The 72089-nt window shown below is 39.3% G+C and overlaps 1 protein-coding gene across 2 annotated transcripts; it reads left to right on the top strand.

Moving 5' to 3' along the window:
• Positions 1-13189: 13189 nt before the first annotated feature.
• Positions 13190-65072, top strand: CFAP45 (cilia and flagella associated protein 45). Of its 2 annotated transcripts, none has more exons than XM_012548009.3 (12): positions 13190-13318; positions 28002-28127; positions 31111-31244; positions 32832-32976; positions 33430-33600; positions 36709-36887; positions 38410-38539; positions 51150-51296; positions 60740-60853; positions 61706-61899; positions 63340-63564; positions 64617-65072. In XM_012548009.3, exons 1-12 carry the CDS (start codon positions 13316-13318, stop codon positions 64693-64695), a joined length of 1647 nt encoding a protein of 548 aa, XP_012403463.2. In that variant the 5' UTR covers positions 13190-13315; the 3' UTR covers positions 64696-65072. The 2 variants fall into 2 exon arrangements, with proteins under 2 accessions (XP_012403463.2, XP_031822700.1); XM_031966840.1 differs by lacking the exon at positions 13190-13318 and adding an exon at positions 26079-26157.
• The last annotated feature ends 7017 nt before the right edge of the window (positions 65073-72089 follow it).

Here is a 72089-nt window from a genome sequence, read left to right as displayed (position 1 = left end):
TCCAAAGAGCTTCCCACTCACCTACCCAACAGACCGAGTCCTTATCTGCTGGGGACCCAGAACTCTCCCTCAAGTTTATCAGGACCAAGAATGACTGGATTTAATATATTTGCTTAGAGTTTATAATCCATAAGAAGAGAAGGTACAGGGTAATTCTTTAAAGAATGCCTTCCAGCTTTCAGGAGGGGACACTGAGGTCTGCAAGGAAACAGGGGACTAAGGCCTCCTCAGAGGAAAGTGAGAGCTGAGCAGGGAGCTTCCCCACCCACTGCTGTTTGGGGACTGAGTTTGGGTTGCCAGGGGAACCAGGCTATGCAATTTCCTGACTTTGGCAGCTTTTCCTTGTTGCCCTTATCTTAGCGACAGTGTCCCAGCCCCTGGTCCCAAGCTGGTCACGTAGGCGGGTTGGGGGAAGTTTGAGCGAGGGATATGGAGGTGGGGGTCAATTTTGCCAAGTGGCCTGTGAGAGCCTTTAAAGCTTGTGAAGATGTATGGAGAAGCCTGAGTAATCAAGCTGGGTTACCACCCCATGGACATAGGCTCACCATGTGGAAACAATTTTTCAGGACACGTGGAGAAACTCTGTGCCCCAGTCTCCCACTTCCAAAACCAGAACTTTCTCCTTTCTGCATCCTTTACTTTTATTTCCTCTTTCCTTTTCTCCCTCCTCCGCCTTCTTTCCCTTGGTTTCGTTTCATTGCCTCCATGATAACCCCACATCCTTCTTTTCCTCTCATCCCAGCTCCAGCCTCTCTGTGCCCATCCTCTCCTACTTTGTCTCTCTCTCTCTCTCTCTCTCTCTCTCTCTTTTTTTTTCTATTCTTTCTTGAAAATCCCTATTTTCTCTCTCTTGGTGGTCTTGTTCCACATCTTAACCTCTTCTCCTTCCCACTTCTCTATATCTAAGACCCAAGGATATTAAATTATTCCTTAGGACTATGTTCTTAGGATTTAAAGGAGACATAAGGTTTTTAAAAAAGTTTTAAAATATCAGAATGGGTAATAGAAGAATTTTTTCAAGTATAATTTCAGTACAGAGTTTCAGATCAATTCAGATCAGAAAGGGTAAAAGGCCTTTCTAAAGGAAGGATTTTAGTGTACATTCCACACTGCTCAGATAGATTTTGAACTATTTTAACAGTTTCAGAATTAGGTTTCCAGTGAGGGGTCCCACGAATCTATTCTCAACTTTTTGAAAGTTAACATTTTTATCAGCATAGATGGCGTGTGCTCATCAAATTTGCAGGTGACTCAAAGGCTGGGAAGGAGAGCTCACATACTACATGACAAAGTCAGGATCCCTTACAGGTATGGGGGTGGATCTGGTAAGAGGAAATTTAGTGAAAGTAAATGTAAAATCTTACATGAGTACAGCACAGAATAGGAAGGCCTGTTGAAACTGTAATTTGTCTGGAAAAAGATGGTGGGGGAGAAAAAGGGGTAGTGTGTTATTGGATTGCAAGCTCAAGCTGAGTCAGCAGTGTGATACAGTGACTAATACTATCTTGGTCTCCATTAAGAGAGGAATAGCATTGGACATCATAGGCTTGGAGTCAGTCTTGTGATCCTACGCAAGTCACTTAACCTTTTGTCTTTGACTTAATCCACAGGAGGAAAAAAAATGACACACCAGTCTAGTATCCTTGCCAAGAAATTGGGGCTGAAGTCAGACACGGCTGAATGACTGAACAATAACAACAAAGCTTTCAGGAATTAGGAGTTCTCTGTTCTCCGTCCTCCTTCCAGGGTCTGGTTGTGGTATTGTGTTATGTTATGGGAACCAAGGTTTAAGGAGGACACTGGATGAACTGGTTTGTGAAAGATCTTAAGCCTGGAGTTGAAAGAAATGGAGATAGTTAGCTTGGAGAAGAGAAGACTCAAAGTAGACAAGACAGTTGTTCTCAATATTTGAAGGGCTGTCACATAGAAGAAAGAGATGAGTCACAGGGATGTGAGAACTAGTCTTGACTAAGATGTCCCTATGGGAGATTCAAATGAGAGATGACCTTTCTTTCCTTGGGATAGATCAGTATCTTAATGTACATGTAGTCCAGTCCCCTCATTTTACAACTGAACAAACCAGTCCCGATTAAAAAAAAAAACAAAAACTGACTAGCCTCAAATTATATGATTAGTCATATGACTAACAGGACAACAAAGAATTGAACTCAGACCTTCTCCCAATCTCGAGTTTAGAAATAACTGGCGCCTGAATCTACTCTTCAGAATTTCCCTTAGATTGACATAATGTAGTTCCTAGGGAGGATGCAGCCATAACCCTAAGGCCATCTAGTTTTGGGCGTACTGTAGCTCCACAAAGAATGCTGGTATCAGATAACAATCTGTTGGTCAGTAATAGCAAAGTTTCTAAGACAATCTAAGCCAGAGAATTCAATAATGGGACACAACTCTACCTCTCAGCCAGAGAATTCAATTATGGGGTACAATTCTACCTCTAAAACACAGAATTAAATAATGGGGTATAATTCTATCTCTAAGCCAGAGAATTCGATAATGGGGTTCAACTCCACTTCTAAGACCACTCTCAATTCTACCTCTAATCCATAAAATTAGAATATCAGGGGCAGCCAGGTGGTGAAGTGGTGGATGGAGCACCAGTCCTGAAGTCAGGAGGACCTGAGTTCAAATCTAGTCTCAGACACTTAACACTTCCTAGCCCTGTGACCCTGGGCAAGTCACTTGACCCCAATTGCCTCAGAAAAAAATTAGCATATCCATAATATGAAACACCTTATCTTTCTATTTTCCCTATAAATTTATCTTCTTACTCCTGGTTCTTTACTAATTTCTTTTGGAACTTAACCGTTAGCAGAGTAATCAATTTTTGCCCTTCAATTTGGAGACAAACTGAGTTTGCAAATTCTTTTGCCATACTTGTGACAATGATTCTGGGGACCCTAATATTGTTGGGATGTCTTATGCCTCAAAATGATAATTAAGTCAGAACGCCCGCTTGGGAGGTCTGTTTGGAGATTGGTGGGATGTGAGTGGAGGAATCAAAAAGACAATCTAGACTAGGGTTTCTTAATCTTTTCCTGTGCTCTTTGAGAATATAAACTTTTGGCAGTATGGTGAAGCTCACTGACACCTCAGAATGAATGGTGTTTTATGTGCATAAAATAAAATACTTAAAATTACAAAAGAAGTTAATAGGATTGAAACAGTCATCTAACTATTGAAAAAAATCCACTGCTCCCAGGTTAAGAACCTTGACCTTGGAGGACAGAAGAGATGATGGCCCCTGGAAGACTCCCCAGTGTAAGGAGAGAGATGGAGCATTCACAAAAAATAAAAGACCAGGGAATACCCACAAAACTAACGGATCACAGAGTAGCTAGAAGATCCCCATCTGGTCCAAGCCACTTATCTTCCATTGGTGGAAACTGAGGCTCAGGGAAGGAAGTTGCCTTGAGATGACTACTTCACTAGGAGCTGTATTTAATAAAAATCTTGAATATAAACAACGAAACCACAGCCCTCTGCCCTAGCTAAATCTAATCTTATATCTTCCCCCTGTTATTTCTTCCTTCCCCCACCTCGTTCTCATTGGCTTGGCTCCGCACAATTGCTAGTTTGATTACCAAGAACTCTGCCCACTCCGAAGAATCTCTCTTCCCTCCTTAAAGTTTACTCCCGTACATTATTAAACGCATTTCCACCCCGCTGTTCAGCCCACCACATTGCAGGACGGCAGGGCTCACCATGCTAAGCCAAAAAACTGGCTGTGGCTCCCAGTGCTTTGCCTTATGAGCAAATTAATCACCAGAGCTAGCCTGCCAGTATCCTCCCTTCTGAATGTGTGGCTTTATAACCCAGATCCTGGCCTCAGCCAACGTAGGGGGAGAAGTGGACCAGCGCTAGCCAGTTCTTGACTTGGGTCAGGGTTCAAAAAAGCCTAAGACAGATGTGTGGGAGTGAAACTAGGACAGAGACCTCCCCCCCCCAAACTTCATCCCTCCCCGGCTCTCAAGCCGCCAGCTGACGCCACTACCCCCTCCCCAAACCTCTGACTACAGCCTTAACTCCAGCCAGGCTTCACCTCCCCTCCCAGCCAATGATCCAAGATTACAACCCCTCTGGGGCTTCATTCCTGAGCTTTTCAGAGGGTGGAGACAGATTGGGGATGGGACTACTGCACAGGGAGCGGGGAGAGGGGAGGAGGATGGAGTGGGGGCGGGGCAGTGGTTATTAGGGCTGGAGGATACTTCTTACCATCTCTCCTTTCTTGCGAACGTTTGGATCTCCCCTTATCTTCCTTCCTCCCCGCTTCCCCATTTCCCCATTCCCCCATTCCACCCCCCACGCCCCGTTCTGGCATCCTGATTATCATATAAAAACATAAGGGGTAGGGGGTGGGGATCAGAATGTTTATTAAAGAAACAGAATTAACATTTTCGGAGATTTGGGGGGGAGTGGAGTTTGGAGGGAAGAATCCCATGGAGCTCTAGGGAAACAAACCTAAATAGAAATAAAAGGAGAAGAAGAGAGAAGGGAACAAGATTTGGGTTAGAAGGCACAGGACCCAAGAATGTGTTAAGAGATGAGAATGGGAAAACAAAAAAACAAAAACATTGCAGACATTCTACCGCTACAAATTTTTTTTGTTTCATTTTCTTATTGAGACCAGCCTTTACCAGATCTCCTTCGGTAGTTCAATTAATTCTACAAATATTTATTCGCATTGCTTCCGGAAAGGGTCGGTCAGTCAACCACCTTATGGAAGGACCAACTCTCCAGGCTGTGACTTTTCCACAACAAAATCTTCTTCCCTAGTCACCACTCCTCTTGAGGTCACCGATTGAGTTTCTTTTTTTGAGGATTTGGATCCCTAGAATTTAACCACAGTGTCTGGCATTTTTCCGTCCTTCTCATTATGTGCATGGTCCAAAGTCCGGCACTAGATTCCAGATGAGATAAGTTTAGTTAATTTAGGATTCCTAATTTTGTGGAGTTTAATAATTTAACAGTGATACAGATATACACAGAATTCACAAGAGTGTATGATAAATGCATCAGATAAGTGCATGACAAAGTGTTTTCTTGAGTAGGGAAGGGATTGTTGCTAATGATGGGGTGGGGGTGGGGGGGAATCATCGAAGACTTCCTTAGATTGACTTTAAAAGCTAGGAAGGAATTTAACAGGGGAAGAGGAGATCCCAGACCTTGGGAGAGGCAGCAAAGAACCTAGTGTATTTGGGGGACAGGGGGTCCAATGGTAGGAGTGTTGAGAAAGAAGGGAATAACAAGACATAATTCTGGCAAGGTATGGTTTTTGATTACAGAGAGAGCCTTGATTGATAGGCAAAGGAATCCAATTTTACTTCATAAGCAATAGGGAGTTATTTTAGGATTTTCAGTAAAGATTGTGGTATAACCTGATCCATGAAGGTTAATTTGGCAACCCACAGGGTATGCTGGGTTGAAGCAGGAAGGAAAGTTGAAAAAAAACAAAACAAAACAAAACAAAAACAACCAACCAAACAAATCTAGGTTAACAATGTGAAAACCTGCTTGGAGATGATTGCAATAGTCGAAGCAAGCAGGTAGTATTTAGGGGGAAGGGAAGCATTTATATAGCACTTTCTTCGAAGTAGGCACTTTACAAATATCACATTTAAGCCTCACAACAACCTGGGAGGTAGGTGTTATTATTATCTTCATTTCACAGTTAAGGAAACTGAGACAGAAGTGAAATGACTTGCTCAGGTAGTAAGTATCTGAGGTTGCATTTGAATTCAGGTCTTCCTGACTCCAGTCTAGTCAGGGGACCTAGCTGCCTCCTAGGATCTATTAGGGTCTGAATATTCTATAAGATTCTTTGTGAGGTGTCAACAAATCTGTCTTCCTTTAATTCAACTTTGACAAGAGTAGGAAGCTAAAATTTTTAATAAGGAATTATGGGGGGAATAAAATAAAGTAAAATGTTCTAGAACCATAAACATGCTAAGTTACAGCACCACTGCATAGTCTTCTTGACTTTCAGATTAGAACACTGGACTTTTGAGTCAGGAAAACCTGAGCTCATATTCTATTTGAAATGCTTAATAATTGCATTAAATTCTCCTTGCCTCAGTTTCCTGATCTGTAAAATGAGAATGGACTGGATAATCTTTAAGATCCCTTCCAGTCCTAAATCTGTAATTAATACATAATAAACTTGCTTTAATACTTTAAAACAGAGGAAGGCCAGCTATTTTAATTCCCCAGAAAAGCGTCTTTAAAGTAACTAATGAGCTGGTCTCCAGAATTCCATAGTTTTCCCTAGCCTATGTCTCTTCCAGGTAGTGTCAGACATTCTCTGGGTAACTAAAGCTAATTCTTGCCATAAATGATGCTCATCCCCTAGCTATCTTCTCAGTCTAACTTACATTATAGTCTATATAACTCAACTATTTTTTTTAACAGTTTTCTTTTTTTCTGCTTTGCACAATTTTTTAAAATTTAATTTTATGTTTTCCAATTTATAAGCATTCATTTTCTCTCCAACTGGCTTCCTTTCCCTAAATGAACAGTAGAAAGAAATCTTCACAATAAATATGCATAGTCAAGCAAAACAAATTCCCACATTGGCCATGTCCAAAAATTTATGTATCTCTTTGCATTTTAAGCCCATCATTTCTCTGCTAAGAGGTGAGTATCCAGCTTCATTTTTAGTCCTTTAAAATTGTAGTTTGTCATTGCACTAATCAAAGCTCTAAAGTTTTTCAGAGTTGTTTTTCTTTGTAATGTTGTACTTATTTAACAATTCTGCTCACTTCGCTTTTCATAAGGTCATAAAGGAATTCTCAGTTCCTCTGAAACTGTACACTTCATCATTTCTTATGGTAAAATAATATTACATTACATTCAATACTATAATTTGTTTAGTCATTCCCTAATAGGTGGTCACATTTTTATTCTCATTCTCTCTCTCTCTCTCTCTCTCTCTCTCTCTCTCTCTCTCTCTATTCTGAAAAGAACCACTACAAATATTTTTGTACATATGGGCCTTTTTCTTTTTCCTTTGGTCTCTTTGGGTTATATATTGAGTAGTAGAGTAGTAGTACTGATAGATCAAAGAGTACACAGTTTAGTGACTTTGGGGGGTACAGTTCCAAATTGCATTCCAGAATGACTGAGCCAATTCACAGCTCCACCAACAGTATATTAATGAACCTTTCCCCCCCATAGCTCTGCCAATAGTTGTAATTTCCCTTGTTGCCATCTTTACCATTCTGATAAATATAAGGTAGAACCTCCGAGTTGCCATAATGCACTCATCTCTAATAGTGATTTGGGAATTTTTTTTTTCCATATCATTGTGTCTCAATTATTTTCATAGAATCTCAGTTGGACAGGATATAAGAAGTTATATAGACCAAACTCAGTCCCTCTAGGGATTGCCTTTTCACCATCTTTAATAGATAGCTGCTCAGCTTCCTTTTAAATATCTATTGGGAATGAGATGAACAGTTACTTCAAAACGATATATTATTACAACTACAACTAATAATAGCCAATGTGTATATACAATGTACCAGGCACAAGTACAGCACACTAATATCATGTTAGGAAAACCTCTCAAAAAGTTATGCTGATGGTTCTGTGGAAATGGTTCTGGGTTTCTTAAAGTTATTACAGTAAAGCACAAATCCTACCAAAATATGAAGTTTCAGACTGATAGCTGATTACCAGCCTTGCCAAGGGTGTGGCAGCTTATTATCAGCAGAAGATTGGTCTTAGATGATGTGTTGTTTTTCTCTTTTTCTGGACACAACTGTTCATAAAACCATCTCCTGAACTTCTTTAGTGAGGGTATTTCCCCCATTTTTATGAAGCCATACATTTTTTTGAAGTACCGAAAGAAGAATAGAGGAAGACTCACTTCAGGAGTATAAGGGTGCAGAAAAAGCTCAAAGTATGGAGCTTAGTCAGAAGGCCTGGGTTGGTTTCCACCATTTCCCAGACACTTAACTGTAGGCAAGTTAATTAACCTCTCCAAATCCCTATTTGGTCACTGGTATGATGGGGATAGTGGTACTTGCACTAATTCCTTCAAGGAGAGTGAGAATTATTTTAGAACTACGTAAATGTGAGTCATTATTGTACAGGGGCAAAATGTGAAAGAGGATGAGTGGGTGATAGTCATAGTGAGGAATTCTTGAGTTGGGGCAAATTCAGTTGGAGGTGGGGGGTAGAAGGTTCAGAAGACTTTTTACTATTTCCTGGTGATTTTAGAGGGAGGAAAATCCCTCCCCCAGGGAGTCTCTTTAGTACAGAGTTTTATGGACCTTAGTTGGGTACAATTATTTTTAAATTTAAAAAGTTTTTAAAATTAAATTAAGTATACTTTCTATCCCTTCCACCTCCTTTGCCATGGAAAAGAAAGAAATAAGACCTACTAATAAATATGCATAGGTAAACAAATTTCCTCATTGACCGTGCTTGAAAATATGTCTCATTCTTCAAGCTGGGTGTAGTTAAGCCACAAGAGAGGGCATTGCCTCCCCAAAGTTCTTCTTGGCGTGTATTTTGGAGAAGCAATGAAGGGGAGAGACAGACCCGGGAGGAGAAGTCAGCCTAGAGAGCTGCCCGTGGGAAGGAAGTTCCCTCTCTTCATTGTTGGCACCCAGAGATAAAGTCCCAGTTGCTCAACCTTATTAGTTATGGCCTTGGGGTAGGTGATGTAACTAGAAAGCTTCAAAGCAGCTTTACCCCTAAAATGCCTCCAAAGAAACTTAAGAATCAAGGCAAAGAAAAGAGCTGCTGACTGGAGTTTGAAGTGAGCTCTATATCAAAGGGAAGGGCTGTGGTTTCTCCCCTTGTCTTTAATATTGAAAAGTTCTACTCCTATTATACCTCTAGGTATAATAAATAGCCAGGTAATGAGACATACTCAGAAAAATAAGTGATTAAAAATATTCACAGCAAAAAAAATACCCCCACTGCAAAGTTATATTAAATCCTTCCTTCTGGACTATAGTAATGAGGCATGTATTAATTAATGAACTGATTAATCAAAAGACTGTTTTTCAAGATTCCTAGACACCTTCACAAAGCTTGGTAAGGAAATAAGGCATTCAGGGATAACTATAATACCAAATATTAACATATAGGTAGTACCTATCTTCCTGTTGTGAGAACTGATTGAGAAAAATAATTGTAGAACGCTTAGCACAGTGCCTGGCACATGGTAAGCACTATATGAATACTAGCTATGATTGTTATGTGATAAATGCAACAGAAGGCAAAACAAATTCCCGTGTGTGTCTGTATGTGTGTGTTTGTGTGTGTGTGGGGGTAAGAACAAGGTGGAGGATGGGGGAATTATGGTAAGGAGGTGGCATTTGAATTGAACTTTGCAGGATGGACAAAAATTTTTCATGCTAAGAGGATCATTGAGTCCAAGCCAGGGCCAGAGAATGGTGTTTTCAAAAGCAGAGTATCACACTTGGGAGTACAGACCAAACCAAATTAAGATGTAATTGGAAAAGTTTTAACAAAATACGATAGAACATAGTGTTCTAAGTCAACGTGAATCAGAAGGGTTTAGCGGCCCCCATTTTTATTTGAGTTTGACACCCCAGGCCAAAGGTATAAATTGTTTGTTGTTCTCACAGGGGATCAAAGACACAGGAATTTGACTTGCAAATAAATTGGATTTAAGTGAGACCAGGTTGTGCAACATCACCACCCTTAATCTCTCCTCTGGAGTCATCTGGGTCCAATGGCAAGATATAGATCAGGACGACTGGAGATGGTCCTGGATAAAGTGGGAGACCCTTGGCCATTTTAAGCTAAGATCTTTCCTGAATTTTTCTAAGATGATATCCAATCAGCGATTAATGAGAGGTAAGAAATGAGACAAAAAATGGCCTCTCACCTAAAAAAAAAATCAACCTGATAGGGGAATGGCTGGATGAAACTGGAGAAGAAAGAAACCAGGGGACAACAGTTTATTCTCCTTTCCATTTCCCACTCCCCATTTTCCCTATGTAGCCTCCCTCCTCTGGGCTACTTTCCAACATAGTAGCTTCCTCCCTCTCTCCACATGTGGAGAGCCTATGTGATTCTGGGCAGAGGGGATACAATCTTCCAGTCTAGGAAATCCAGGAAGAGATAAGGGCTGGGAAAACCAGAGAAGGGATATGGAGTTAGAAGGAGCCGCTCAGCCTAGTTACAAATACAGCGGAGCTCTCAGCAGGAGGTGACCCATTCCTTTCTCCCCACACCCCAGGGGACTAATAACATCCTTCAGCTATTCAGTTTGCCTCTAGCTAGTCTGGCTCTGACCTCTCCCCTCACAAGTTGAAGGCGGCAGGGGGAGAGTCACGGGGCTGGGAAGATGAGTGATGGGGGGTCGATCTGGGCACAGGAAGAACAGGATGACCTCAGGGAAGAGGGGTAAAGAAATTAGGGGAGTGGGTGGGTGAGCAATGCTTGGGAGCAGAGTGAGGAAGAAGGACATTTCACAGTAACTCCATGACTTCGTTCTGGAGAAGGGGGATGGGATGTGGTCAAGCCAGCTGGTATGGGAGGAAGGGAAGTCTAATTTGGCCAGTTGGTGGGGGCGGGGAGACTCCATAGAGCAGAATTGGAGCAAGCTCAGAGCAGGGCAGGGGCCTCTCGTAGCTGGGCTCCGCCTCTCCAGAGTGGGAACAGCCGGGGCAGCGATGACAATTCGAGGGGAAAATCATAAAATCTAGAACCCCTAGGGTTTTGTAGAGACCTTAAAACATGCCCTGTGCATTAACTCATGTCAACCAGAACAGAAGTGAGAATTTTACTAGTACTTTAAAATAAAAACAAAACAACCTTCTTGAAAGAGAAATGCCACGTCCCCTGTTCTGTACTTTGGAGATTTACACCCCAAATTTTAAATCTTTACAGGGCTTTCTGAAAGATTACGGCATAGTGGATGGAAGGCAACAAACCCTGGAATCAGGAAGATCTAGATTCAAATCATGTCTTTGATACACCCTCAAACATTATTAACCAGTCCTTTAACCTCTAACCAGTCTTAAGAGACTGGGGGCAGCTCTTAAGGCTATCCATTTCAGAAAAGACAAAAACAAAAACAAACATCCCGATATTCCCCACAATGATAAAATCACAGATCTGGAGCCCTCCTATACTTAAGGGAATTTACAAACCACATTCTCCCTTTTTATATCTGAGAAAAGTGAAATCCAACTGCACACAGCTAGTAAATAAGTAACAAAGTTAGAATTTCATCGAGGGACCTCTAACTTACAGAATCATTCCCCCCCCCCCCCCTTTCTAGTATACTACACCAGACCAAAGACCTAAATTCACTTTCTTCTGCTGCTTTATAGTTAATTCTGCCCTCTATAGTCTAAATCTTTGGGTCTGCCTTACCCCAGGATGTGCCCTCAGGGAAAAAAGTAACTTCAGCTAAGAAATCTAATGTCCAGGTGGGCATAATAGAAACAATACCTCGATCACTTTTCAGTTTATAAATTGCTTTCCTGACCCAAATCTTCCCAATGCCCAGGACTTAATTCTATCAAAGCAAAAAGGAGCATCTGCCGATCTTCAACATTCCTAGAATCTCTCAGTTTCTCTCCCTTATTCTCCCTCTCTCTCTTCTCTCCTTTCCCCCTCCCCCTTTCCCCCTGTTTTTCTCTTTGCCTGGGATCTTCTCCATAACTGGATAATGCTATTGATGATCAAATCCTTTTGTTTTACAAGTCACTTGAACTCTGCCTGGTATCTTCTCCATAATTAGATAATACTATTGATGATCAAATCTTTCTGTTTTACAAGTCACTTGATATTAATAATCAAAGGGTTACAAGCAAAGTTCTTTGGCATGAGAGTTAAGAATGGACAAAAGCAACACAGAGTAGACAGATATGGATCACTTATGTTGTGCTTATTGGAAGGAACATATTAGTCGAAGAGATCCCATATTTATTTGTGCATATTTCTTCCCTATAAAGAATTGGATTGAGATAAGCCAAATGTTTTTATCCCACGGTAATCTGGCCCTCAGCAGTGGACAGAGCAATCCAAAAGACCAGAGTTCAAATCCTGTTTTAAACACTTATTAGCTGTATGAATGATCTGGGCAAATCACAACTTTCAGCTTCAGTTTTTCTTATTTGCAAGAAGGGAATGGAATTTAAATGATATAATATTTGCAAAGTTTGTTTTTGCAAATCTTAGTGCTTATATAATTTCAGATTAAGAAACGAAAACTCTGAAAAATGAAAGGATTTGTCCACTTTCCCTCAATAAAAATCTAGCCAAATTAGACTCTAATCCAGGTTTTAAATGCACCCTCATCTAGCTCTCAGTCTCTATACTCTTGCTTTTAAGGGGAATGAGTCTATTCATTGTTGGTAAATTTTAAGGATGGCAGGGATTTTAAGGAGAAGGAACCTAGGATCAGAGAGAATTATGTCATTCTTTACATTGCCAAAGGTCACAGTCACAGATCCAGAATTCGAATTCACTTCTAACTCAGGTCCTTTCCGGGCCATCCCATTGTCTATCTGTTGTAGGCTGTAAGGAAGCTGGAGCATCCACCAGGGATTTATTTGCCTTCCTTTCTTTTCACGCCACCCCTCCTCCCCCCAATTCTGGGTTTGGGAACTTTCGTGAGAGACAATAACGGAGGGAATATTAATAGCTCACCTCCAAGGATTTATTAAGCACTTGCTACCTGCAAAGCTTGGGCTAGTGCAGGGGGAAACTAAGGCGGGGGGGAGGGAAGTCGGGATGCCCTCCTTCCGCAAGCTAGAGCAAGATAATTCGAGATGAGAACGCTGACTTTTCTCGCGCAATCCCCGTAGGCAGCGCCAGGATTATTCTCGCTCTGTCGCAGATGAGGAAACTGAGGTTTATAGAAAGGTAAAATCTCCCAAGGACACAGAAAATAGGCAATTAAAACCAGTAAGTTCAGTGCCGAGTCTGGGGCTCTCGCTACTATACCACACTCGAGAAGGCTGCTGGCCCCAACGAAAAGGGGCCGCCCTCTGAGGATCTATCTAATTATCCCTCACCTCTTTTCGCCCCTCCGTAGCGCTGAGACGGAGGGGGGAGGGGCTCCCGTTTCCCATGGCAACCCACTCAGGAGACGGGCGCCAGGCCGGACCCGGACAGTCTAGGCAGAGCTGGGAACTGAGCGGTCACGCCAGGGGGTGGAGCGAGGCCCGGCTCTCGGTCGCCATGGTGACGCGTCAACACCTCCAGCCCGCGGCGGCGGCAGCTGTGTGGCTGCTGCAGCGGTGGCTCCGCCCGGGAGTCCGGAGAGGCAGGGGAGGCCTCCGAAGCCTAGGGTGCTGCCAAGATGGTGAGGCCCGGGAGTGGGGAGGGGGTTTGTGGCGGGCTGGTTGTGGGAGCCCGGGGTACAGGATAAAGTCGGCCCGGGAGTGAAGTGGAGAGTTAGGAGGCAAAAAGAAAAGCCGAGCAGTCTGAGGCTCTGCCAGTCAATCAACGAGCATTTATTAGGCGCCTACCGTGTACTTGGCGCTGGAGATACAAAGACAAAAAAAAAAAGGGTTCAGTTCCTGCCTTCAAGATACTTTCATTCTATGTGGGAAATAACAGTATAAAATAAATGCAAAGGAATTTGTTGGAAGAGAGGGGGAATTAAGAAAGGTTTCTTGCAGAAATCGACCCGAGCTGAGTATTGAAGGCTCAATACTCGGGAAATAGGCAGTCTGTGCAGAAGGATTACTTGGGGCAGTCCGTGCAAAAGCAGGTAGCCCGGAGATGGGAGTACTGGGTTAGCTGGCGCGGGGGGATCTGGAGCAAACATGTTAGTTACAGAACTGCAAGTTGCAAGAGAGCTTAGAAGTCATTATATCTCACTCGCCTCATGTTACAGATGGAGAAACAGACCCAGAGAGGGTCACTGACTCCACCGAAGTGAAAGGGAGTCAGCCCCAGCTCCGCCTCTTACCAGTAGCAGTGCTAACTTATAATCATAAGAGCTTCACCAAGTGTTTTCAGTATACATGCGCTGTCTAATGAGACTTCCGAAATCACCCTCTGAAGTAGAGAGGACCTTTATAGAGGTAGAAACTCTGGCCCCCGGAGGGAAAAATAACAGGCTTAATCACAGTCAGAGAGCTGGGAAAGACCTGAAAGGTCATCTAGTACAAATCTGGTACAAATCTTACCTACATCAGGAATTCTGTCTCTGTTGACTCCTTTCCCACAAGTGATCTTCATAGCCTCCAGTTATGGGGAATTCACTATCTCCTCAGTCAGCCCATTCTATTTTTGGAAAGCTGTAATTATTAGGAAGTTTTCCCTTATGCTGAGCTGAATAAAAATTCCCTCCCTGTAACTTCCACCCCTTGGTCTACTTCTTTCCTCAGGGGCCAAGCAAAACAAGCCTAATCCCTTTTCCACATGGCAGCCCTCTAAGTATTTGAAAGTAGTCCTCATATTCCTTGCAAATCTCTCTTCTCCAGGTGAAGCAGCTCCAGTTCTCCCAAACTGAGGCTCAGAGAGGACGGGATTTTAAGGTCCCACAGCTAGGATTCCGAGATTTTGAGTCCCCTCGCCATCTGGATTTCCCTCCTCTGGGTACTCTCCAGCTTATTGGTGACTCTTCCAAAATGTTCAAAAAACAAAACAAAACAAAAAGTCAAGATGCTGTTGCCAAAACTGTAGCCTTCAGATGCTCTTTGATCATAGGAGAATACAGGAGGCATTAAAGTGGGACATGGCACTTCTTGCTTTCGAATTTATTTCATCATGCTGATGACCAGTTGTGTGAATTTGAGCAAACCACTTCAGATTCCCCATCTGTGAGATGAGAAGAATAATACTTGGAATGTCTTAACTCACAGAGTTATACCTTTATAGTGTTTTGTAAATGTGAAGGACAGCCTGTACAGTGAGGGGACTGGAGATAAGATGATCTCTAAGGTCCTTGACAGCAATGAGTCTGTGATTTCCATTGTGAGTATGCAGGTGTAAACACCAGAAATCTGGAAGGTGGTGCCTAATCTTTGGGAGGAGATATTCCATTACATACAGCACTAAAAATTAGATAGACCTCTAGGGTAGTGGTTCTCAAGTTTTTGTTTTCAGAATCTTTATACAATTAAAAATTATTGAGGATTTGTCCAAAGAGTTTTTGTTTATATGGATTATATTTATAGATATTGATCCTATTAGAAATAAAAACTAGTTTTGAATCTGCAGATCCTCTGAAAGGGTTTCAGAGACCCCTCCAGGATTCTCTAGATCACACTTTGAGAACTGGGACTTAGCTTCTAGCCAATTCTAAGCCATCAACTTGTTTTGGAACAGTAGCTCTTACCTTTCTGAGCCTAAGTTATTCCATCTTTCAGATGGAAACATACTGTGAAAGTACTTTTGGAAAATATGGAATGTTCTTCAAATGAAAGATATTGCAGGGACGCAGTAGGCAGAGCTGGAGCCAGGAAGATGTGAATTCAAATCGGGCCTGAAACACTTACTAGCCATATGACTCTGGGCAAGTTACTTAACTTCTTAGCCTCAGTTTTTTCACGTTCAAAATCACAATAACATTTTATAGTGCTTACTATGTATCAGTCACTATCCTAAGTGCTTTGCAATTATCTCATTTGATCCTCGAAATTTCAATGGATAAATGCTGTTGTTATCCCTATTTTACAGATGAGAAACTGAGGAAAACAAATAAAGTGATTTGCCCAGAGTCACAGCTAAGTAAATGCAGGAACTTAGATCTGAATTGTTTTCTTGACTCTATCCGTTACATTACCTATAATAACATCTGTTTATATGTGTAAAGGCTAGCTTTTAGGCCACAGGCTCAGAAGCAGAGGGTGTGCTAAGGTTTTTGGTGCAGACCCGGGTGTATGTTTCTTTTTTGGGAGAGAGAGCAGGACCTGGATTGCTTTCTGTATAACAGCCTTTTCTTAAAATCCTGTATGGCACAATTCCCCAGCCTTCTTTGGCAGAGTAGTTTAACCACTCGCAGCAGGGGAGTTGGTGTGTAATTTAATCTCCTATCTGATATAAATCCCTCCTACTATAGTTTTAGAATAGAGTTGAAGAAGCAATATGAAATACAACAAGGGGAGAGGCAGGAGAATTGGGGTGGGACCATATTTAGGGCACAGGTAAAAAATAAAGATGAAATAGTTGGATAAAAGGTGGAATAATCTGGATCTTGGTAGTTTGGGAGGGATGAAGTAACTAGAGAAAGATTGGTAAGTGAGAATGATGCTTGATCTGGGAGGGAAAAAGAATTAGGGATTATAGAACCTGGGAAAAGGAATAAGAGTTTGAGTATGGGTTAGGGGCATTAGGAATATGCTGAGGCCTGAAAAAGTAAAACAGAAACTAGGAGGAGTTCTGAGGTCCATTGCTTGAGCCTATTTGAGTGGGGGATTGAGATAGGGATAATTGAATATAGTTTTCCTAAAAGTGGAGATAAAACATTGAATGGTTGGATATGGGAATTTTTGGTTCTCATGGATTTCACTCAAGCATCTGAACATTTTTTTCTGTTATTGTTAACTTTATTTAAAAATATTTTTACTTATTAAATATTTCCCATTATATATAACACTTTTTTTTTTTTTTTAAATCATTTAAAAATTGACTTCCAGATTCCTTTCTTCATCTCTCCTCCCTGCTTGGGAAGGCAAGCAGTTTGATTTCACTTATTCATGGGAGGTCATGCAAAATATCTATCTGTAGTAGCAAAGATGTGTGAATCTTCTCAGTGCTCATCAGCTGTATCAAGTGGACACTGAGATGTCCTTATAGATACAGGATTTCGGTGAAGCAGGGAAAAAAGTTGTCTATCTTCATTTTATAAATGAAGGAACCTAGGTCTTGGGAAGTTAAATGACTTGGATTTTTATGGTTATAAATCTTCAGAGTTGGCAGATAACTTAAGGGGAATTAACATTTCTGGGTGCTCAGTGTCATAGTTCAAAAGATAAGTAGGGTTTGAAAATCAATGTAAGCCATGTCTCCAGTCTCAGGAGAACCAATTTCATTCTTGGAGGTTTCTTTCTAAAGTTATGTTTATGGCTCATTTTATACTCATTGGGAATATCAATATCTGGTTCATGGCTATCTAGTGTTTTCTGCTGTGGCTTCCAATTTTGATTTCTGCCCCACTAAAGTTAGGCAGTCTGTTCCCATTCAAACACTCAGGTTGACAAAACATTAAAATTAGGATAGATTTTATTTAACTCAATAGAAAAGGACTCATATCCAATACCATAAACAGTGACAATTTCTCTTCCCTTTTTGGTGGGCTTTTACCTTCCTCAGGGACCCAGACTGTCCTGCAGACTTGTAATACTGTCCTTAATGGCTTCCTTTTTCCTCCGAGGGAAATAATTTAGGATTGCTAGGAAATAAAACAACCCTACCTTTCCCCCCAGACAACCTCACAGTTCCCAATGCTTATAATGCCACCTAAGGGAAACAATAACCCCTTCTTTCTGGTGTGTCCACACTTCCTACACAATCTGCAGGACTTATGCAAATACACTGGACCTCCAGACTCCTCATGTAGGCCATGGCTATCTGATGGGTGGACTTTCCCCTAAATGTTATTTCCTCCAAGAGTCTACATTCTAAGGGAAAAGGAGGAAAAAGTTCCAAGGTGGACATGTTTTACAAGTCAAAGAGATGATAAGGGCTAAGGAGAAGTCCAGCCATAGGATGTGTGCATTGGGAGTCACCTGAAAGCTCATTTAGGCTCATCTGAGGGCTTTGTTTGGTACCCAGTGTCATACAGGCACTGACAGAGCTGGGATCTGAAGGCAGATTTTCTGACTCCAATCCCCCTTGTCTGTCCAAACAAACAATTTTGAGGAATTTGAGCAAGTAGATTCCAGTTTCAGCACTGGGGTGCTGATAGTGGGCCTGGATTAGGAAATGCTGGTGGTAGTACAGGAAATTAGACTTCAAGGAAAGATCATAACAAGGAGACTTTAGGAGAGAGAGTGGATCACAGCCCATTCCAAGATGGGGGTGGAGGCTTATAAATGAGGACAGGGTGAGAATATGGTGAATAGCTCATTTTGAAATGTTGGATAGGTGAAGAAAAACGGCTATCAGAGAGACCTAGAAAGGTACATTAATTAGATAGAGGCAGAGTGAAGATAATATTGAATGCTAGCATCATTTACTACTTTTCCCCCCTTCCCCAGCCCTTTATGGGCCCATTAAAATATACTTCTGATCCAAGGCCTGTTTAGGGTCAGCACCTACCAAACTATAATTCACAAGCCCACAGCAGGTTGTTGTTTTTCTTAACTAGAGCAATTAGAAGATATTGTACCTCAAAGCAAAAAATATTTAATTAAATTGCAGGGGAAAATAAATAAGAGAAATTCATCACATACACACAGGGATCCAACCTCTCAAAGGTTACTAGTCCAGTGGGAGAGGGAACTCATGTAGGAAACATATGTAATTATGGAATTTATTTGGTTGAAGAAGTTGTTGAGAGGCCACACACATTGGGAAAAATATATAAAGGGTGATCATAGAACATTTGTGGGAAAAGGCCTATTTATAAGAAATAAGGAAGACCAGGGAACATGCAGGGAAAGTCATATTCTGAGGTCAGTGTCTCCATTGGAACCCCATGTTGGTCTGTTGTCCTGCTGCTTGCTTCCATAGAACTGTCATTGTTATTTATTTTTCTCCTTCCTCCCTTTCCTTCTCTCCCCTCCCTCCCCCAAACTACTCTGTTCTCTCTGAATTGACATCTGTGGCTATCTATGCTGCTTTCTGTCATCTGTTGGTTTTTTTTTTTGTTTTTTTTTCTGAATAGCTACAGACATTCCCACTTTCCCTTCTGGTAGAAGAGTCTCACTTATTATATCAAAGTCCCACAATCTCTTTCAACATTTTTGTGACTCAAGACACATAAAGCCAGGTAGCCAGAGAATTCCTCAGACATTTATTACCCTTATCACTGTCTTTCTTCTGCCTCCTTTGCCATTCTTTGAATTTAGTCTACCCTTTGAGTTAGAGTAAGAAAAGTCCTTTCAGTTTCCAATTTGGCCTTGGCTGCTTGGCTGCTAACCTGAGGTTGTCAACCTTTGCCAGCCTTTCCTGATAGCCTGTTCTCCCCATACTAGTGTAAGCAGTTTGTACTCTGGTAGACAAAAAAGAGTGAAAGAAGGTTTTTGAATAGAGAAATAACAGAATGGTGTATCAAAAAGTTTACTAGTCCAGTTAGGCAAGTGAGACCCTTTTGGAAGTTTTTATAGTAGCTCATATGAAGATCAGGACTAGAATAGGTGTAGTGGGAATGAGGAGAAAGATGTTGCCAAGATAAAAGTCGATAAGACATAGCAACTGATTATTTTTTTTTTTTCTGAGTCAATTGGGGTTAAGTGACTTGCCCAGGGTCACACAGCTAGGAAGTGTTAAGTGTCTGAGATCACATTTGAACTCAGGTCCTCCTGACTTCAGGGCTGCTGCTCTATCCACTGCACCACCTAGCTGTCCCTACCAACTGATTCTTTGTTGTGCTTGAGGAAGTCCGAGAGGATGTGAAATTTTAAATCTGGAAGATGGAGAGTGAAAATGTTAGGACCACTAATAGTAATAGACAAGTTAGGGAGAAGGGAATGTTTTCCTGGGAAAGGGAGAGAGAGACAGACAGAGACAGAAACAGAGAGACAGATAGTGGAGTAGAGAGAGAGAGGGAGAGGGAGAGAGAGACAGAGACAGACAGACAAAAAGCCATAGTCAGACACACAGAAAGAGAGAGACAGAGAAAAAGAGAGAGACAGAGAGAGACTCATAAAGACAGAGACAGAGAGAAAAGAAAGAAAAAGCAAAAAAAGAGAAAAAAGGGGGAGAGAGACAGAGAGATGGAAGGAGGGAGAGAGAGACAGAAGGAAGGAGTCAGAGAGAGGAGTGAGACAGAGGCAGAGACACATGTGTGCACACACAGAGAGATGATGATGGTGAAGAATTGGTTGGGTATTAGAATTTTTTGGAATTTTTGATGCTGGTGGGATAATCAGGCCTAAACTTGCATAGCCTTATATTGATTAGAATTTGCTGACATGTTCCTTTGACTATTTTCCTAATTTTTTGCTTCTGTGTCTACATGAATGTGAATGCTTTCCTCAGGAATTCTACCAGAGGAAGAAACTGTTTTGCACAGTGGATTTGGAAATCAGGAAAACTTGGGTTCAAGTGACACCTACTACTTTTATGAGTCTTTTATGAGTCAACCTCTTAGTGCCTGAGGCAGCTAAGACAATAAGTTGCTTTGCAAGTATAGAATTAAACTAGTAGAGGGAATTGCTTCCTGGGAGCTCCACAGTAATGAAATTGTGGGCCTGGCAGAAAAAAAAAAAAAAAAAAAAAAAAAGAATAGAATTCTTCCAAAGACAGACATCTTTGATCACTCTTTCATCTACTCAAAAAAGTATTTGTTGAGCAACTAATAATAACAGCTTATATTTCTATAACATTTTAAGTTTTTCTTTCTCCTCTCATAACAATCCTGTGAGATTGGCAAATGAAGTACTTTTATATATGCAAGATACTGAATTAGGCAATGGGGAATGTATACAAAGGTGAATGGGGATACTGTTGCTGCTTTCTGACAAGCTGATAATCATCTAGTAGTAGGGGAGGAGCATCTTCTAGTTTCATCTCTGCTATTATCTTTGTGATCCTAAGCCTGCCTGCCACCTGGGGGAAGAAGAAGAAACTAGCATTTGTTAAGTACCTACTATGTACCAGGCACTTAAGTGCTTCATCCTCACAAAGTCCCAAGGAGGTAGATGGTATTCTTATCCCTGTTTTATAGTTGAGTAAACAGAAGAAACAACCTTTTAGGTCCTAATTTCTCCCTCTTTTTTCCCCCCAGCTTAACAACTCAGAATTATTATTTAATTCATCATAATTATATGTTAGATAACAAATATAGACATCCTCTAAGGATTAGCTAATTTGTATAAGCTTATCCTACAGTTAAACCAACTCTTTAAATATATTCAAAATCAAAACATGTCACCAATTTCAGGAGTGTCATTAGATGAATAACCCAAGTCTATAAATCAAGTCAATTATCTTTTAACATACAAGTACTTAGAAGAGCTGTAATTTATTTTTAGCATGAGTTCTTTCTTCACTGATGTGTATTGCCAATCCACTGGGTATCTTAGTAGAGACTTAGAGACTTGCCATATTCCTCAAATTCACGAATCTTTTCAAACCTAGGGAAGCTTTTGCTTGGATTATAGACACAATGCATCATTGATGGACCTTCATTTCTTCATCTGTAAAATGAGGAAATTGGACTACATCAGTGATTCTCAAAACTTCTTGGTTTCAGGACCCTTTTATAATCTTAAAATTTATTGGGCATCCTAAAGAATTTTGTCTATTGATATTTAGATATAGATATTTAGAAATTAAAACTGATAAAATTTTAAAAATTATTGTTTAATCATTTTAATCATATAGAGGACTCTTTGTGACCTTATTTGAGGTTTTCCTGTTAAAGATAGTAGAGCAGTTTGCCATTTTCTTCTCCAGCTCATTTTACAAATGAGGAACTGAGGAAAAAAGACTTAATTGATTTACCCAGGATCACATGGCTAGTGAGTGTTTGAGGCCAGATTGGAACTCAGGAAGATGAGTTGTCACTTTGCCACTCAGCTGCCTCAAATTAAAAAAAAACAAAAAACTTATTACATAACATAAATGGCATTTCTAATGAGAAAAGCTATATTTTCCACCAAAAATTAAGAATGAAGAATTAATTAATAAAATTTAAAAATTAAGAAGAATGGCATTGAAATACATATATGCATTTACATATATATATGTTCTTTTTATTTTGCAAATCTCTTTACTGTCTTGTTTAATATAGAAACCTCATTCTTCATGTCTGCTTCTGCATTCAGTCTGTTGAAATATATTATTTTGATTGAAGTATTTGAAAAATCTGATCCTATACACATATGTATGCACATGTGTATGTATATGTATGTGTGTGTGTATAGTCACAAAAGTGAGGGGTATTTTAATAAAGAAATCATCTTAGTGTTTTTATGAGTATAGTTTTGATCTTGTAGATCCCTGAAAGGGTCTCTGATTCCTGTGGATCTGTGAACTTGGAGAATTGCTGGATTAAATGGTCAGACCTGTCTGCTCTGACATTCTATGATCTTTCTCAGAGTAATCCTCTTAATAATCAGAGCTGGCATTGAGTGCAGTAGAATCTGACCAATCATCTGGAGCACCTTCCTCCTTCCAGGCCAGGGGAGCCCCCACTTTGGCTTAAGGCCTCTGAGCTTGCCTAGTAGAGATACTAAGCTTCAGTAGTCCTGACATTCACAAGAAACAGGACTGGTACTAGAGAAGGCCATCCAGGAAAAGAGCATTTCTTTGTTTTTGTTCAGCTGACAGGTGTTGCAGTTACGTCAGTGAAACTACAAACTAACCCATTCCAGCTTTGTCTTGCTCTGTACTGGCTGAACGCTCTGGATAGACAATGCCTTGGCACTTTAAGTACTGGTCTTGCCAAGATTTCCAGAAGTTAGACTTCCATATTTTAAGTTCTCTGCAATTACAGCAAGTTCCAGACACACTTTGGAAAACAGCTCTAATTCTTGTTCCCTAGAGCCTGTGAGGTTCAGTGGAAAGAGGATTAAACCTGGCCATCAAGATGAAATTTTATTTTTATTTTAAAAATATTTTGTTGATATTTTTTGGTTTCATACCATTTTAATTTCCCCAGAGAGTGATACCTTGTTATAAAGAAGACAGAGAGACAGAAGCAGAAAGAGACAGAGAGACAGAGACAGAGAAAGACAGAGAGAGAGAGAGACAGAGAAAGACAGAGAGAGAGACAGAGAGAGAGAGAGATAGAGACAGAGAGACAGATAGAGAGAGAGAGAGAAAAGAGAGAGAGAGAGAGAGAGAGAGAGAGAGAGAGGGAGAGAGGGGGAGAGAGAGAGAGAGAGAAAGAAAAGAGAAGAAGAGAAGAGGGAAAGGGGCAGAGAGAGAAATTCAAGATTTACCAACATGGATTGAGTCTGACAGTAATAAGCAGCCTTTTACACACATAATTGCTGACTTTGAGTTTTCTTTTTCAGGGTGGAGCTGGATCATTCTATTACATACCATTTGATTTTTGTTTGTTTTTGTTTTTGTTGTTCTTTTCTTTCATTGTTGTATATGTTTTCCTGGTCCTTCTTATTTCACTCTGCATCCGTTTGTGTTTTCTAATGATCCTCTTTAATTTTCAGAGTCATTATTTTGAAGATGAAATTTTAGAAAGAACCAAACCCTTGCCTTCCTTCTTCCAGTTTAATGTTCTTTCTCCCCTAAATTGTCATTTAGTGCTCAGCATCTGTCTGACTATTTTTTTTTTCAGGCCTCTCTTCTCATGGATGATCTCCTTTAAAGTTTGCTTCCTCATCTGTAAAATGGGCATTTATATGACTTATTAATATATCTCCATTAATACAGTCTTTTATTTTTTTCTTGATTGCCACATCATGTTGTGGACCCAAAGTGATTTTGCAGTCCATTCAACTCTCTCTATCTTTCTTAGATAAATTGCTGTCTTGCCATATTTCTCTGTATAAAGTTGGTGTTTTTGAGTCCAGTGTGTAAGATTTTACATTTCTAGGGCATATTTCCAGCTGAAGCTCATGTCACTACCTTACCCCTGGTGGGGGTCTGGAGTCTGGAAGACTTGAACTCAGATACAGCTGCAGGCACTTACTGGTGTTGTGACCCTTGCACTTAATCTAAGGAGCCTCAGTTTCCTCAACTATAAAATGGGTACAATAATAGTGCCTGCTTTTCAGGGTAGCCATCAGGTCAAATGATACCATATTTATAAAATGTTTAAGCATAGTGCCTGGCCCATGGTAGTCACACACACACATACACACACACACACACACACAGGCTTATTCCCTTTTTCTTTGTAAATCAGGTGTAACAAATTCCATTGTTCATAGCACTGATTGTATAATAGTAATAATTATAATACTTACTGATTTAGAATAATTATAATACTGACCTTCAGAAGTTACTTAGTTCATTCCCCTCATTTTACAGATGAGAAGCTGAAACTTAGGTTTGTTAAGAAACTTGCCTGAAATATTTTTCCACATAGGAAATGATAGAGAAATAATTGAAGCTGAGGTCCCAAGACTTTGGATCCAACATTTCACTCCCTTACCCTCACTCCAATGGCACTTCTTCCTTTGTCCTTCAAGGGGTTAGGAGCTTCCCACTGCCTCTTCCAGCTTCAATTTAATGGATGACTGTCTTTTTTTTTTTGAACTTTGCCTCCCTGTGCATTTATTTCATCAATTTGCCTTCAGTTGAGCTAAACTAATAATGTTCTGTTCCTGTTCTGAAGGACACAGAGTTGCTAATGCCCCTTCTTTTCCCCACACTTTTTCTTTAAAAAGGTCTCTAGAGAACAAAAACTCACCATTTCCTTCATGTTCCAATGTCTTAGGCCTCTTCCAGTTGGGAAATTAATCCCAGTGCTTACATTCAATCCCAGCTTGGACAATTTCAGTTTATTTTCTCATTCCATTTTCTCTCTTGGACTGGAGAATTGCCGCTTTCCACCTATCTTAAAGCTGTTTTCAGGCCTTTACTTTTTAATCAGAACAAGGAATTCTAGTTTGTTCTATTTGGATTGACTCTGACTATTAGGCCTTTTAGCTGACTGAGCCAGGAGGTCAGGAAAAGGGGACTTTTAAATTTCTGAATTGGATTGGACACAAGACCTGGATGTCACTGTGAGTTTCAATTACAGGTTACCATCTGCTGAGATAGTTGGTCCACCCAGGTGATGGTAAGGCAATGCTTTGCATGTAGTAGGTACTAAATAAACATCTTATAAAAATTATATTTTTATTTCATTAAATATTTCTCAATTATAAACATTTTAGAACATTCATTTAACATTTTTTTTTTTTTTTTGCATCCCAAGTGCTTTTCTTCCTGTCCCTTCCTCAACTATTAATAAACAACTTTTGAATCAATGGATAGGTGCTACATTGAGGTTCTAGGGTTCTGAGGGGCTGGAAGGAAAAGGGATTTCTTTAATTTTGTGACTAGTGCTGATCTTAATGCTGAACTTGTTGGCTACAAAACCTGCTATGAACTCCTCTCCGAGACCTCATGGTGGATCCCTCTCCTGACTTTTTTGAAGCTCATGAGGTTAAAGATATTTCCAATCTCCTTCACCTAAAACAAGAGAAAATAAAGGCAGAGGCAGAAAACCTGAGCCCATTTTCATGGGCAACATGTCAGTACCTGAGATTTCTCTTCTTACTGCATTATTTCTCTTCTGTTACTGGCAGGAAGGAGTTGGACCAAAAGGCATAGACCAGGATTGACTAGCACCTTTTGAATGAACCCCACTTCCACCTCCATGGCCATTCAATGAGGCTAGACTCAGTTAAATAATATCTGTGCATGTTTCAAAATCTCTGTGGGGACTGCATCTGCCAAACACTCGGTGCATATTCAGGCTGGGCTCTTTGGCTGGTTCCTTGTTACAGTGACTTGCCTGAAGTCACACAGGTAATAAGTGTCAAAAATGGCTTTTCAGCCCGGATCCTCTGACTCTTTGTTTGCAAGCCCTGTTATTACCTTGGCTTTTCCTGCTCCCCCCCCACTCCTTCAAACATCCTTAAAGGATATCCATGACTCAATAACAACTCCTAATTGCTCATTTGGTTGCGTGCTGTGTCAGGCAGAGTCATTGTTCCTGGGGTATGAGGAAGAGGGTAGAGAAATTCTCCCATTGCTGTTCCAAGTCCAAGGGAGAGTTGACAGAATATCAAATCAATGTGCTCAAAAGATGGTGGAGAACTTCGATCTCTCCGTATCAGATCTTTTCCTGCTAACTTATAAACGTATCCACGTTTCTCCCTCACTTGCTCCAACCATCTCTGCTAGCTATTGCCATAAATCTTTTTTAGTCATAATGGCTAAATTTCTTGAGAAAGCAGCGCTAGCTTTTATATAGAGATTTAAGGTTTACAAAATGCTTTGCAAATATTTCATTTTATCCTCCCAATAATCCTGTAAAGTAGCTGTTCTTCTTATTCCCATTTTACAGATGAAGAAATTTAGACACACAGAAGTTTTGTCTGCAGTCAAATTTCCTGACTCCAGGTCAGTTACTTTATCTATTGCACCGTCAATCTGCTTTTAAAGCACAGCTTTGATTGTGTCACCCCGAGTGATTCAGTAAACTTAAATAGTTCCACATCAAATATAAAGTGCTCTTTCTTACATTTTCAGAAATCTTAACATGTTATTCCTTTCTATGTATTCACCACTCTGTATGACCCAGTGAAATTGTTCTTGAATATGATATTCCATTTCTTGACTGTGCAATTTTTTTGTACTATCTGTCCTCATGCTTGGAGTATTCCCCTTCTTCATCTTTATATCTCTAAACTTTCCTGGTTTCCTTAAAAATTTAGTTCAGATCCTTCCTTCTATAGTAGACCTTTAAAGTCTTTTGCCAATGTTAGTACCTCCCCTTTGAAATGACCTCCCACCTGCACTGAATTTATCTTATATGTTCCTAGTTATTTACACATTGTTCCCATATTATGATATGAGGTTTTTTTTTTTTTTTAAAGAGAGTGTATTATTTTGCTTTTCTTTGTATTCCTAGTGCTTAGCTTTAGTGCCTGGCCATAATTGTTTAGTATATGCTTATTGATTGACTGACTACATAAATGACTACAAAAATGGGTGGGATTAATCATGGATGGGCTAACCAACCTACTGATATTTTATCATCCAAGCTGTTTGTTTTTCTCTAGTCTATGGTTTTATGCCAAGGTTTATTTAGTTTTAACTTTGATATCTCTACTTACAGAAAGCTTCCTGGAGAGCAGTTTGGAATAAAAGAAAAAAAACTTAGACTAATGCCTGCTAGAGGAAAAGAATGGCCTGAGTTTGCAAGTGGGAGTGAATGTAGTTGGATTTATAAATAGATTTGCTCAAGAAACAAAGGTGGTAAAAAGGGGACTTACAGTTGGTGAAGGAGTCTTGAAGCTTAGTCTGAGGAATTAGCATTTCAGGTGGCAAGTGGTGGGAAGTACCATAAATTTGGGGGCTGGAAAATGAGATGATCTGATTTGCTTTAAAAGAGAGTAATAATAATAACTAACATTTATATAACTTGTTACTTATATGATCTCTTTGGAATCTTATAATAAGCCTGTAAAATTTATATAAGGTAAGTACAAGTATTAATATTTCTATTTTAGAGTCTAAGGCTTACAGAAAAAAGTGTCTTGCAGATCAGTGGTACACATAGCTAATGTCAAAGATTCAGTTTGATCCTTTTCTGTACGATTCCTTGGCTAGGACTCTATCCAACTCTATCCCAGGAGATAAGTGGTCTTCTGAATTTAAATTCTTCCATCATTCCTGCTTATTATTTAACTCTGGATTTTTCCTGATTACAAAAGGGACACCCCATTCTCCACTGGTAGAACCTTGTTGGGCTTTTTCATAGCTACAGAGATCCATATCCTCACTGACTGAGTCCTCTGCTCTGGTGGAGGCACCTCTAATAGAGTGGGACACCTCTTTGTACACTACATCTCCTAGGATTTATTCAGGTTCTTTCTCTGGGAAGTTTTATATGTATAAATGAATACTCTTTTCCTGCTGTAATATACTTGATTAATTTCCTTTCCTATTGTTCCATTGGAAAAAAATTCTTTCCTTGGGAGCCTGGCCCAATGACTATTTGCTAATAAATCAGGGGTCACCAATTTCTTGAGTCCTGAGTGCCACTAACAGTAATTTCACAGAGAGAATTTTCCTTCAATTCCTGCCAAAGGGAGTCAATGATTCCAAAAAATGTTATATGCAAAAAATCCTTGGGGAATAGGATACTTGCTTGCCTTGATTTAAATTCATGTCATTATACTTGTGATCTTCAATTTATCTTCCTGCTTTCCTCTCTCCTCACTTTCCCTCCATTCCTCCAGCCACTAAGTGCAGCTGGTATCCTGAGCTCCTCCTCTAGCACTTCCAACAGATCAAGGAACCGGACCCGCTACCGGACCAAGGCCATGAACTCTGAGGTTGATGAGAGCCTCTTTGGTGGTGGCAAGGTAACCTCCTGCTCGGTGATTTCCTCACAACTCCCCTTTGTGATCTCCTTTTTGAAATACATATATGAATTACCCCTGAGGCAGTGGCCTAGATTACTGCCAATTAATGCTCATGATGCTACCTGCTCCCCAGAGACATTCTGTGGTTGTCACTGAGATCAGAGTGACAGAGCTCTGGAGCACCTGCAATAAACTGTGGGCATTTGAACAAGGTGACTTATTTCCTCCACCCCAAGCCTTCCCTGCCTTCCAGGTTTTAAGAACAGCTGGGATGCTAACAGGAAAGCTGGGGGAGCTATTTGGTACAAATGAGTCCATGCCAGATCGCCTCCTTTTTGAGGAGGAAGGTGGGTCTTGGGATGAAGACATTTGAGAATCACCACTAGATTCTGCCAAGATCAATAAACCAGTCTTGCAAGCACAGAACATTGAATTTTGTTGCTCTCTATAGTTTTCTTCATCCAAAGGAATGAAACCCAAGAAATGAATACTCCTTTCCTGCTGTAATATACCTTGATTAATTTCCTTTCCTATTGTTCCATTGGAAAAAATGTCTTTCCTTGGGAGCCTGGCCCAGCGACTATTTGCTAATAAACCAGGGGGTCACCAATTTCTTTTTTTTTTTTTTTTTTAATTTAATAGCCTTTTATTTACAGGTTATATGCATGGGTAACTTTACAGCATTAACAATTGCCAAACCTCTTGTTCCAATTTTTCACCTCTTATTCCCCCCCACCCCCTCCCCCAGATGGCAGGATGACCAGTAGATGTTAAATATATTAAAATATAAATTAGATACACAATAAGTATACATGGGGGGTCACCAATTTCTTGCATCCTGAGTGCCACTAACATTTTAACAACGCCCATGAGCACCTCGGTGAGGTATGAAGCTTAAGTAAGGGAGAAAACAGAAAATAAAAGAGAAGGGATTGGAAAAGTAGAAGAAAAAAGAAAAGCAAGGGAAGGAAAAATATGAAAGCGGTATCTCTGGTGGGGAGGTGCCTCCACTAGTAATTGCCCTAAGAAGCACCAATATATCTGACTTGAACCATTTAGAGTGGAATTATGAAAGGCTTTCCAGGGTTTTTTTTTTCCCCCCAGGAATCAGCATGCTTCCTTTTAGAAGCTCCCACCTAGTATTATACCTATTGATGGGAAAAAAGGGAATGTAGTTTCACTTGAAAATTAAACCTGGAAATGGGCTATTCTCAGTGGAACTTGGCTAGGTCTGGACATGGGTTAAGCGTCCAGTGAACAATCTCTTCTGGTAAGGGAAAGGAATAATCAGGAGAAAGCCTTGCCTTCAGTTTTCTTTTCTTGGGCTGAGTACCTGGAGGTGGAAAAACATGTTGTAATGCATAGAAGGCCCTGATTTGGCAGTAGGTGGCAGGAGTTTCCTGCAGTCTGTGTGATAACCCACACAGAAGCCCAGGCCAGGCACCAGGTGGCAGCAGCATCTTGGAGAAATAGCATTTGAAGAGTCAGATTTTTATGGCCTGGGAGGGCCATTGAGAAACTGATCCAACTCTCTCTCTACTGGACAGTCGCACATCTATAGCATATCGTACAAGTGAATATCTCTTTTATTTCTTAGGACCTCTAGGGACAAAGCTTCCACAGCTGCCCTCAGTCTACACTGTTGGGAAAATTCTATTTAATCTGCATCCTTTCTGCTGTTTGTTCCAAGTCCCATGCTAGCCTGAGTTTCTTTATCTGGAAAATAAGGCTAATCTCTAGTTCCTTCCAATTTTATGTCTTTGATTTGATAAGTGTTCAAAGAAGGTACTGAGATAATTTGTACAAGTGAACATCTCTCCTGTTCCTTAGGACCCCCAGGGACAAACCTTCCACAGCTTCCCTCAGTCTACACTGTTAGAAAAATTCTATATTATCTGCATCCTTCCTGCTGTTTGTTCCAAGTCCCATGCTAGCCCGAGTTTCTTTATCTGGAAAATAAGGCTAATCTCTAGTTCCTTCCAATTCTGTCTTTGATTTGATAAGTGTTCAGAGAAGGTACTGAGATAATTCATACAAGTGAACATCTCTCCTATTTCTTAGGACCCCCAGGGACAAAGCTTCCACCAGCTTCCCTTAGTCTACACTGTTAGGAAAATTCTATATAATCTGCATCCTTCCTGCTGTTTGTTCCAAGTCCCATGCTAGCCCGAGTTTCTTTATCTGGAAAATAAGGCTAATTTCTAGTCCCTTCCAATTCTACATTTTTGATTTGATAAGTGTTTAGAGAAGGCACTGAGAGAATTTTCCAAGTTTAGATTGATTAATTTAATATCACACAATGTAGTTTTGGGAATCTTAGATCTTTTAGGGGGGGAAAAAAGAAATCAAGTTAACCCAGTGATTCAAAATAATTCATTATTTTTTTTAATCAAATGCAGAGCACTAGAACACACGAGTGTGATGTAAAAGAAAAAAAAAATTATGATTGACTATCAAAGGTCCCTTGATTCAAATCTCAGCTTTACTATTGATTTTGTTGTATGACCTTATGGTTTTCTCATCTATAAAATAGGAGAATTAGATTAGATGATCACTAGAGTTATTTCTAATTCCTAAGTTTTATGCTTCTCCCCCCAAACTAGGGAATCTTCCAGACATTTAGTCACTTGCAGATATTGGTAGAAATGTATATTATAAAGTAGGACATTCTTTTTCAGCAGCTACTGAATAGGATTATCATGAAAAGGTGGGAAGAAGGGGATGAAAGGGGAGGAGGGGTCAAATATTTAAAAAAAGACAAAACTTTTGGTCATATTCAAATAGAGAATATAATCTAGTTTCCCTTAGTGTCTTAACATTCATTTCAGTTTTACAATCTGGGCCTCAGTTTATCTTTTAGTGCTTGGTTTTTGGGTGGATAGAGAATCCAAATGAAGGGATTCCTGGGGACTCAAACTGGTGAGAAAAGAGTGGGAAGAAGTTTTCGTGGCCAGCTGGTGAGCTGCCCCTTCTGGCCTTGCAGCACTCTCGTCAGAACCGAAGTGAGAGCCCCATTGTGCTTCTAAGGGACAAGCAATGTATCCAGAAGACCTTGGGCTGGACCCACAAGCCGGAGACCATCCAGCTTATCACTCGAGACATGGTCCGGGATCTTGTGTAAGTAGCTGGGCCCAGTCACCCTTCCCCTTTCCCTCTTTCCTCTTGGCTTAGAGTAGTATATTGAGATAAGAAAATCCCTCCTGGCTTGTCTCATCACTCCTTTTCCCATTCTCCTTTTTGGCTTTCCCCTTTTGTTTTAGGGTTTGGAGTTTTTCCTCTGTCTTGCCCTCTTCCTTTTTTTTATCCCTGCCTCATTCCATGTTCTTTCTTTCCCATTTTCTTCAACTTAGGAGCTAGAAAAGGGGAAGGACTCATGGGATGTTTGGCCCTCCCCTTTCCTCCCTATTCCCTTCCCACTAGTGCTCCTGGTAAAGGGAAATTAGCTGGATGAGTCAGTTCCTTTCTGGTGCCTTAAGAGTCTGATGCAAAGGAAAACTGACCAGCTGCCTAATTAACCTCTTGGCTTCTTCCCAAAGTGGCTGGCCACAAATGGGAAATGCTGGGTTCCTTTGGGATTAGCTCAGCACTGTTTCCTAGTGGCCCCCTCCTTGTCCTGGCCCCCCTCCTTCTAGATCTGGGCCTGAGTAGGAATCTGGAGAAGAGCCACTTCTTTGTAGTAGTTGGTGCTTAGCTAACTCGGTTACTGTCCATTCCCTTCCCTCCTGCTGTGGTCTTGCACTCCCTGCAGCTCCAAGAAATCAGGGGCCAGGGGGACACACTGGGGATGTTGCCCCGAGAGCTCTCTTCAGTTATTTTTGTTTATAGCTCTGGGGTACCCTTATCCTTTCTCCCCCTTACCTCCAATTATATTTCCATTCACCAGAGACCTCCATATCTGAGGGTGGGACAATTATATAAGGTGATTGTCAACAGGAGGCACATTAAGCTGGTCCTGACCCATACCATTTGGGGTTCTTATTCTCTGAGGTTCTGAGCATATTGGATTGTTCCAGATGCAAGACTCCATGGGGCTGTGCCTTTCGGTTAACCTCGGTATCCTGGCCAAATCCCAAATATGCTTTCTCATTCTGTCTGTCTCCTGCAATCCCCCCACTGGTTTTATTAGATGAGGTTTCACTTCCTGTCTCAAAGCAATTGCGTCTTATTCTTGTGTGCCTGTTAAAATGCCTCACCCAGAAGCAGCTTCATTCCTAAGGTGACCCCCTCTGCTGCTCCCTCCCCCACCTTTAATGTAGGTTATATAATTATAATTAGTTATTGGTTTGTTGAGTGCGTTGGGCAGCTGGGAAGGAGAGGTCTATAGACATGTCAGCTGCTATTGTTGATCAGAGATTTTAATTAATATTTAGTGTTCAAAGCTTCTGTCTGGGCTGGATGAACAGGGATGTTTAAGTGTTCCTCTGGTGGCCTTCATCCTGCTTCCCTTTGCCCATTTAGAGAGGAGATTCATCCCTTAAAACTTCCCTTTTTTTTTGATTCCTTGTAATAAATGATATTTCTACTTTTTCTCTATTGGTTCCAGTTGGCTTGGGTGGAAATACCTCATATTGAGTAACTGGCTATGTGCCAGGAGGTGGGTTTTGTGGTAGGGATAGGAGAAAGGATATTCATTTGTATTTGTATTTTTTTCTTTTTTTTTCCTCTTTGATTCTTGTCTCCACTTTTGGTTATATCTCCCATTAGAATCCCCACAGAAGACCCTTCAGGAGAGTCTCTTATTATCAGCCCTGAGGAGTTTGAACGGATCAAGTTTGCTTCCCGAGTGCTTACCCAGGAAGAACGAAATGCCATTGAAGAGGCTCACAGGAAGGAAAGGGCCGATGTCTTGGTAGCTAACCTTGCCAACCTTGGCCTCTGTGGATCCACTGGTGGCTTGGGGATATGTTGGAGGAGAGGTTGACTTCTCACCAGATAAATGGGAGCTCAGATTAAAAGACCCCAAGGAAGGACGGATGGAAAGTTAGACTGAATTCTAAGGAGCATTCATTAAAAAAAATGGCAGAAGAGTTCAGCTAGAATGATGACCAAAGAAACTACAAATAGGAAGGGCAATAGTGAGGATGGAGCTAAGAGATGAAACTTTTTGCTTCTTAGTGATGAGATGGAGTGAGGAGTAGAAATTCCATTGGAGCACATTGGAGAGATCAGACCCAGAACAAAATATTTAGGCAGCAGTCCCAACCTCAATGGGACTTCAAGGTCCCTTCCCTTTATATCTATGATCTTAAATGGATCAGATACCCCTCCACACACCCTGCTGAGATGGACTGATCTCTCCCAGAATGCAGTGACCCTTCGAAAGCAGATGATGAAACAGAAGGAGATGGTACGGCAGAAGAATAGGAAGCTCAACGACCTGGAGGAGGAGGCCAAGGAAAGGGCACAGAATCTCCTGGAGAAAGCCAATGCAATGAGGATGGAGCAAGAGGTGGAGATCAAAGACATGAACCAGGTAAGTGAGGCTGCTGATTATCTCCTATTCCTGTCAGCCTTTTCATTCTCATCCTGGGTGGTCAAAGATACTGGAGGCTTGTGGAAGATGGAAGGTGAAGTCCAAGCTGTGCCCATGGTGGGTCTAGATAGCTCAGGGTGCATGAGATTTGGTCCTGATCTTTCTATTGTGACCATAACTAGTGGCTCAGGAAATGAGGTTCTGGGCGTAAGAAAGGAGAAAGTGGGCACTGCTGTCCTGGTGCTAGAAGTGCTCCGGCTGATTACATCTTGTTTCTTGTTGGTTCATTGAATGTCCAAATGTCAGGAGTTTACCATTCCCCCAGTAGAACCAATTCCTGTTCCTCTACCTCTGATCCTCTCAGTTTTTCCTTCTTTCCTCTTTTCCAGAGTCCCTAGCTCTCCTTGTTCCCCTTTTCCATAATCTCCCTTCCTGGCTGTCAAATCAAACTCTTCTAATCTGAAAAAAATCAGGGATTGGGGCTTGCCTAAGTGTGCTGGGTCCACATTCTGTGCTCCATATTCAATCGATCAATAAGAATCTCTTAAGCACTTAGTATGTTAGGCACTGAGCATACAAAGGCACAAGTGAAATAGTCCCTGCCCTCAAAGAGTTTCCATTCTATCAAGGAGTCCAACATGTATATAATTAAGAAGAAACAAAATAAATATAAGGTGCATTTTCAGGGATGAGGCACTAGGTGTGGATGGGGATCTAGGAAGGCTTCCTGTATAAAGTTTCGCATGAGCAGAATTTCAAAGGAAAATGGGATTATAAGAGATGAAGGTGAAGTGGGAGTGTATGGCAGTCACAGAAAACAGCCTGTGCAAAGGTAGTAAGGTGGGAGATAAAGTGATGTGTGTAAGAAACAGCAAACTGGCAGAGTATGGGAAAGGGAGGAAAATATCACAATATTATCCAACTCAAGTAGGAACAGGTCATCATACTACCTGTAAGGATCTCTGCTGGTCATAGAAGGAATTTTTAAAACCACATATTAAAATTATCTATATCCTATCATTTTTAAATTTTGTTAAATATTATTTAGCACTAATGTTAAATATATTGTTAAATATTGCCTGATCAGTTTTTAATCTTGTTTGGACAGCATGTGGGAGTGTTTCTAGACTCTGGCCCAGTGTTTAATACCTCTGGTATACAGTGTAGTTCTGATCTAAAGATTAGAAATATTGTTTGGGGCCAGGTTGTGAATGGCTTTAAAAGCTAAACAGAGGAGCTTATCTTTGATTCAAGAGGGCAATAGGGAGCCACTAGAGTTTATTGAGTTAGAGGAGTGATGCAGTCAGATTTACACTTTAGGAAAATCACTTTGACAGCTGTATGAGAGAAACTAGGGGCAAAAAAGCCAATTAAAAGGCTCTTGCAGTACTCTAGGTGAGTGGAGATGAGGGCTTGAACCTAGAATGATGAACAGGTGAGTAGAGAGAAGAGGACAGAGGTGAGCCATATTGTGGAGGTGAAAATGGGAAGATTTGATAATTACTTGAAGAAGATGATGAATACACATTTAGGATATATATTTGTGAATTTTTAAAAAAATGAATATTTTGTTGATTTTTTATTTAAATAAACTAAACCAATTAATTTAACTTTTTTAACAATTAAAAACTCAACTTTATTTTCAAATGAAAACTTGAAAAAAGTGAGACACCATTTATTTAATTTGTTTTGAAATAAGGTATGTTTGAGACATCTGGCACATTCATACATGAGTAAGGATAATTACAATGTTAACTTAGGTTGAGGATCTAAGTTCAAATTCCATTTCTGATGATTATTATGAAACTTCATACATTTTCTTTTTATCTTTATTAATTGATTTATTTTTTTCTGGTTGTACATGTATATTAACTTTTAAAATACACATTTTTAAAAATAACTTTTTATTGACAGAACCCATGCCAAGGTAATTTTTTACCACATTATCCCTTGCAGTCACTTCTGTTTCAATTTTTTCCCTCCCTGCCTCTACCCCCTGCCTCAGATGGCAAGCAGTCCTAAACATATTAAATAGGTTACAGTATATCCTAGATACAATATATGTGTGCAGAACTGAACAGTTCTCTTGTTGCACAGGGAGAATTGGACTCAGAAGGTATAAATAACCTGGGAAGAAAAACAAAAATGCAAGCAGTTTACATTCATTTCCCAGTGTTCTTTCTTTGGGCGTAGTTGCTTCTTTCCATCCTTGATCAATTGAAACTGAGTTAGATCTCTTTGTTGAAGAAATCCACTTCCATCAGAATACATTCTTATACAGTATCGTTGTTGAGGTATATAATCTCCTGGTTCTGCTCATTTCACTTAGTGTCAGTTCATGTAAGTCTCTCCAAGCCTCTCTGTATTCATCCTGCTGGTCATTTCTTACAGAACAATAATATTCCATAATATTCATATACCACAATTTACTCAACCATTCTCCAATTGATGGGCATCCATTCATAAAATACACATTTCTTTATAAATCATGTTGGGAGAGAAAAATAAGAAGAAAAGGGAAAAAACATGGGAGAGAAAAAATAACCCAGAAAAAGAAGTGAACATAGTATATGTTGATTTATATTCAATCTCTATAGTTTTTTTCTAGCCAAAGTTTTTTGGAATTGCCTTGGATATTATCAGGTCTTTAGGAAAATCATTTGTCCTCAACAGACCTGAGTTTTCTTACCCATAAAATGAGGGAGTTAGATGACCTTTTTTTTTCTGTCCATTTTTTCTTTATAAAGCTTTTTATTTGTCAAAAAATATGCATGGATAATTCTTCAACATTAACCCTTATAGAGCCTTGTGTTCCAATTTTTCTCTCCCTTCCCCCTCTCCCCCAGATGGCAAGTAGTCCAATATATGTTAAATATGATAGAAAAATATGAATGTGGTAGAAATATGTAAGTGACATTTAAAGGTCCTTTCCAGTTGTAGATATATAGTCCTATTATTATATTTGCTTTTCTTGGCTTCTAATTAATTAGAGCTAGGGATTCAACATTTGATTCCCCTTTCCTCCTGTCCTTCCCCAATTACTTCTTTGTGTAAAAAGTACACTTTCATCCCTAAATTTAGTGCTATAATCTCTTATTCACTCCTCAGATAATCCGAAATGCCAGATGTCATGCCATCCGTGATGCTCAGATCCTGGAGAAGCGATTAATCCAAAAGGAGATGGACACAGAGGAGAAGCGACTGGACCAGATTATGGAATTGGAACGGCAGAAAGCCATTGAGAGGGAGGAAGAACTACTCAGGAAGCGGAAAGAAGAAAGAATACGGTAAGCTGTCTAAATTGGCATTTCTGTCCTGGCCACTTACAATCGCTTTTAAGTTCATGTTGAATACCAATGAAAGAAGAGGTAAGAAACGATCTTCGTTATCAGAAAATACTGTTATTATAAAACCTTCACTAAGTACTGTAGAGAAATGCCTCAGGAGGGAAGAGACATCCTGGACTCCGGAGTTTTCACTTGGTGGACTTGATTCCATTATAGCTGATTCTAGTCCTTGACCAGCACTCTGAGGATGCTGGATATTTTCCCAGTTCTTTGGTCCTTCCCAGAGCCTCAAACCCAGGAACCTCTTGATTCTAAAACCAATGTTCCTTCAACTCTATCATGCTGGCAGGTGGGGTGTTTACCTGTAGTAAAGGGCAAAGTGGGGCAGAATAATCAACGGCAGCGCTATCACTTGAAAGACAGACTGGAAGAGCTCTGTGAACCAGACAATGGCTATTACTTCTTCTGCTGATTCCCTTTTTTATTTAGAAAAGGAAATTTTTAAAACTGCTTCCTGACCATCTTGTGGAAGGGGATAAAGATGGAGGATAAAGAAAAGAAAAAGAGACCAATGGTTTCTTTTTAAAAAAATTTTTTTATAATAGCTTTTTATTTTTCAAAATACATGCAAAGATAATTTTCAACACTCACCCTTGCAAAATCTAGTGTTCCAAATTTTTCTCCCTCCCTCCTCTTCTATCCCCTCCTCTAGATAACAATCCATTAAAGTTTAAAACATGTGCAGTTCTTGTAAACATATGTCCATATTTATCATGCTGTGCAAGAAAAATCAGAGCAAAAGGGGGAAAAATGAGAAAAGAAAAAAGACACAAGCAAGCAAATGACAACAACAAAAAAAAGTTGAAAACTATGCTGTGATCCACATTTAGTCTCCATAATTCTCTCTGGATGTGGATTGTTCTCTCCATCACAAGTCTATTGGAATTACTTTGATTCACCTCATTGGTGAAAAGAGCCAAGTCCTTCAGAGGTGATCATCATATAATCTTTATCTATTTATTTATTTTTATTAGAGCTTTAAAATTTTCAAGACATATGCCTGGATAATTTTCAACATTAACCCTTGTAAAAACTTATGTTCCAATTTTTCTTCCTCTTCTCTCTATCCTCTCCTCTACATGGCAAATAATCAAATATATGTTAAACATGGTAAAAATATAGATCATCATATAATCTTGTTGCCATGTACAATGTTCTCTTGGTTCTGTTCATTTCACTCAGTATCAGTTCCTGTAAGTCTCTCCAGGTTTCTCTGAAATCATCCTGCTGATCATTTTTTATAGAATAATAATATTCCATAACATTCATATACCACAATTTATTCAGCCATTCTCCAACTGATGGCATCCACTCAGTTTCCAGTTTCTTGCCACTACAAAAAGGGCTGCCACAAACATTTTTACAGATGTGGGTTCTTTCCTCTTTTTTAGAGACCAGTGGTTTCTAAAATGTTAAGTTGTTAAAAGTGGGGGTTGGACTGGATGGTTTCTATGATTTGTAGAGGAAGACGGCATATTATCCAGCAGATGGAAAAGAACCAGGAGGAACGGTCACTGAAGGCAGAGGTACGAGAGCAGGAGATCCAGCAGATGTTACAGTATATGGAGCAACTCCAGGAAGAAGATATAAAGGTAATGAAGACTGTCATGTCTTAAAAGGCAATCCATCCTTTACCCTTTCTTCCCATTCCCTTAATTCTCTTCCAATTCTGAAAAGTTTGATGTTCTGGGACTAGCAGGTATAGACTTTAAAAAAATTTGACATTTAAAATTTAATTTTACTTTTAAATTAGATTTTAAATTTAATTTTTAATTAAAATTTTTATTTAATTATTTTGGGCCACATTAGTCACTCCCTGATAAACACCCCCTCTCCCTCATCACTGCCATTGAATTTTCCCATGAAAAGGAGTTAATTAAAACAAGCTAACAGATTATGAATGGCACCACATATAACTTTCTATTCTTAGGGTTTGACATTTCTTAACAGAAAGTATATGGATTTTGTTTTCATTAAAAAAAAGACAAAATATTCATTAGGCACAAGCACATTTAATACCACCACCACCAGCAGCAGTGTTTACTATTATATTAAATAGTTATTTGGATGTGGTATTGTTCTGGGAGTTGAATTAAGTGATGTTAGTCCATGCCTTCCAGAAGTTTACAGTCAAAGACAGACATATCAGTCCAGATGGGCAGATCTTGCTGGATAGGTTGTACTTGTAGCCAGCAAATGATAACACTGATGTAAATCACTGGTGTCAAACTCAAAGAGGAATGGGAAGGGAGTGGGGTGGTGGTGTAGAAAAGCCCAGAGCATATAGAAATTAACTTAGAAAACCACATGTTAACATTATCTATGTTCTGTGATATTTTGTTAAATATTTCCCAATTTATGGATTACTTGCCATCTAGGGGAAGAGAGGGAAAAATTTAGAATACAAGGTTTTGCAAGGATCAATGTTGAAAAATTATCCATGCATATGTTTTGAAAATAAAAAGCTGTAATAAAAATATTTCCCAATTTACATTTTATTCTGGTTCAAGCTGCATTTGGGAATGATGCAGGGCAGCAGTGCCACTTGCTTGTTTGAAGCCTTTATTGTAAATCACTCTTAGTTATCTGCAGGTGGATTATCCCCTTGGCAGAGTAAACCAGATTTGTGCTCAAGTTTGGGGACTTGCTTCCTCCCCCTCCCCCTGCCACTTCCCATGCTGTTCGATGGCCTCTCTATCATTAGTTGTTATGTACTTAGGCAGGGAAAACTCATTTTACAATTAGCCAATATGAAACAATTAGGAAGGTGTGTATATTGCAAAAGAAATGATTAAATGCATGCCACAGCTAAATAGACAGGTTCTTAAAGAGTCTTTGCTGTTTGGGTTATCTTGCTAGTGCCTTGTTCCATTTGCATGGATATTTCAACTGGCTGTATTCATAGGGAGGGTAAGTGAATTCTTGGAAGTCAAGAGGGAACGGGGAGATTTCCATGATCTGGCATTCTACATACAGTCAGATTGGCTCACATTCAAATAGTGGTTTAAGGTTTAAGAAGCATTTTCTTAAAATAAAAGCCTATGAAGGAGAGAGTGATGTTTTATTTCCATTTTACATGTGAGGAAACAATTTGTGATTTGCTTATGGTCACAGAGCTAGTATGTGATGGGATTCAAACTAGGTCTTCTGACTTTTCAGTGGTATTTTCTTTCTGCTACCCTATGTAGAAGGTCTTATAAAAGGGGTGGGACTCCAGGAGCTATCTGAGTGAGAAGGAGATTTGTCAGTTTGGGAAGGGAAGAGTCATTTTAGGCATGTGGCATTTCGTAAGAGAAAGATTGGATCCAGAGAATATAGAGCAAGCTTGGCTTGAGTGGTCTGCCCAAATCCAAGAATCCCATGATCAGTCATAAAAGAGACATAGATGGAAAAAATTAAGTAGGATCTTGAGGAGGGGATGCTCTTAGGCGACCAGTCTAAGTTCAGATTTTTTTTTGAGGGGGAACTTGATTTCTTTCGTCCCCAAATACTCAAAACTACTGAACTGATCCATAGCAACCAAACCAAAGAGACTGTTTAGGAATTTGATTAGTATGAACCAAAAAACTGATTGTTGTTTGTCTTTTTTTTTTTTTTTTTTGAAGAGGACCAGTGACATCTCAGGGGAATGTTGAGGCAGAATTGCACAAAGCAGTCAGTCTCACTCTCTCTTCCAAAGTCATCACAGTCCAGTGATAAGACAAAAGTTGGGATGACTGACGGCAGCCTAGGATGTAGTGGATGACCTCAGCATCTTCAATATCTGACCAAGCTCTAGACACTCTACAGATGGCTTTATAGCCATCATTGTGGCTGTTGGAACAAATTGTTTTCATCCACCCATTCTTCAGAGAGCAAGTCTTTACCTGCTTGGGGTAGACATCCCTCTAATTCACTGACACTTTGTGGTCCGTTGGTTACCTTCAACCTGGTTTAGCCCGTCTGCTGGGATGGCTTACTGAGGTGTGGGTGCTACAGCTTCTTGGAGACACAGATGAGAGATGAGTGCCAGGTGGACACCTAAGATGGATAAACATCCCTGAAGAGAGCTTCACAAGCCCTCATACCAGAGATGCTAGTCCTGCTTAAACACCCATATACAACCACCAGAAAAATAATTTATTAATGTGCAATGAAATAATATATGATGAAAATTAGAAACTGTATGGTGATCAGTGTGTTAACTTTAGCAGGGAAGTCTTCTTGAAAAGCTAAATGGATCTAGAACAAAGGGTACAAAATGACTCTAAAGATTATTGTCCTAAGGCTCCTATAGTTGTTGCTATCTTGTTGTTACCTTCTTTGCTGGGAGCACAGAACTATTAAATGGATTGGAGAACCCTGAACTATTTTGTCTACAAGAAGATTGATATGGATAATTCCTCCTTTTAGTTACTATCTCCCTAACCTTGTACTCTTCTCTTTGCATTACAGAAACAGCTGTTCTCATCCATCATGACTCTGATTCCACCCCCTTCTTCTAATTTGTCATCATCTTTACTGTGACCTCACTTTTCTACCCTTCTCAGTCTTGAGTCACCACCATAGAACTTGCCAAGTTCTGTCACTTATCTTTCATCATTTTCTCTCTTAACAGCCCCCTTCTCCCCAGTTACACAATTGCTATTATAGTTTGGGTCTTCACCACTACTCTGGACCCCGGACTATTTCAGTATGCTTACTAATGCATTACCTGCTTCCCCCATATATCGTTTATGCAGTTATTAAAATTTTTTTTAATGGAAAGGTTTTTTTTAATCATATATACCCCTCTGCTCAAAAATCTTCAGTCACTTCCAACTTCCCATTAAATGAAAATTCCTTAGCTTAACTTTTAAGACTTAGCACAGTTTGGCTACACAGTTTGCAACTTAGCCAAACTGGACATACTGGTTGCTAGCTATCTGCCTGACTTGTCTTACCTGCTTTCACTTTCATGTATTTTTACATAAGACCCATAATCATAGAATTTCAAAGTTGGAAGGGATCTCAATGATCCTATAGTCCAATACATCTGAAGTATTCCTAGTATAATTCTTAACGAATGATCATCCATCATTTGCTTAAAGATTTACTCTGAGAAGGAACCCACTAGTTCCTAGGTCACTATTTTCTTAAAAAATCAAGACAATAATCATAATAATAGTAAAGAGAAAGGGAATATATATATATATATATATATATATATATATATATATGTATGTATAATATCTTCTATGTGCCAGGCATTCTGCTAAGCATTTTGAAAAAAACAAGTATTACCTCATATGAATCTCATTATAATCATACAAGATAGGTACTGTTATCTGCGTTATAGAATTGACTTACCTAGGATCACATAGCTAGTAAGTATCTTATATTACTTTCATTATCTACAGTTTTTCAAATGTCACTGACAAATGCAACAGTAATCATATCTATCTATCAGTTCTTTTAGGCTCTGATGATTTAATTCACCTAGGCTGGGTTACTTGAAGTCATCACAGGAATGGTTGGTGCTTTCCTATTATCACCTTCCTTTGGTATCAATTCCTTATTAGAATTTTTTTTCCTGACATTTCCAATCCTAAGGTTTATAAGATCATCCAACATAGATCTGGACCTCAGAAACCATTTTAACTCACTATCCACATTTTTACCTAAAATGAAGCTGAGACCTGGGAGGTTAATTGTCAAATTGCCCAAAGTCATACATGTAGCAAGCCTCAGATGCAGGAGTTTCAGAATCTGCCAAATTGTTGCTATTCACCTCAGCCATCCTCTGTTACTGTGTAATTAATCTTCAGTCAATGTCTATAGATCTTATTACCTCCTGTCTTACCCTCCCTCATCCCTCATCTTTAAAAATTTCTCATTCTACAATTTCATCAAACTCTTATCCATTACATCTTTTTACTTTCACTTCCAAACTCTTAGAAAAAGCTCTCTCTATTCTCATTGCCTGAGCTTCTCTTCTCCTAGGCCACTTGTGATTTCTCTTCCGCCTTCACCACTGAACTGAAACCACAGTCCAGTTGCCAGTGATCTTTTGGTTTGCCAGATCTGATGGCTTTTTCTCAATCATTCTTTTGACCTCCTCTGTAGCCTCAGATGTTAATGACAACCTTCTTTTCACTTTTCTTTTTTGTGATACTGTTCTCTCTGTGATAATTTTCACCACTTCCTTTGCCTCTTTTTTTTTTTTACTGGATCATCATTCTCCTCTCCTAATGTGGTTATATCCCAAGATTCTAGTCTTAAGTCCTCTTAGCTTCTATTTCAATTCTCTCCTCCCATGTTGATCTTATTGGGTTAAATTGACATCTCTAGGTAGGTGATCCTTAAATCTTTTCTCTAACCCAGTGTCACCAATTTTCAATTCAATATTTCCCACTGGATTTTCCATAAGTATCTCAACCTCAACATAGCCAAAACAGATTTCACCATTTCTCCCCTAATATCCACACCTCTTCTGAACTTCCTTGTTTCCTTGTTTAAAGATCTCACTGTCCTTTTAGTTATATAGGTACTCAGTTATCTTTATCTTTTTACTTTTTGTCATATCACATATACAATCAGTTGACAAATCTTGTCAATTTTACCTCCCTCTCTAAAAATCTAATTTTGTTTGGCTCTCTGTATATCCTCACAAGTCTTTCAGATAGCTCCTGTTTTTTATTTTGAAGCTTTAGGATTTCATAAGAGCTTTCTACCCCTTTTGGATTGACTTTTCCCATAAAATTTTAGTCCATGGAACTTTTCTCTGGTCCCTTTGAAATTGTTTTTTTCCTTATCTAGGGTGCATAGTAGATTATTCTTGTATCATAAAATTCTATCTAGGAGGGAGAGATCACTTTTTCCTAAGGTTTGTATCATTTCTACCTCAGCAACTGGTTCTCCCTGTTAGTGAGAACTAGATCCAGAATAGAATTTCCCCTTGTTTCCTCCACCTTTTGAAAGACTGACAATATCACTAAGACAAGTCAAGAAGATATTAGCTGCTCTGATTTCAGGTACCCCACTACTACATTGTGCTCTATGCTGGTCTTATGATCTGTTTTCCAAATTCATCTATTTCTTCCTTTGGTTTAAGTGGTCTGTAATAAACTCTGCAGTAAAGTCTCACACACTTCTTTCTTGTGTCTCCATCCTTTAGTATAATGCCTGGAACACTGGGAACACTTAATAAATGTTTTTCATTTTAAAAATTCTTCTAATCTATGATCTTCACCCAAATGAAGGTCATATTTCTCTTCTCTAGTTTCTAGTTTTCTTCACATCAATATCTTAATATATAGCATTACTGCCTTCCTTTTACCTCCCTTTTCTTCTTTTTTTTTTTTTAAATAAGGTAGAGCAATCTACAGTCATTCCACACATAGGATATTCCTCAGTGTCAGTGATAGCTTTGAACTCAAATTTACTTTACGACCTCTAAGTTTATCTTGCTTGTCGCTTCAACTCAATTGTAATTAGGGCAGGGTGGGGTGTATGGACTGTTCCAGGAGGACTAGTATCTCTACTCTGAGGGCTTTCCAAGCCCTTTCCAGGGCTGCTCACCTATATTTGATGTCCACCTTGATCCAAGTTTCACCTGTGGCTCCGAGAAGCTATAGCATATGCAATAGCCACACCCCAATAAACTGTCTTGGCAGACGGGCTAAACCAGGCTGAGGGTAACTGATAGGTCTCAAACCCATTGCTGAGTTAGGGGAATTCTATTCCAAGTATGTGAGGATCCCCTCTAGAATGGGCAGAAAAGGACAATTTGTTCCAGTGGCTATGAAGGCGGCTGAAACTGGCACCAAGGGACACTTAAAACTTGATCATATATTGAAGACATTAAGGTCATCCACTTTTTCTTGAGCCACGACTTTTGTCCTACCACTAGATTTCAGTAACTCAGGAAGAGAGCGTGAGATTGACAACTGTGCAGTTTTGCCTCACTTAAATCCAATTCATGCACAAGTCAAGACATCACTCCATGATGTCATTGGTTTTAATCAAAAACAAAGGATGAACAACAATATTAGGGCAGAGTCACTGGGCAGTTGCCCAAGGTGGGGAAATTTGTCTCAGGATTTGAGATTTATTTATTTATGAAATTAAATTTTAGTTTATTTTCATATTCACCTCCTTTCCCTCCCACATCTTTTAGCTCCAAACTGAGGAAGCAAAAAAAGAAAATCCTTGTTATAGACATGTATAATCAAGCAAAACAAATTTCATGCATTGGCCATATCCAAAAAATATGTCTCAATTATGTATTCAGAGTCCATCACCTCTCTATTAGGAAGTAAGTAGCATGTTCTTGAGCCATCTGGAAGTGTGATCAGAGTTCCTGAGTCTTTTGGAGTTGCCATTACAATATTGATATTATTGTATATATTATTCTCCTGGTTCTCTCACCTAATTTTGTATAGTTCTTTCAATATCTCCAGGTTTTTTCTGAAGTTATCCCTTCACTATTTTTTTTTTATAACTTTTTATTGACAGAGCCCATGCCTGGGTAATTTTTTACAACATTATCCCTTACACTCACTTCTGTTCTGACTTCTCCCCTCCCTCCCTTCACCCTCTCCCGCAGATGGCTAGCAGTCCTATACAAGTTAAATATGTCACAGCCTTCACGATTTCTTACAGTACAATAATATTCCAGGACATACATATATCATAAGTTGTCCAGCCATTCCCCAATTGATGGTCACTCCCTTCATTTCCAGTTATTTGCAGCGATAGAGATTTATTTTTATTAAAGGTTTTTATTTTCAAAACTTATGTATGGATAATTTTTCAACATTGACTTTATAAAACCTAGTGTTCCAAATTTTCCCCTCCTTTCCCCACCCTCTCTTCTAGATGGCAAGTAATGCCATCAAAATATATTAAACATATTAAAATATATGTTAAATTCAATATATATATACACATTTATACAGTAATCTTGCTGCCCAAGAAAAATCTGATCAAAAAGGGAAAAAAAATGAGAAAGAAAATGCAAGCAAATAACAATAAAAGAAATGAAAATGCTATGTTGTGATCCACACTCATCCTCCACAGACCTCTCTCTGGGTTCAGATGGCTTTCTTCATCACAAGATCATTGGAACTGGCCTCAATCAAAGGATAGGGATTTAAAGGACTATTGATAGGAAGAAGGCAGGAATGGGACATTGGAAATGGAATTGGGTCAGTGAAGGGCCTCTGACTCTGATGGGAGGCTGATCCCAGATTGGAGTGAGGCAATTTTTCTTGCTTAGCTGCTTGAACTGGGCCCCAAGTCCAAGAAACAAAGTTCTGATGTCCTCATACTTCTGGGTACTCTATCCTGGGGGGATGCCAAATGTTGAAAATACATAGTCAAGATAAACAGATTGGATCAATGGAATAAATTAGGTACAAATTATGTTATAGTAAATGACCATAATAATCTAGTATATGATAAACCCAAAGATCCAAGCTGTTGGAACAAAAACTTGGATCTTATTTGACAAAAACTGCTGGGAAAACTGAAAAACAGAAACTAGGTATAGAACAATATCTCATACTCTCTACCATGATAAGGCCAAAATGGATATGTGATTTACACAAAAAGGCTGATACCATAAACAAATTAAGAGAACGTGTAATAGTTTATTTGTCATATTTATGGTTAAGGAAGAATTTAAGATCAAAGAAGATAGAGAGGGCATTACAAAATATGAGATGATTTTAATTGCATAAAATTTTAAAACTTTGCACAAACAAGATCAATGCAACCAAAATTATAAGGAAAGCAGAAAACAATGTGGGAGGAGGAATTTTACAAGAAATATCACTGACAAAGGCCACAGTTCTCAGATAGAGAACTGAGCAAAATTTATAAAAATATAAGTCATTCTTTAATTGATAAATGAAACTATCTAGTCATATGAAAAAACGCTCTAACTCACAATGGATCAGAGAAATGTAAATTAAAACTACCCTAACATATCAACTCATACCTATGAGAGTGACTAATATGACAAAAAAGGAAAATATTGGATATTGGAGGGAATGTGGAAAAACTGGGACACTAATGCACTGTTGATGGAAATGACAAAACGACTGATTAAAGTCAGTTTTAATACCAGTTAAGATTTCATGGAAGAAAAGAGACTTGTGCTGAATAGGAAGTTGTGAACTGACCCATTCATTCTGCAGAGCAATTTGGAACTATGCCCAAATAGCTATAAAACTCTGCATACCCTTTGATCCAGCATTACCATTGCTACATCTGTATCCTAAAGATGTCAAAAAAGGAAAAGGACCTATTTGTACAAAAATATTTATAGCAGCTCTTTTTGTGATGGCTAAGAATTGGAAATTAAAGGGATGCCTGTCAATTGGGGGATGGCTAAATAAGCTGTGTTATAATGTTGTAATAGAATAATATTGTGCTATAACAAAGGACAAGCAGGATAATTTCAGAAAACCTTAGAAAGACTTATATGAACTGGTGTATAGTGAAATGAATAGAGTAGTTATATACAAGGCTATCTCCAAGGTCCCTTTCTGTTTCAATCATCTGTGAGTTCATAATGGGCTCCATTTAACCCCATCACAGTTTAGCCTTAATTTCAGTATGAGTTAAATGAGATCTTGAGTAAGTAACTCCTCTAGGATCTTAATTTTCTCTTATGTAAAATTAAGGGATTAAATTATTTTATCCCTAAATTACATTGAAGCCCCAAGATAATATTTTAAGGATTCTTTTTTGAAGAGGGAGAGGGAGTGATTGACTTTATGTTCTTTTTGAGCCCCTTCACCCAAAGCCTTTAGCTGTAAGATTTTCCACACCATTTTCCATACCCCAGACATTCTGGATGTCAAATGTCAAGAAATAAGGAACTTTAGTATATAATTATTGAGACAAATTAGTTTAAACAGCAGGTTACCAAGTGGTCTATTCTTCAGGGACAGCAGCCTAATGGTCTCTTGTCCTGCCAGACCCGACAGATTTGTTTCTAAGCCCCATCATAATATGATTTACCTCAACTGTTGACCAACCTTACCCATTCTGGGTCACTTATTTTTTCATAATACCTTTTTTTTCCAAAATACATGCAAAGATAGTTTTGAATATTCACCCTTGCAAAACCTTGTATTCCATATTTTTCTCCCTCTCGCTCTCTTCTCCCCCTCCCCTAGATGGAAAGTAATCCACTACAGGTTAAACATGTGTAAACACTTCTTCTAAACATATTTCCACATTTATCATGCTGCACAAGAAAAATCAGATCAAAAAGGAAAAAAAATGAGAGAAAAAGACAAGTAAGCAAACAGCAACAACAATAAAAAAAAATTTCATACTGTCTTGTGATTCTGGGTCACTTCTTAATTTGGTTCAGTGTTAAACTGGGATTTTCTGAATATTTCCCAGGCTTAGGGGTATACTCCAGTTGAGTTCTCACAGTACCATTCCCTACCTTTGATTGGCTGACCATAAATATTGACTGAACTGCTCTAGGCCCCATGGAATTTGGAAGAATACAAGGGAAATTTCATTCTAAACACTTACCCTGAATAAAAATTTTGTGTTCTATTTAAACAGATAAAAAAAAAACAATTAGAAAGAGAATCAAAGCAGTGTTTAATTAAAGAATAATACTGACTTTAAGTGCACTGGGAAATTACAGAAATGACTGATTAAAGTCAGTTTTAATACCAGTTAAAATTTCATGGAAGAAAAGACTTGTGCTGAATAGGAAGTTGGTTTAAGAGGAATAGAGGATCTTTTAGATTCAGGAGAGCCACATAAAGAGAACCAGAGAGGGAAATGAGCAGTTTCTTCATCTGTATAATGGCAATAATAACATTTATACAACTTACCTCAAGGGATTGTTATGGAAAAAAGTCCTTTATAAACCTTTAAGTGCCAGAAATGTATTAATCATTATTATTATATCCTATAGTCACACATAGCTGCAAGGGGTTTCTCAGAAGTGATTTAGCCCAACTCATATCTGAAATAGAAATTCTCTCTGTTACATCTCCAAGCATTTGAAGAATTCAAGTGATGGGAAGCTCGCTATCTCCTTAGAAAGCCAATTTCATTAATGGATAGCTCTTATCTGTCATTTCTTTTCAACTGATGTCTACCTCCCTGTACCTTCCCTCCAACCTCATTCTCCAACTGCCAGGCCCTAATTCTTTCCTCAGGGGCCAAGTAGACTTAAGTCATTACCACACACTAGGTGGTTGTGGATGGTGATCAGAGCTTCCTAAGCCATTTTATCTCTGGGCTAACCATTCCCAGTTTGGTCACTCAACTCTTAGATGAGATGACCTTGTGTATGGTCCCCTCATCATCTCAGTTTTCCTCTTCTGACTACATTGCAACTTGTCAGTGTTCTATGTGGTACTCAAGACTGAACATTCAACATAAGACTCCTAATGTACTGTGACAGCTCAGAAGACAATGACTTTGTCACTTCCATTATTTTGGAAACCACGTACTTGTTAATGTTGCCTTTAATATATTAACATTTTAAGCTGCCCTGTAACACTGCTTACTCACATTCATATCCTTTCCACACATAATGCTGTCTAGTCACATCTCCTACATTCTGTCCTTGGATAATTTATTTTTTCTTAACTTAAGTATAGTGTTTGAAGTTTATTAATAAAGATAAAAATGATCTCATTAAATTCTTGCCTGTCAAGATTATTTGGATGCTGATTATATTTGTTGCCTAACATGCTTATAATAATAATAATGATAATAACTTCCACATAAATTACTTTTAAGATTTCTGTGGGTGTTTTCCTCACAATAACATTTTCAGATGAATAGTGTAAATATGACCATTTTACAGATAAGAAGAGGGAGACTCTAATTAAGCATTATGCTCATGATTACACATCTATGTAAGAGTTGAAGCTGAGGCTCAAACTTGAATCTTTTTACTCCAGTTTTAGTGCTTTTTTTCCTGCCAGTTTAATTATCCTTTATGGTTTTATGTGACTTGTAGATTTGATGAACGTCCCATTTTCTTCTTCATTCAAATCATTGATAAAAATGTTCAGCAAAACTCTAATGACACTTCCCAAGAGATTCCTCAGGTTGACATATTGATTGACACTTCAACTTAAATTTAATTCACTTTTATTGAAAAATGTACCCCTGAATGAAGACATTATTGAGAGGGGGTAAGGGGAGGATGCCATTAAACAACAGCTAGAAATCATTCCACTATTTGGAGGCTTCCTGTTGGTGACTACATCTGTTTTTTACCATTGTGAGACATAACAGAAAGATACTGTCCTAGTGGTGAATTCATGGGGACTTTGTCCTATAATAACATCTTTAGAGATATAAAGTGTCTTAGAGATCACTGAATCCATTCTGCCCTTGGAGAGAGGGAGGAGGAAATTGAGCTATGTGTATTTCCCAAAGTTATATAGTTAGTGCCAAATGAGGAGAAAGCTGTCTTAGTACCAGGGAAAGAACATTAGACCAGAAATCTGGAGATCTTAGTTCTTCTTCTAGTCTTGGTTCTGCTACTCACTGACTGTGGAACCTTAGACCAATAAGCCATTCATATCCCAAGTAGTTCAAAGAAGTTATCTTGTAGGAGGGAAGATACTTATTTATTTAAAAAAAATCTGTCAATGTCCTATCCATTCTGGGAACCAAACTTCCACATGCCATATTTACTATGAACATTTCTCCCCCTTCAGTTGCTTTTCTCTTTATTTTAGATTGATTACTATATATGAACTAAATATATATACATGTAATATATATGTAAATTGTATATAATACACATATAATAATATATACAAAATTTCATTTATATGTATACCTATATATGTGTATGCATACAAATACACAAATATATTTTTTTGTTGTTTCAGTCCATGTATCACTTTTTGTATGACTGCGTTTTCTGAGTTTCCTTGGCAAAAATACTGGAGTAGTTTGCCATTTCCTTCTCTAGCTCATTTTACAGATGAGGAAACTGAGGCAAACAGGTTAAGTAACTTACCCAGAGTCACCCAGCTAGTAAGGGTCTGTGGGCAGAATGGAAATCAGGAAGATGAGCCTTCCTGACTCCAAGCATATGGGTGTATATTTGTATTTGTATGTGTATGTGTATGTATGTTTGTATATATCTATGCATCTATATATACTTATAAACACACACACATGAATGTGTGCTTCTTATTTCTATATCATGCTATTTTTCTCTCCCTCTGGAAGGATATGGAACAAAGGCACCAGGAGAAGCTCAGGATGCAGGCTGAGATCAAGCGCATCAATGATGAAAACCAGAAGCGAAAGGAGGAATTGCTGACCCAGGAGAAACTCGCAGACCAGATAGTGATGGAGTTCACCAAGAAGAAATTGGTGAGGGAACAGGGCCCTGGGTAGGGACAAGAAGAAACAGAGCTAGGGGAAGGCTAAAGGTGGGAATGGGTGAGTTATATGAAAGGGATGGTAAGTAGGTTTGCTTATCTGAAATTAAGGGAGCATAAAAGATAGTATTAAGAGTTAAAAGCTGGTGAAATGATGATAGTGAAGGGGTATGATTTATTGGAACAATTTGTAACTTCTTATCAGGAACAGTTATGACAATCCTGTGTCAGGAAGGCAAGTTAGCAGACGAGCTAAGAAGCCCCCAAATAGGAGATAGCCATTTCTTAACTCTGTAGGAATCAATTTTGTAGAGACTACATTAATTCTCCTTCCATTTTAGATGGTCCAATTGCTTATTAACAAAGAGTGGTAGGGAAAATAGAGTATTAGAGAAAATCAGGTAAGTTGGTCACTTTCTTATGAGTAACTCGAATGAGGAGATTAAATTGGGAGGGAGTGAGGGATTCACAGTGGTTGAGACTTTTGATGTAAGTGTTTTTTTTTTTTTTTTTTTTTTTTTTTGCTTTCTTTTGAGAATATAGAACCTGAAGGCATCCATGGATATATTTATTTTTTTTTTACTATCCAGTCAAAGGATACATAGCCCATTGTCCATAATTGCTATCCCATTTAGGATTAGAAAATTCCTTGTAATTCTTTTTTTAATCTCCTGAGTTTACTGAATCCTACAGTACAAGATGACCAAATGTTCCATGAATTTTTTCTTGCTGCCTTTGAGCATGTAATAAAACTGGTGACACTGACTCTGATGATATTTGCCTCTCCAAGGAGAATATGTAAGCCATTCATTCCATTATCTGCATTATTTTCCCTTTCTTTCTAGTTTTGTTTTTAGCAAGCATGTTGATACTGATACAATTCTGTTCCTTTAGTAGAATGTCCATTTGCTGGTCACTGAACTTCAGTCTCACATGTGAAATATCAGTGGCCAAGGTAAAATTTATAAGATGGCCTAAAATTGTGTGACTCTTAGTATCCTCTGCCTGCTTTTCCACCCTGCTGCCATAGTCACTGTGGAGAAGGAGGCAGCATGAAATTAAAGGTTCGTGGGGATTTTTATTGTTTGTTTCATGGTTATCATGACCAAAACACATCACCAGGGGCCCATCTCTTTGTGATAATCCTCCACATACTTAGCCAGACTGGTCTTCAAAAAGAGACCCAGTCTGTTTCCAGGACCATCCTTGAGGAATTGAGAGAGCTCAGATAAATTAAACTCACATAGGAAGATGGTAAGATCTTATGATTACCAGAGTACAACAAAAAATTCAGTTTTTAATGTAAGATTGGCATCAGTATAAGCACTGGCAAAGAGAGCTCCATAAAAATGATTTCCCTTTTGAACTAACATATTTTTCATAAGGTGAGGGATAAAGAAATTTACCAATAACTAAATGAGATCATCCCACTAAATAAGTTTATTCTTGATATTTGGTGGCATCAATGCAGAGGTAGGAATATGTAATGGTGTAAAAAATATATTTGAAAATATGGATTGAGAATAACAATTGAGAGACCAAAGATTTGTAGACTACAAAGAAGTTTGATCTTTGTGAATATTTTCTTCACAAAAAGAATCATCAGTAGACAGTAAGCATGGAGAACACTGAAAAACATCAAGAAAAGAAAACAGATTAAGTTTTAACTGATAGGAAAAGCCATTACTCATGTGAGGATACTTTTTTTAAACCTAATATTTATATACAAACTACTGATATATTTTAGAATAAAGATAAAACTCAATGCAAACAGAAAAAAAGAAAAGTTAGAAAAAGATATGGTGTGCAATTGAAATAGCTTAATCCTTACCTATCCAAATTAACTGTCCAATTACTAACTATTCATATCCCAGGAAATGGTTAATAGAAAGGACAGATACAGACTATAATACTTTCCTACAGGTAATTCTAATTCTTTCCTTCTGTTGATTATTTCCAATATAATCTGGATATAGCTTTTTTATACATATAAGTTGTCTCCTTCATTAGATAGTGAAGTTCTTGAGGTCAGAGACAATGTTTTGTCTTTCTCTATATTCCCAATGCTTAGCATAGTACCTGGCACAGTGCTTAAATGTTTATATGTTGAAATCAGTTGTCATAAAAAGGGGACCAAAAGAGTCTTAAAAAGCATCTTATTTAGCAAAAGTAACTTATCTGCTCAGTAAGGCAGCATGAGTTTAGAAAATAAACATATTTGTACAATATTATAAAGAAGAAAGATGGAAGATGATGAGCAGTTGTCTCATTAAAACTGAGAAAAACCCCAATGGGCAAAATCAATTTAAAGAAAATTTGCCAAAACAATCAGATAAAAAGATTCATCTTGTGGACATATAAAGATGAAAATGAAAGAAGTGTAACAAATAAAAAAAAGATGGAAAAGATTTGCAAAGATTTTTACAATCAACTTCTTTTTATCATCAAAGACAGTAGAATCATCATACTTGCACTTAGTATCACAGCCTGGGATGTGTTTGTGAAGGAACTAGAAATGTCATCAAAGATAAAAAAGGTAGAGGAGGTCTGTGCTGGAGATACATCAAGGAGGTCTGTGCTAGAGGCAGCACTGTTGTAAAGGTGTGGAAGGATCAATTCACAAGGTATTTGAGTGCAAAGATGTCACAGAGGTGTGTGTGTGGATCTCAGATCTCAGTACTTGAAAAAATAACTGAGAAAACATCAATAACTATTGAACTATATGCTGACTTTGCCTACTATACTTACTTTTCATGTGAAATTTTTATGAGACATGTACACACGATGAGGGTTACTACAGGAAGACTTTTTAAGGTCTAATATCCACAGGAGACCACCAATCCACTCTCACTCAATTGATAATAAAGAATAAAAGGTCCTACTGGACTTTTTCATTGATTCTCTTTTAAAATTTTGATTTGGTACAGAAAATGCTCCCTTAAAGGTTTTCTCTTAACAAGGTTTCTCCCATCTGTACTTCAGAATCCATTAAGAACTTTAGCAACAGATATAACCTTGTTCAATGACCTTCTGATCATAAATATTAGATAGGGAGACACATACTTATCTATATAATCTGTTTTTTTGTGTCATTTTTTTTCAATGATGTCTTTGAACTGTCTTAAGTTATGGGCTCCTGCCATAACTATTACTGGTGCTGTTGACAAGCTTAACTATTTAAATTCTCCATTGGTCAGGGTTCCATTACGTTTCTTAAGGAAACACAAAGTGTTAACATATTACATCTTGTCATCTATGATTATACCTTGTAGACTTTATCAACTGAGCTGTGGTTTGGGGAAGCTATTCTCCCTTCTAACCCCTTACATATATGTGGTAAGACAATACAAAGAAAGACAAGTTGGACTCAAAATTAAAGAGGAACGGGAGAGAGGACTGTGTCTGGAAAAATTGCAAAGATTCTTTAATGACCCCAGACTTTTCCCTGAAACACATACTAATTTTTAAAAATACCAATAGTTACTTGTGTGGCTGCAAATTATAAAATACTCCTATCTCTAAGAGAATTAAAAATGAGTAGCAGCAGAGGGCAATGGAGAGGCATAATGTTGGGAATGAGTAGGCTGCATAATATAGCATACAAGGATCTTCAAAAATGACTTGAAATAAGGAAGAGGAACTAGATCTGGAATGCTATTGATTAAGAAAATTCTGAGATGAAGAGATTATATTCTATCAACAACTGACAGCAATTTCTCAGCTTTGAGTGACAAAAAGAGGTTGAAAGACAAAATGGATAGAGCACCGACCCTGAAATCAGGAGGATCTGAGTTCAAATCCAGCCTCAGACACTTGCCATGTGAGTCACCTAACCCCAATTGCCTTGCAAAAACACCAAACCAAAAAAGGTTGAAAGATCTGCCCAGGTTCACATAGTGTGCGTCAGAGGAGGAACTTTCTGGCACTGAAGATGGCTCTCTTGTGTTCCATTCCACACTGCCTCTCTAGTTAAGGATATAAGAATTAAGGAATATCACCAGGAAAATTTAGGGTTGAAAAGGAAGATGGGATGCCCTTGTGGTGAGAATATGGTAAATATATGATAGATATTCTCATGAAGATAGGAGAAAATAGGAGGTAGTCTGCTCCTCCCATGCTCACTGAACACCCTTCTGTCCATTCCCTTTCTTTCCTTCCCCCACAGGGATAAACTTCTGTAGAACACGGATGGGCAAAAATGAATAAGTTGTGTTCTGTATCATTGAAGGAAATACTTACATAATTCCTTTGAATATTGACTCTATCCCCTACAGATCTTGGTAATTGAGAGCTGATGGTATGTGATGGTATATTACTTTCCCATACAGCTTTGACCTGGGTAAGAGCATAGGATTTAGTGCTGGGAGGTGTCTTAGAAGATCAATTAGTCCATCTCCCTTATTTTCAGATGAAGAAACTGAGAACCAGATTGGTGAAGGTCACATAGATTAGAACAGAAATAAAATTTGAACTTGGGTTTTCCGATTCAAATCCAGGAATTTCCCCTATGCCATAGTGCTTCTATAAGGTATAGACATTTTCATTCCCTCCCCCCCAAAACTGTCAGTATCCTTCCATCACCTTGGTAACATGCTTTATGTACTGAATTTTGTATTAGGTGCTATGGAAAAATCAAAGATTCAGAGAACATAGGGTTCTCATAAGAAGCATATGACATATGGGCAGGACAACCCTCTCAAAGAAACATAAGGAAATACAGATTGATATAATTTAATATAGTGTATTAAAATGCAGAGAAATTCTAAAGGAAAAGGGAATGAATGAATGGAAGCAATCAGGGCAGAGATCAGTCCAGGAAGATTGCATGATGGTGAATTATGATCAAGACTTGGAAAGAAGGGAGGGAGAGACATATATTTGTGGAAGGTATGCAAAGTCTGTGTTAGCTCATAAGTCCCTTGAAGGAGAAAAACCACATGCTATGTATTCTTCTTTATATCGTGATAGTACCTAGCACAGGGCTAGACACATGGTAAATATTGTGACTGTAGTTTTCTTGGCAAAGATATTGGAATGTTTGGACATTTCCTTCTCCAGCTCGTTTTATGGCTTGAGGAAATGGAGCAAACAGGATTAAATGACTTGCCCAGGGTCACACCACTAATCTGAAGCTAGATTTGAATTCAGGAAGACGAGGCTTCCTGACCGGGCTTGATGCTCTGTAAATATTGTATGAATGAATGCTTTTTATGACGTCTCAGAAGTAGCAGTGTTTGACTCACATATAGAGAGATGGGAAGGATGCTTAAGCTAATAGACATGCTTGCTGAAACCAAATTTAAAGTCAGTAGTTATTGAGACTTGTAGGTGGTGAGATGTACAGGGGTAGAAACACTTGGTAAGAAGACTTGGAAGTTATATTGAGTCTGGATTTGACAGCTGTGGGTAATAAGCAGCTAATCCTAGTCTCGAGCAAGAAAAGGTAGAACACTTGTCAAAAATACAATAGCAAGAGTAGCCCCCCTTCATGTAACACTTTACAGTTTAAAAGAGATTTTCTTTGTAATAATACTTTAAGGTAGGTGGTATTCAGTCCTTCCTACTAGTACCCCTTCCTATCTTTCCAGGTTTCTTATGCCTTGATTGTGCAATCCAGTGGCTGGTTTCCATGCTCTCCATTTCCTGATTCAGGGCATTTTTTTGGTTGTCCGTATTATTTGGAGAACTTTGTCTCTCTTCTTCTTAACATTCCTGGCTTCCTTCAAGTCTCAGCTAAAATCCTGCCTTCTACAAGAAATCTCTCCTAATCTCCCATAAATACTAGCACCTTTCTTTTGTTGATTATCCCCAATCTACCTTGTATAATTTGTTTGCATGATCATGTGCCCCTTGAGAACAGGGATTGTCTTTTACAACTTTCTTTGAATGCCCAACATTTGACACAATGTCTGGTACATAGGATGTGCTTAATAAATACTTGTGGACTGATTGCTTAGCTGTGTGATCCTGATTAAGACAGTTAGCCTCTGTCTGCTTCAGTTTCCTCATCTATAAAGTGGGGATAATAATAGCACTTGCTCTCAGGATTGTTGTGAGGATCAAATGTGATAGTAATTATAAAATGCTTAACATAGTACCTGGTATCCCATAGGTGCTGTATAAATGCTAGCTATTATTCTATTATTTTTTATGAAAAGTTTTTATTTTTCAAAACATGTGCATAGATAATTCTGCAATATTAGCCCTTGCAAAATCTTGTGTTCCAATTCCTACCTCCTTTCTCCCATCTCCTCCCCTAGATGGCAAGTAGTCTAATATATGCTAAACATGGTTAGCTATTATTCTAATTTCATGGATGAGTTAATTGAGAATGAGAGAGCTTAAATTATTTGCTCATAGTCACAGGGCTAATAAATATTAGAATTTAAACTTAAATCCAGGGTTTCTAACTTCAAGTACATGGGTTTTTGCACTATTTTCATTGCCTGTGACTCTTGTTGCTATGTTTTAACAAGGTGGGGAAACAGGTGGAATTGTGGAAGAGGTTGAAGGCATATAGACTGGCAAAACAATGGGACATATAGTTATAAATATGCTCTTTGTGTCTCACAGGAAAACACATATCCATGTCCATGCTGCTGTCTTTGGAGCTCATCTTAAGTAGTTGTTAATCACAGGTTTTTTCTCATCTCAGAACAGTACAGATGGCATATACCATCCAAGTCACAATATGATTTCTTTATTTTTTTTTATTAAAGCTTTTTATTTTCAAAACATATGCATGATTTATAAAAAATCAAGCCATTCTCCAATTGAAAAATGGTCAACGGATATGAACAGACAATTCTCAGATGAAGAAATTGAAACTATTTCTAGTCATATGAAAAGATGCTCCAAGTCATTATTAATCAGAGAAATGCAAATTAAGACAACTCTAAGATACCACTACACACCTGTCAGATTGGCTAAAATGACAGGAAAAAATAACGATGATTGTTGGAGGGGATGCGGGAAAACTGGGACATTGATGCATTGTTGGTGGAGTTGTGAACGGGTCCAACCATTTTGGAGAGTAGTTTGGAACTATGCTCAAAAAGTTATCAAACTGTGCATACCCTTTGATCCAGCAGTGTTACTACTGGGATTATATCCCAAAGAGATTATAAAGAAGGGAAAGGGACCTGTATGTGCACAAATGTTTGTGGCAGCCCTTTTTGTAGTGGCTAGAAACTGGAAACTGAATGGATGTCCATCAGTTGGAGAATGGCTGAATAAATTGTGGTATATGAAAATTATGGAATATTACTGTTCTGTAAGAAATGACCAACAGGATGATTTCAGAAAGGCCTGGAGAGACTTACACGAACTGATGCTGAGTGAAATGAGCAGGACCAGGAGATCATTATATACTTCAACAACAATACTAGATGATGACCAGTTCTGATGGACCAGGCCATCCTCAGCAACGAGATCAACCAAATCATTTCTAATGGAGCAATAATGAACTGAGCTAGCTATGCCCAGAAAAATAACTCTGGGAGATGATTAAAAACCATTACATTAAATTCCCAATCCCTATATTTATGCACACATGCATTTTTGATTTCCTTCACAAGCTAATTGTACAATAATTCAGAGTCTGATTCTTTTTGTACAGCAAAATAATGTTTTGGTCATGTATACTTATTGTGTATCTAAGTTATATTTTAATATATTTAACATCTACTGGTCATCCTGCCTTCTAGGGGAGGGGGTGGGGGGGGTAAGAGGTGAAAAATTGGAACAAGAGGTTTGGCAATTGTTAATGCTGTAAAGTTACCCATGTATAAATCCTGTAAATAAAAGGCTATTAAATTAAAAAAAAAAAAAAGAAAACATATGCATGGGTAATTTTTCAACATTGACCCTTGAAAAACCTTGTGTTCCAAAATTTTCCTTCCTTTCTCCCACCCCTTCCCCTAGATGATAAGTAATCCAATATATGTTAAACATGTTAAAATACAAGTTAAATCTAATATATGTATACGTATTGATATAATTATCTTGCTGCATAAGAAAAATATGATTTCTTTATTGAGATTTCTAGGAGTCCTTAAAATCAGTACCTAGATCAAAATGGATCAGGGGAGTAGATCTTTTTTTTTTTATTATAGCTTTTTATTGACATATGTGCATGGGTAATTTTTTCAACATTGACCCTTGCAAACACTTCTGTTCCAACTTTTCCCTTCCTACCCTCCAATCCTTCCCCTAGATGGCAGGCAGTCTCATACATGTTAAATATGTTAACGTATATCTTAAATACAATACATGTGTACATATTTATACATTTCTCTTGTTGCACAAGAAAAATTGGATTTAAAAAGGTAAAAATAACCTGGGAAGAAAAACAAAAAATTCAAGTACTCCACACTTGTTTCTCAGTGTTCTTTTGCTGGGTATAGCTGGTCCTGTTCATCACTGATCATTTGGAACTGAATTGGATCGTCTCATTGCTGAAGAGAGCCACTTAGGGGAGTAGATCTTAATATAGATGGGCACAAGCCCACTCGCACTCAAGTCCATTGAAAGGAATGTAAGGTCCTTGTCACTGTATGGTGATTCTATGTCAGACACTTACATGAATTTATCAATGGGAGTGACATTTAAAAAGAGGCATTAATATCTCCTTTGCTTCTTCATATTAAGAACTGTGGGATCCTTCCATCTGATGCAGTGGAAACCGACTATATATGTTGATTCCCCTATTCTATAATGTAAGCTCTGTAAGAGCAAAGGTTGCCTTATTTTTTTTATTTATATTCCCCAGTGGACTTAGCATGGTGCTTTGCAAATGGTAAGAACTTACAGAATGTTTGATTGATTGAGTCATTTGTTCACAGGGCTTTGGACAGATTAGTTACATTTGGATATTTGGTAGTAGCTTTCTCCAAACCTCAGAATACTCCTAGGAATCATCAGTCATTGACCAACACCATTTGTGAACACCAGTTGGGAGCAAGGCACTAATTAGGTGCTACAGGAAATAGCAAATTTAAAAGAATTCTGACTCTTAATATGGTGACACAAAAATATGGACATAAGGATATTCTCAGAGGTGTGTTAATGTAGAATACCAGGGCTAAGGGAATTCTCTGTCGGGAGATTGTTCCTTGCCAGCTCAAGAGGAGCAGCCTTGGGGAGATGGCCTTGGGTATAGATACTCGTCCACTTTTTATAGCATGAGTACATGGTAAAGACTCATGTTTTCATTGCTAACATAGTTGTCTGTTTCTTAAACAAGATGGAATTGCCCTATGGGAAAATCAGGTGATAGAAAAGATAGGCCAGTACTTTCATTGCTTTTCCAGTAAAGAAAGAAGAAATACCCCTGGAAGACTGGAAGATCCACATCTGGGGGTAGGGGTTTCATGGTTGTCTGACAGACCAAGGTTGTAGTATGTCTTGTTTCCCTTGGCTTTTTCTCTCTTTTAGATCCGAGAAGCAGAGTTTGAAGCTGAGCAAGAAAAAATCCGAAAGGAAAAAGACAAAGAGACCGCTCGGCTGAGGGCCATGCAAGAGAAAGCCCAGGACTACCAAGCCGAGCAGGTATTTCCCCTCCAGATTATTCCTTGGGCAGTCTATGATATGGACTTCAGGGAAAGGCCTAACAGAAGAGATTCCAAAGTTCTCTGCATACTTTGGCAATATAGGAGCTAAGGAGGATCTGCCTACAGGGGTAGTGGTTGAATAAAAAGTATTTGGGGGGATATATATTCCCACATGTACACAGACATATTGAATAAGATATATATTCCCATATGTACACAAACATACACATACATATCTGTATAGTACCTTCTGCTAGGTGCATTCCCCCTCTCAAAATCAGGAGTCACAGCCCCTAACAAACGGGCAACATATTAATCACTTTCTGATGGCAGAATATCAACTTCTCAAATAGGTCACCAAGGGAGACTGGATGCCTTCATTAATAGTATTTTCAAATTGGAATAACTTTGGGGTGGAAAATGGATAAGATCGTCTCTTAAGTCTCTTATCTTAAAGTAAGATAGTCTCTTACTTTCTGATCATTAAATGTCATCTATTCTATCCTAGAATCTCTTGTTGCTAGAGAAAATTTTGGGTTTTTCAAAGCAGAAGAATAATGGGAAGATCATAAACTGGTGATCTCTAAGGGATTAGTTTACCACTCATTTATTTAGGGAAGGGGTGGAAGAGTGAGTGGGGGGAGTCAATTGCAGAGTACTTTGAGAAAGCTTCTTCTAGATGTCTTTGGGATGAAGAGGGTTGTGAGACTTGTTCCCTCATGCACCCAACTGTCCTGCCTTCCATACTCCTGGTTTCAATTGGATGGATTTATAATTTTTTAAGCCCTCCCCACCCAGTCACCTGGTAGGACCCCCACCCTCATTGAGCTGCCTCTTTTTCTCCTGCCAGGATGCTCTGCGGGCCAGGCGCAATCAAGAAATGGCAGAACGAGAATGGCGCCAGAAAGAGAAGGAGAATGCCCAGAAGAAAGCAGAAAGTGAGGCGATGATGAAACAGATTCGGAAGGAACAGGTGGCTTTCAAGGAGCACTCGCTGGCTGTGCAGGTGCAGCGGGACCGGGATGAGTTTGAGAGGATCCTCAGGTAGTTTGGCCTTCCTTCCTCCCTGGCTATATAACAAAGGCTGATTAAATAAGCAAAGGATGTAGAGGGGGGCAGGTAAGGGGGAATGGAGGGAAGGGTGAGCATCTACAGTTAAATGAGCAAATTACCTTAGAAATTGTCTAATCTAACCCCTTTATTGGAGGAAATGAGTTTCCCAACAGTAAGTGAAAGATCTAGGATTTGAATCCAAGGTTTCTGCCCCAAATACAAATACTTTTTTCTTTCCACTGAACCATGTTGTTGAGGGTAGAGTACTCTCACCCACTGAGAGGATTCTAATCAGTCTAGATTAGTCTTTATTTTTTTTTTTTTGTTTATGGTCATTAAAATGATTTTACAAAGAGGAAAGGTGAGATGGAAATAAGCATTTATTAAATAAGTGCCTCCTAGTTGCCAGGCATTGTACTCAGTGCTTTACAGATATTATCTCATTTGAGCCTCACCACAGCCCTGTTAGGCTGATGCTGTTATTATCTCTATTTTATACATGAGGAAACTAAGGCAGATAGAGATTAAGTACCTTGCTCAGAGAAAGCTGGGTGGCAAAGAGTCTTTTTGGTCAAGAACCTGTGGGAATTAAAGGAATTGGAATAATTCCCCTGGAAAGAGAGGGAGTTGACAAGGATGACAAGCAACAATGATTCTTTTTTTCCATAAGAGGGAAAAGAATGAAATGGTAGCAGAAAAGGTTTCAGTCAGACATAAAGAAGGGGCAGCTAAATGGATCGAGTGCAGGACTTGGTCAGGAAGACCTGAATTTAAATTTTGTCTTAGATATTGAACTATTTCAGTCTTCAAATTCTCTCATGGATTCAACCTGGCAAGCTCTGTGTAACTTTCATGTCAGGGGGACCAAGAGCTTAAATGACTTAGCTGTGGTTACTTAGTCAGTATATGTCAAATATAGAACTTGAGCCCTATGATTTATCCTTTATTCACCACAGTACATTGCCTCTCTTAAATATTTTACGCGTGTTTAGCTTAAAAAAACCAATAAGGGCCATACCATTTTTGGTGGACCCCACCCATATTTCCCAAATCTCTCTGATTTACATTATTATTACAGCTGCTCCAATCTCCCTTGGCTAAATCCTTTTAATTCCATTACATGAAAAAACAATAGAATGTTAACATTGTTTCTGTATTTCCCTTAGCACCTAGCACAGTGGGTTATGCAAAATTGGTCCTTAATAAATGCTCATTGAATGAATGAATGAATGTATAAAGACAAGAACCCTTAGTGGACTGACACACAAAATTACAGCACAGTCTTGAAAAAAGGAGGTCCATGAATAGGCCATTTGTTTGAGATGAGTAAAGAGGGGCTGGTAGAGAATAGTTGCCTCAGAGAGTGGGCACCCATGGTTGGCAGGTTCCTTTCCCTGCTGAGCCCCGTCTTGGCTTTGCCCCAAACCCAAGGGCTCAGCGGTCGCAGATCGAGAAGGAACATGAGGAAGAAGAGAAGAAAGCCAAGGAAAACCTGCACCATGCCAATGAGTTGCGGCGTCAGGTACGAGAGAATCAGCAGAAGCAGGTGCAGGAGCGGATCGCCACGTTTGAAGAGGGCCGGCGCCTCAAGGAAGAGGCCCAGAAGCGGCGTGAGCGCATTGATGACATCAAGAGGAAGAAGATGGAAGAGTTGAGGTGGGTTTGCTGTCCAGTCCTGGTTTCCAGGGCCCAGAGGGGCAGGGAGTTGAGGGGGGAAATCCCTTTGGATCTGGAAGCAGGCGAAGGCAGGGAGCATCAGTCTGGAACCCACGGGTCAAGGAGATGGGGAGTTATCCCAGAGCTGGAAGTATAGACAGGGGATTACTAAAGTACTGGCAGATAGGGAAGGGGAAATGGCCTGGGGTCGGGGAATCTCCCCTAAACTGGGAGGGTAGGGAGAACTGGCTCAGAGATGAGAGGGAATGGGAGTTGGGATGTTCTAGAACTTTATTCTCTTTTAAAATTTTCTGATGTTTATTTAAATCTACAAAAGTCCATTTTATTAAAATAATTGCTTTTGTACTTTGAGTAGCAATTCTTTCCTAATTTCAAAATTCCCCATTTTTCTCATTCCTAAAAATAAAAATTAAAAACAAGCTGATTTTGCAAAAACTCATTAAAAATAGTTTTTATGAACATATGCATACCCTCTGAGTCCAAGAAATTGTTTCCCTAGTTTTACTGTTAAAATCAAATAACAACAACAACAAAAAATGGGGCTCATCTATAAAGAAAACCAAACCAATAATGTCGATTACTGGGCCCATTATTACAACAGTTATGTATTTGTCAATTTGAAATTCAAAAAGGAGGAATGCAGAACTTTATACTCTGGATACCTCCTAGGAAAGAATTTCTAATCCTGCCTGTGAGTTTGTGCTGGCCACCGTTCAGTCTCCCTATTCTGGGTCTCTGTCTTTGCTTTCTACCTATCCCCTGTTGCCCTTCCCTCTAAGATTCCCTTTTATCTGCCCTTTATGTGTCATATATATTTCCATGTTGTCTCCCCCATTAGAATATGAGTTTCTCTAGAGCAGACACTATCTTTCTACCTTTTTTTAATATCTCCAGCACATAGCACAGCACCCAGAACTTAGGGCACCTTCAGTGCTTGTTGATAGACTGACTGACCTTTTCCAGGATCTGCTAGGTGTGCCTTCCTGCTGCTCTTAGCTCCTTGTTGACCCTCTCTGACTTTCTCTCTGCAGAGCCACGGGCCTCCCGGAGAAGTATTGTATCGAGGCAGAGAGAAAAGGCAATATTCTGCCAGCCACCTCCGTGAGCTGAGTGAAGGAGCTACGAATGGACTTTTCTTTAGACCCCTGCCAGGGGCTACCTGTGACTTTGTCCCTTGGTTTCCACTATTGCTGCTGACCCAGAGAGTTTACAAATAGAGATTAGATTTATTTTACCTTTATTAGGATTCATGCCTGACTTTCTCTCAGTGGGGCTGAGGCCTGAAGATTTTCCGTACCCACAGTGAGAATGCCGAGACAAGTAAAGTAGGTCTCAGGGAGGTAGAAGAGCTTGTTGGCAAGGGGATGTTTCTCTGTGTATCCCTCCCCTTCCCCTATATAATCATCCGAGGAACCCAGATATCCTTTTTTTTTTCTGTATCCCTATTAAAAGAAAATGATAATGCTTTTTGGGCTATGCGAATGACCTTGGCCTTGGGGGTTTGAGAGAACCAGCAGGAGCAGGGGAACAGCCATGCTCTGACACAGTTTTAATTCCTCTGCAATGTCATCAATAGGGCCTCCTCCAGGAGGATGCTCCCTTTGTGGAGTTCCCAGATTGTTCCTGCAACTGAGATGGAAATGGGAGGGATGAAAGACAGAGGGCTCGGGAAGGAGGGGCCATGGCCCGAGGCAGAGCTGTACAAAGCTGTCCCTTTGTACATATCCATGAATCAGACTGCATCTGTGATCTAGGGGATGAATCCCGACTCCTTTTTCCTCAACCTTTCCTCACCAGAGCCCTTTCAACTTCAGGCAATACCACAACACAAACATTACCTCCACCTCCTTTTCCCCCATAACAAGGCACACCCAGAGCTCCAGTGCTCCTCACCCCACCCTGTCCCATCCCCCCCCACCCAAACAGTTCCCTTTACCTCATTTGCCTGCCTCCATTCTCCTTAATCTATTCCACATCCAATTCTCTCCCAATAAACATGGTTCCCCACAGCCCATTAATCTGCCTCAGCTTTCCTCAGTCTACTCTGGTCTGCTCCTCACCTTGCTTTTCAGCCCTCCGCAACCCATTTCCTTTGACTCAAGAATATGATTAATATCACTATTTCTCAAAATCAATATTAATATCAATACCTCACCTCCAATCCATCCCCCGCTTCCCAATAATCCGTCATGAAAACTTGGTCTAGAATTACCAATCTGACTGTTCTGGATGAAGAGGAGCTAATTGTGGAGGAGCCCCTTCCTGAGTTGTCATTTTCTTTGCCCACCCATTCCCAGGTTTGGGGCTCAGCCTTGCCTCCGCGGCTGCTGGGCGCGTCCCAGGTGTTTACAATGCCAGGTTACAAGGGCCCTGGGCAAGAGTCCCCTTTTCATGGGGCCCAGCAAGAGTCAGCAAGCTGCTTCCTGTGCTTCCGCTTCCTCAGGCACAGTACCGAGGCTCCCCTATCCCCTTCCTCCCTGCAGAAGAGAATGGGGGTGGGGTGCTGGCTCTGCCTGGTCCCATGAAGAGAAGAGTACTATCGACCTGTCCCCAGCCTCTTTATGTTGACTCCTTCCTTAGGGGTCCCTCTTAGCTTTCTTTAGAAAGGATGCAGCTTTGGGGGGATTCTTTGGGCATCCCCTTCCCTTATGGTAGAAGGATCACTCTGAAGATGAGCCAAATGCACAATAGCTTGAACCTGTATCCAATTGAGCCCAGACAAGCTCTGCCCTCATTCTTCCAAGGGGATCTAGAGACCCTGTTTTTAGGCTCAGCTTAACCCCCCACATCTACTCACTTGGGAATGGGAGAGAAGCCAATGGGGCAAGGAGAAATCCATCTCTCTGTAGAATTTCCTTGAGGACAAAAGGACAGTCCCAATGAAGGAACTTGCAAGAAGGTTGGAATTAGTCCATATTTCTGCTCCAGATTCAAGGAATTTTCTATCTTCCTCCACCTGCAAAGCCTACCCCAAACTTTGAGATCATTCTCATCACAACTAGAATCAGATACACTCTTACCCCTATCCCATTTTCCAGAGGGATAACAAGGGAGACTACAAAAGTTCTTTTCTCAGTAATTGATGGCAAGTTATAGGATACAAGACTAACTGGAAATTGGAAAAGGAAAAAAAAAAAAGCATTCCTTAAGTATGTGACATATGCCAAGTTCTTTACAGATATTTTATCCTCACAATCTTAAGAGATAGACTCTATTATTCCCATTTTACAATTGTGGAAAATGAGGCGGGGGGGGCGGTAAGTGACAACTAATACATTTGAGGTTGGATTTGAATGCTTGATTTCAGTTTCTCTTCCAGCTGCTTCTAGGGGTAAGACCAGGGAGAATAATGGAAGACTAAATGTAGGAAAGGGAGATAAAAACCTTGGTTTGTTCATTTTGATATTAGATTAGTTGTATTTATAAAGATAAGGATAAGGAAAGTGATTTCACCAGTGTCACAAAGGCTAGTTAAAAGTGTCAGAGCTTAGACTAGAAACCAAATGTCTTCACTTTACCCCATCATATTTTTTGAGAACCTACTTTGCAAAAGTAGGAAATCCTAAGATGTGTAACCTTGTTGTCCCTGACTTCAGGGATTTACATTCTAATTGGAACACAGACATAAAAAGAGAAATGTTAATCCAATGTAGCGTATGTCACCCATGTGTTGGAGGCATCCAAGCATAAGGAGCCCAGGTTATATTTATATGGGGGTTTAGCACCCTTTCCAAAACTCTGCTCCAAAAGTTGAAAAATACAGCCTGCTGAACAATTCATTACTTGAAAACACTCTTAAAAGTTCTTAACCTTTGGTCTGTCTTGAACCCCTTTTGGCAATATGGTGAATCTGGGAAAATATTTTTAAATACATAAAATAAACTACATGTCATTACAAAGGAAATCAATTACATTGAAGTATACTTAAATATATTTTTTAAAAAGTTATGGATCCTAGGTCAAGAACATAATCATGAACATTTTAAAATGTTTTATTTTACTTTTTTCAATTTTTAAAAATTGATTTTCTTTCCTCCCATTCCCTCCCTCAATATGGAGAAAACTATCTTGAAAAACTTTTATTAAATATGCATATTCAAATAAAAGAAAGTTCCTGAATTAGACATGTCCCAAACTGTCTCATTCTGCATCTTAAGGCTTTCAACTTTGGGTCAAGAGTAAGTAGGACACCATACAAAGAACTTTCTAGCTCTAAAACTTATGATGCTGTCTCTTTTTTTCCCCACTGTGCAGCCAAATGATATGCAAATTAAACTGCAGCTCTTAGAGAATTAAGACTAAGGTACCTCTGTTCTTTGGAATCTATGCCTTTGGGCAGAGAAGACAAGTACTGAGGTGAATGGCTCTTCATAGACATGATCTGGATGTTTAATGTGGGCAAACTTTTCCACTTTCCCTCCTTTAAAGCCTCTTTTTTCCTCAGTCTCCTGACCCAATCAGTTCCTACTTCCAAAGTCCTATCTAGCTGTCTTCAGCCTCACGTTGGGGTCTGTTTTATCTTTTTTTTTTTTTTTTTTTTTTTTTTTTTTTTATTACTAGCTCAAGGGCAGGTTACTAAATATTAGAGAAACCCAGGGTCTCAGATTTAGGGTGCAGTTGAGAGCTAGGAATAAAGGGTGGAGGCAGGCTTGTTACATTGTTAGTTCTCTTGTACCACCCCCCTTCTCTGGTAAAGATAATTATAGGGAAAATGTGTCTCTTGGTGGGGGTAGATATGGCCTGGGTGCCTACTGTTTCTTGGCAGCACCAACATGAAGATGCTGTTGGGTGAGCTCTGAAGGGAGTATCTGGATCCCTTTGGCACCAGAATGTCTGGTTCAGCGCCTTACCTGCCCTGGCCAAGCTGTTCTGGGAATGGATCCCTTGAGATGGCCAGTGCCCATTTCTAAATTGAATTCTGTTCTTCCTTGATCCACAAAAAGAGAACTTTTACCTTGTAAAGGGGGAAGCCCCCAAAGCTAACTCAGAAGGAAACATACATAGATTTAGGAATCCCAGTAAAACTTTAGGGATAGGAAGATGGGTTAGAGAATTGGGAAGTGGGGAAAAAGCACCCATTGGTTCCAGAAGCATCACTTTTGTCCTGCAAATTAGGACCAGAGGAGGGGACCAGGCCATATAGGGACTGGCTAAAAGAGTTGGGGGATGGCTAGCCTGAAGAAGGGAGACTTGATGAAAGGGTAAGAAGGATGGAGTAGAGTGGATGCCATAATTGTTTTAAGGTAGTTGAAGGGCTATCACATGGAAGTGGAATTAGTTTTGTTCTTTTTGTCTCATAGATCAAGAAGCAAAGGTAGAAGGTAAGCAGAGGGATATGATTGGATATGGTACTAGACCTTATAACCAGAGAGACCTGAATTCAAAACCTACCTCAGGCACCTAGTACCTATGTCGGGCAAGTCATTTAATTTCTATTTGCCTTGTCTGTGAAATGAAGGGGTTGGACTTATTATTTAAGGAAACTTCTCTCAACCTATGAAGTGGCAAAGAAGCAGATTTTAAAGTATTGTATATAAGGAATGACTGCTGGAAAATTAGTCTTCCAAAAGTAGAAATGACTACATTGGGAGGCAGTAGCCTCAGTAACTTTCTCTAAAGATCTTTGAACAGAGATTGGATGACTACCTTTTGGCAATGTTGTAAGTATCGGTTGAACCAGAATGATCTCTGAGGGCCCTTCCAATGCTGAGAAGAGACAATTCTTTCTTTAGAATTTACTAACCCTACAAAGTTTCAGAAGCTTTCAAAAATCAGAACAAAAACAAAAAAATTAAAAACTATTGACTTTGGCAAGATATTTTACTTATAATTGCTTGCTTTTTCATGCCTGTGACCTTCCAAGCCCTACCTCTTATCCTTAAAGTCTTGACCCCTATCTCCTATTGGAGTCCCTCAGCCCCAGATGTCAGTTTTGGATGGCTCTGGCTGGAGAAACTAGTGTTGGCTTTTTATCTTGGGGCAGTCAGTCTGACCTACAAGCAGCCATTTCAGGTAAGTATTCCCAGATCTCTTGGCTAGGATCCAGCCTTGCCTGTACTATGCCAACTCCTTGCTGGAAGGCATTCTCTGGGCCTCAGCACTCCAGCTCCAGAAACTGATGCCAGCCTTGCCGGCGCTGCCTTAGGCAGGGATGTGACTCAGTGTCCTGAACAGGACCTCCACTTGACTCAATGGAATTATCTGTCACCACCCTCTTTTTCAACTTCCAAATGTCTTAGTTCTCTCATCTGTGCCTTATGCCAGAACTGAGTATTTAATTGGTTTCTGTAAATATGCTTTGATTAGGCTAGCATGAAAGGGATTGTGAAAGTTCAAAGCCAGTCAGGGCTTCTGGAACTTGGATGAGTGATAGTTGGGAGTGAGGAGGAGGGAGTGAGCAGGTGAGTTGTTGGCATTTCACTGAGAGGACCTTGGGATGGAGGAGGACTCTGGAGCTAGGTCATAGGGAGACTCTCAGACATATTGAAGGCTCACAGTTTTTACCTGAATACCATTTGCATGCAAAATGTTTGTGTGTGTGTAAAATTGGGGAACATTGAGTGAGAGGGAACTAGCTTGGATCCCAGGTCACACCAGGTAGCAGACGGATAGACACCCCTTCTCCTTTTCCTTCCCTTTTCTATCAAACCCACATGAAAGAGATGCCAGAGCCATAGTCCAAGACATACTGTTCTTATAAAGCTCTCACTTAAAATATTATTGACATTTTGGTCCCCTGAAAGGCCACCCATGTTTACCTATCTGACTTTCCTAGCTACCACTGCTATTGGGGTTTAAATAATTTTCAGGAGGATCATTTCATTTTTTCATTCAGTTTTGTAGTCCTGAAAAGTTATTCTTGTGGCCCAACTCTAATCCTGCCTAATGAATTTTTAACTGATTTCTTTTTGGTGGACAAAAAAAGGCTATCTATCCCCTAAATACCCATTTTTTCCAGGAGATCATGAAGGGGAGTTGTGAGTAAGGCCATTTGAGATTTTGGAGTTTTCTGTAGAAAAAAATGAAAATGAAAAGCAAGGAGGATTGCAATAAGAAACAAAATTAGTGGGGCAAAAGTAGAGCAAAGATTGGCTCCCTTACTCTGGGAATTGCCCTGAGTTTTGGGTGATGTATGTATGCCAAATGGGGATTAGGAGCTACTGTGACATGTTGGAAAGAACTCAAGGTTTGGAGTCAAGACTTGGTGCTCAGTCCCATCTTGGATACTTAAGAGCTGTATAATCTTAGGTAAATACTTAGCCTCAATAAGCTTCATTTTTGTCATCTGTAAAATGGGGGAGGGTGCTAAATTAATCATATAATATGGCTATGAACCATATAATACCATAATATCCAAAGAATCAAAATTGTGTATAACACAATTTTCAAAGGGCAAAAGAGGTATGATGGATATGGATAGACTGCAACCTAGCACACTCATCCAGACTGATAGAAAATATCTGGACCATTTGCTTGCCTGACATAGTCCTACCCCACTCCAGGTCCCACCTCCTCTGGCTCTGTCCCAACCCCATTTCCTCCCTCTCCTAATCCAGGATCCAGGGCAACCAGGGAAAACAAATATGGAGTCAGGGTTCAGAGCTGGATCCAGAAAGGCTCAATGGGGAGTCTCCCAACCCAGTTATACATCTTCCTTAGCTCTCAAAGTGACTGCTGGCCCCAAGCCCAGTATCTGCTAGCTGCATTCCATGACTATAAGCTCTCCAAAAGTGCCAGAGCCAGAAGAACCTTCAAGAGCTCATGAGTCCATCTTACACTGAAGAAACTGAGGCCCAGAAAAAAGAATTAATTTATTCGTTACATAGTAAGGAAGTAGCAGAACTAAGATTCAAACCTAGAACCATTGTATTGAAGAATAGAAACTTATTATGGTTGACTTAGAGTCAAAAGACCCAAGAGAATTGGCTTTGAGGACCAGTTCATCCCTTTTAGATATTTTGTCACTCTATGATTACCAAATCAATATTCTTCCCTATATATCATGAGGTCTGATTCCTGTCTTCCCTGTGAATATATCTTAGTGGATACCAGGTTTAGGATAGACAAGAGTGAGAACCAGAGACCCTTAGATTGAGATTGAGAGAGAAAGGAAGGTCTGTTGGTCCCAGTGATACCTCGACTCCTAGGCTGTTATTGCAGTTCGCTCCCAATACTTAATTCTGATACCAATATTAATTTTTTAACTTTGATATTAAAAATATTATGTTTCCCCCTACTAATCTTGATTTCTAACTTGATCTCCAAATCGTATCTCCAATGCTTTCCCTGAAGCCCAACTTGAGTTTCTCTAACTAGAACTCTATTTGGGAAACTGTTTCTAACTCTTCTTTACTTGACCATAACTTTTCCTTAGCCTCAACTCCAATATAACTGCAACCATCACCCCAGCCTTCACATCTCCTCCCTCTGTACCTCCCTAACCACATACTTCACCTCACTCACCCTAGTCCTAGCTGGTGCATAGACTTTAAAGCTAAAAGGAC

This window comes from Sarcophilus harrisii, chromosome 4 (genome assembly GCF_902635505.1).
Source record: "Sarcophilus harrisii chromosome 4, mSarHar1.11, whole genome shotgun sequence".
Taxonomy (NCBI): domain Eukaryota; kingdom Metazoa; phylum Chordata; class Mammalia; order Dasyuromorphia; family Dasyuridae; genus Sarcophilus; species Sarcophilus harrisii.
Note: the sequence above shows the minus strand (reverse complement) of the source record. Positions and strands in the feature narration are given on the sequence as shown.

What these genes read in the sequence shown, in the direction of transcription:
- CFAP45 (XM_012548009.3), top strand. An exon ending in TCCAGGAAGAAGATATAAAG is followed by an intron (nt 38,540 to 51,149) that starts GTAATGAAGACT and finishes TCCCTCTGGAAG; the next exon opens with GATATGGAACAAAGGCACCA. An exon ending in AGTTCACCAAGAAGAAATTG is followed by an intron (nt 51,297 to 60,739) that starts GTGAGGGAACAG and finishes TCTCTCTTTTAG; the next exon opens with ATCCGAGAAGCAGAGTTTGA.